The following is a 72,089-nucleotide window of genomic DNA, read 5'->3' on the forward strand; positions in this document are numbered from 1 at the left end:
TTTGGTTGTAACAAACCATTCATAAATTGCTTTGGCCAGCACAACTACTACAGAGGGCTGGAGTGCTTAGAATGTTTCTCTAAATGTACCAGGATATGAACATGGACATTGAAACATAAAATGTGTATATTATATTCAACCAAAAAATTAATCGCTGGCATTCAACTAAATTTAACTAAATTTAACTAAACGATCAAGGTGCTGGTAACCCCTCGCAATATGCACTTATCGCAAATATTTTACTAGTACTGGTGATACTGCACTTTCATAGAGTAAAGTAACTGTTTAGTGAATAAACATTTTTGGGATTTTTACCTCCTCAAAAGTTAATATGAGCCTTCATACAATAAGTTATTCAAATGAATAAGGAATGCCTTCCTCAATTATAACTGGTGCTAATGAGCTCTAACAACAGAATGTAATTTCAACAGCAATACAATTTCTTCAGTTGATACACCAAATATAAATTTAAATATCTCATATACATTATCCGTTAATGGTTCCGCAATTGTTGATTGGAAGAAAAAGTGGTGTATCTAAATTATTTGAATATGATTAACAAGTTGTGGTGATGCCGTGAGTTTCAGTAATATCTTACCATACAAAGGGGTTAAAATGGAAATTAACAAAAGAATAAATGGAAAAATTCAAAAAGAAAATTATAAAAAAAAAAAAAAATAGTAAGAAACTCAGGACCCAGTTTAGGGGCAGATGGAGCAAGTGATTGTAATATTATTGAATATCCATCCCACCCATAGACTCTTAAAATACCTAGTAATGTTTGTGTGCAATGAGTGATATATAACTCTGGGGAAAATGAAGGCCAACAATTACTAAAATAGAGAGAAGTTTTTATATAGTCGCTGCGATGGTGACAACTGTCACAATTATGCATTAATATTAGTGTAGATTCTCCCTTCAGGTGAGCTGTGTCAGGTATAATACAGCACAGGAAATAATAAAATAAAATTGTAGTAGTATAATGCCGATCCCCTCTAACCTGCTGCCCTAGGCTAGGTCTTGTTGGCCTAGTGGAATATACCTACCTAATTAGAGTCATTCCATCAACAAAAAAAGGTGCTAAGTGTGTCTATTGATTTATAACACACAAAAACAGAACAAAGCATGCACGTATGATTTGCATTAAGTTAAGCTAGCAATCACGTTTCATGTTTAGGTTTTTTGTAACGAGCAACTTGATGGAAAGAGAAGGGTGGCTTCAACAATTATACCAAAGCAGCCAGTTGAGGTAAGAATAGCTCATTGAACAGAAGGAATCAAGTGTGCAAAGGAGAAGAAGATCAATTTTTAAACATTTTATATATATATATATATATATATATATATATATTTGTGTACGGGATTATGGAAGGGGCGCACATTAAAGTGTGTGCAGTTTTTAATATATAAGAGTCGGTTGAGGTGTGCCGAAACCGACGCGAGGTTAGGCCTGCAAAAAGAGGGCCCACCCAGATATAATGATATATAAAGAGGGTGTGGTGGGAGGGAATTTCCGAAATCGTCGAAGACAGGTGAGTAAGGGGTTTGCTGGGTTTAAATAGCCATAAAATCCCTCCCACAACTTCAGGCATACGCCTTCTATTTGTGTACGGGATTATGGAAGGGGCGCACATTAAAGTGTGTGCAGTTTTTAATATATAAGAGTCGGTTGAGGTGTGCCGAAACCGACGCGAGGTTAGGCCTGCAAAAAGAGGGCCAAAAAGTATGTAACATTTATTAAACATAACAACATCATTTAGACATATTATAGAAAGTGAGCCTGGTTTCTTCTCTGGACTTGGAATGTACCGGTTGTATGCCGAGGACTTCCAGCGTCCCATCCTCTCTACAAGATGAGTTGGAACTTGACAACTTGAGGCTGCTGTGGCGGCCCTAATACGGAATGAATGTCCCGAGAAGGAATCTGGATTGAGGCCAAGACTAATAAACAAGGAGCGAATGTATAGCATGAACTGGTTGAGAGATGTGGCAAAAATTGTACAAGCAACCATTATAATCGGAACGCACTTATTATCTTGAACCACATACAATACTTACACATATCGTAAGCCGTAGAGTACGTTTGCTTAATATTAGTAGACAAATCTTACCTGCGTAGACTCTAACTCCAGGCATGATCGATACCTTTTCTGACCTGCAGAGGAATCCTGGACTGCGTGTTCTTTTATCTTAACCGTTACGTTTAAGCAAGGTCCGACTTGACTTCAGAAGTGGCTTAGGCGGAGGATACTGCAGGGGACTTGAGACGACAGGGTTAGTGTTTATTAACGATAACACGCTACCAGGAGCTAGTTCTTATAGCATGCTGTGAGGCGGAAGGAAACGTAATATGTTTAAATTATGCAAAACTCAGATGCCCATTGAATCTCTCGTGTAGTAGAGCTGCTAGCTAACGGGTACCAATAGGTGAAGATAAGGACTATCCCGTAAGAGTTGAGGCCGTGCCATTAGCCCTGTGTTTGAGAGAGGCCCTACCTATGATTTGAGCCATGTGGCCTTGTACTAACTACGCGCAGCAGGGTGTTAACCTCTTGTGGACAAGCGTTAACCTGACCGTACATGTGTGATTACCTGCATTGAACCACAGCGAAAAAGGACTGAAACAGGCCCCTGATGAAACTAACTGTTGTGATGTGAACTGAAGAATAGAATGCAAAGCCGTGACTCACCGTAGGGAAATGTTTGCACAAGAGAGTAACCTGAAAAAAGGAGCTTTGATTGTAGTTTAAATTCGAAGACGATATGTCTTTGTATAGCAAGTACCCTATAGCAGTTACTCGGTAGGCTTGAGACCGTAAAGGTTTATAGGATGCTTAAGGTGTTACAACTTAAAACGAAACATCTAGCATGACCGAAAGTAACACCTGATGGACTTCTTAAACCTAAATAAAGTGAAACGTGAACAACGTCAAATGCGTGATGAATGAATTGAATGCGCATGGAGGACCCTGTGAATGTCAAGCATGCAGACAAGTCCCTAATTAGTAGATTAAGGATTTGAATGGTATTTGTTTGGTCGAAATGGAGGCAGAGTGATGCCTCGATGTTTAATATGAAACAAGTGGGAATTCTGTTTACCTGGTCTAATTAGATTGCTAATGCCTATCCTGCATTGCTTGTATAAGTGACGTTGACGTGATAATTAAGTGATAGTATGAGTCGACAAATGGTAATTTAGAACTCAACGTACTAAATGGCCCCAATAGGTTGCGAAGTAATAAATAGTATATCTGTAATACATGAGTCTGGAAGCAGTCACTGTATGTACGTCAGCGTCTGGAGGACCTGACGATGGTCCAATACAAGGCCAAACCTGTACAACGTGTAACGTGAAAGGCAACGTGAGACCCAACATACGTATTTAACTGAATATATGTAAGAAATGCCTGAAACAAGTTGTTGGAGGAACCGCTGGTCTTGGATTCTACGAGCTTGGCCTGGGCACGTAGTGTATGTGGTATTTAAGGATCACCAGCGAGTGACAGGTTGGGGTAACATATGTATTGGTATCCTTGTACCGCTATAAGCAAGTATCTAGCAGACCCTTAGCCCGTAAGAGATAACGTATTGAAAGCACCGGATTAGCCTAGTGAGATAGTTCTGACATACTGTTTGTATTACTGAAAGAGTATGTAACTCACAACCGAAACGAAAGCGCGAAATAAAGCGCTAGGATACCTGATTTGGTTTACAGGATCCAAAACACAGTGATTATGCGAGATGGGTCTGTAGTGTGCCGTCCCCCCCAACTTACTAGGAGTGCGAGCGTGAGTGTGTGCGAGTGTGTGCTGGCTGACTAGCTAGTGCCGCAAAGCGGCGAAACGATTACTCTAGGTTGGTGACAGGTGAGGCCCTGCTATTTGCCAAGCGGCTTGAGAGGCTCTATCTATGCGTTGGCGCGAGGGGGTAGCGTGGCCACTGAACGTTGTGGCGGGGTGTCGGCCTCTCGGTGAAAGTTAAACATAAGATAGAATGGGAGTGACAGATGAGGCCCTCTCTATGCCACAATGCGAGGCGACTAGCTATGATTTGGCCCGAGGGGCGTAGTACCTCCAAGCATGAGGATGGGTGTTGGCCTCGCGGGACCACTAACCTAAGGCGAAGAAGCCAGGGGGAATAACAACTAGTGGACACCTAGGAACCTGACAGCCAGCCGTTGCTAACTAAGAGGGAAGGTTAGTTAGTGAGAGAGGACGTACTATGGAACGAAACGTGGGTGGTAACGAGTTAGGATCGTACAGCCTGACCGAAACTGGAGTGCCCTGTGAGCGTGTCAGAGTCCAGACGGTCGGGACGTTTAAACTAGAATGCGTGTATTAATGTATGTAAGGCCCTCGGGGCTTGTGGTGCCATATCGTGGCCTTTTGTGTAATGTAATACGAGTTAATTTACCTATATATTTTTTTTTTTTTTTTATGCGGATCTCGTTCATGGTACTGTTAAAAAAGCGTACTTGCCTTTGCTGAGGCTTGTACACCAGAACTGCCGTATCAACTTAAATGCACTTGTCTAGTAACATATGTGCACGCCTGCGCAGGTGTACAAGGCAAAGTAATCAGGCAATGATAGGACTGAATGCAACGCTGAATATGTTAGGATCATTAAATAGGTAAGTAAAGTAATGCGCGGCATAATTGTCAAGTATGCATAGCTGTGTTTCTACAAGCGCGTGCCGATGAATGTAAGACGTGCATAACAGTCAGAGCATCTGCGTTTATACTGAGGATGATTTCCTATCTAAAATGTATATATACTCATGAAACAAAAGGACATCAAACAATATAACCACAAATAAAACTCTGCCAATTAGAAGAGCGCTGTATAACTGCTTAAGTTAAATGTATGTATTGACTTATCCTGCTGTTGGATAATTAAATGCTTAATAGTCTGGATTGGGGGGGGGGGGGACGAAAGCTTAAAAGAAAGGGGATTTTACTAACCAGAATGAAAGCGTGAACACTGCGTAATGTACTTGACGAATTTCCTCTGCCATCATGAAAGAGGAAAAAGGGGGAGGAGAAAAAAAAAATTGTAAAGTACATCAACGGAAAATAGGTTGTCGTTTGCAGTTGTAGCAGCTAGAAGACACTGTTACAGTGGACCCCCAAAACGTGTTTGACGTGTTGTACGTTGTGATGGATGAACGGTTATTTCCCAGTAACGTACTAAAGTAATTTGAAAATAAATGCCAAAACCTGAAGCAAAACGGATTACAGATCTATATGGGATGAGGAAAGGGCTGAGGGTGGGGGACATTTTAGCCATCAATCGTTTGTACCAGAGAATCATAGGTCACATAATTCTTTGCATGGGATGTATCGAAAACAGAGAGAGAGAGAGAGAGAGAGAGAGAGAGAGAGAGAGAGAGAGAGAGAGAGAGAGAGAGAGAGAGAGACATTGAAGCAAATGAGCTACTGAATGATTTCTTAAATTAAGGAAACAATCTTCCTAATTCCTACACAAATACCCCTAGCAGCAATTAACCGCAGGAGTGAAGTTAGAGCAGCAGCACACGCTCGGACATTCCCGCTAACTGCTGCAGGATTAGAATAAATGGGTCGCATATGAAGTCGAGTTAGGGGCCCAGACTAGGCAGCCCTCATACACAGGCTCCCCTGGGAGCCCAGTGATTTACACTTCGTCCACCGCTTCACTGGGATACAGACTACTGACTCAATATGCATTCAGAGCAGCCTCTGGATCCGTTACTAGTAACTGTTACAAATGCAGCCAATACACTGGGGTCATATCACCGGCCAGCTTACGTGATACAGACACAGACTTTAACATACATAGCTCGCTAGGCTATATGCAGTATACGGCCCGGAATGAATTAACATGCAGCACAGAGTAGAAGGGGCTCACAAACCGCTCTTCAGGGAATATAAATTTATTCTCTACGTAAGAAAACGTTAACTCGCAGAGTTTATCCCGGAAACAGTTTGTGGCCGAGTTTGTGAGAACTGATGAAAATGAATTATTTTATAGGTGTAACTTGATTGTACTTGTGAACTCCGAATTGTGTTTGCCGAATGTATTAAGCTAATTAACCGAACAGAGTGCGAGAGGTATTTCCCCTTTTTATGACATATGAACCATACCGTCGAATGATATATGCAGAAAACGAATACTTATAGCGAAGGTTATTGAATGTACTTACAGTTTGGACGAAAACTGTCGGATGGCTACCGTTCGAGTGAAAATACTCACGAAAACTGGCGGGCTGTGTACAAGCGTCGCGGCAGACTGACGTCAGAGGTCTGCGAAGCGGAAATGAAGGCGGGAATTTCCGAAATCGTCGAAGACAGGTGAGTAAGGGGTTTGCTGGGTTTAAATAGCCATAAAATCCCTCCCACAACTTCAGGCATACGCCTTCTATATATATATATATATATGACCTAACATAATCCAACATGAACACAGATATTTGAATTTGTAACTTGCAAGCAATTGTAGAGTTTGATAGTTTGTCTGTTGTGTGGGGATACATTAGTCACTATGTGCTGTATTTAGATTCATGAGTAATTCCAATGTCATGATTTAGGTTTCCCTCCATGGTATTTTGTATTTTGTAATTTTTTACACAGAAAATGTAACTTGTAGGCAATTTTTCATTGGTTTCTTGTGATCATGTTATCAGACAGACAGGCAGACGGACAGGTCAACAGGCAATGTATTGTTTGGCTCCATAGAGAAGATGTATTTTTTCTGAATATGAGCCTTTTAGACGTACTTGGATTGTAGCCTAACATGTACTGAACTGCACTGAAGCTGCCTGACAAGACTTTATGTTGCACTTCGTTGCAGTTTGCAGGCTGTCTAAGCACAAGGGAACAGGTTCTCCTTTAGCCAGAAAAACATACATGCTGTAAAAATACAGATGTTGATACATGTTGCAAGTACTTCATTTAAAAGTCCTGTGATATCAATTCAGTCTATTTTTGTACAAGAAATACAAACCAACCTTTGATACGTGAGGGTTCCCTATAAGTCTATTTCACCTAGAAGCAGGCTAACACGTTGAGGTTTTCAGCTAATAAACAGTATTGGATGTCTGACAATGACATCTTTACAACTCCATTTCGAATCGTGTCTTGACAACACACCATCACCACACACCTTTCACACAATCAATGTCAAAACCTGACACAATGCTGAGATGTTGCAGGAACATGATACTGAACAGCTCCCCAAAGATTCATTGATTCTTATGGAAAACAATTGATTTTCTAACACACATAGAAAGTACAATTTTCTTCATTAGAAACTCATCATGTAAGTATACATTTGAAGATATCTCTATTTAAATATATTAGGTATTTATTAAATGTTTAATCTCCTCAAAAGATAACGTAACTAGGGTGATACAAGTCATACACCGCTCAAAAAAATAAAGGGAACACTTAAACAACACAATGTAACTCCAAGTCAATCTGTCCACTTAGGAAGCAACACTGAGTGACAATCAATTTCACATGCTGTTGTGCAAATGGGATAGACAACAGGTGGAAATTATAGGCAATTAGCAAGGCACGCCCAATAAAGGAGTGGTTCTGCAGGTGGTGACCACAGACCACTTCTCAGCTCCTATGCTTCCTGGCTGATGTTTTGGTCACTTTTGAATGCTGGCAGTGCTTTCACTCTAGTGGTAGCATGAGACGGAGTCTACAACCCACACAAGTGGCTCAGGTAGTGCAGCTCATCCAGGATGGCACATCAATGCGAGTTGTGGCAAGAAGGTTTGCTGTGTCTGTCAGCGTAGTGTGCAGAGCATGTAGGCGCTACCAGGAGACAGGCCAGTACATCAGGAGAAGTGGAGGAGGCCGTAGGAGGGCAACAACCCAGCAGCAGGGCCGCTTCACAGCTTCCAACATAAAAATAACACAATCAGGGATTTCACATCATTGTCCATCCCAATCTCATACAGTTTCCAAAGCAAATATAGTGTAGTATTTAAAAATGAATGCTCATGCATTGTTATATACGAGGCACACATTTCATTAGTTGTGTGATGATTTTTGATGTGGTCTAGTTGATCTTCAAGCAGACAAGAAGTATTCACAATTGTATAACCTCTGGTAATCACTTATATGCAAAAGCATTCAGTTAACAAAGAGTTACAAATAACACATACAGATAATATATCACTAAGAGTATATTATCAGAGACTCCAGTCTATCAATTTTCTCACATTGTAATCCCTGTTTTTGATCTGAAGTAAGACAAAGCTAAATATCACAAGATATATGAATTCTCATTATTATTCTAAATTATTATAGAGGTGTTTCATATTATTATTATTTTTTAAATGAGATATTGCTAATTAGTCAAACACTAACGTCAGTTGCTTGACTTTTATCTTGCATAGAGAAAAAAATATCACTTATACATATAACTATTTAATGACATATTTTAGCAACAGCCAGTGGACATTTTGCAGAGATATTATAAGCACATGTTAGCAAAGGTATCAGAAAAGAACGAAGTGTTGTTTTGTCTCCTCAAGTCAATTAAATTGACCATTCATCTTTACTCAGCATTAAAGTTATATAAGGCAAAGTAAGCTCTAAACTAACAATGCAATGCACATAATCACAGCCAAGGTTCCAGGTGAGTAACACTAAACAAATTTAATAAACAGAACTATTACATCATCTTTTGTGTGGGCAGGTTTAGCTTTATATCTGCAATGGAAATAGATCCTTTGTGATATGCTGTGTGTGAATTAATAAGCGGAAGGCTCACTAAAAGCACCTTAAAGGGGAACTGACATTTCTCTGGAATTTACATTATTGGCTAAAGCATTGGAAATCACCAATAACTCTTGTTAACATTTTCTTTTAAATTTATAAACCAGGTCAAACTTTGCAAACTGAGGAGGACACTCAGATTGAAACATTGTTGACAGAAAATTAAGAAGAGGCAGCGTGTTGCACGGCAACATTTTGTGGATATATGCATTTAATTTTACAACATGACAGGAGGCTTCGTATTTTGCATATTCTCTCTTTACTAGCTCCATACAGCAGCAAAGAAACAAATAGAAAAAAAAAACTAATCACAAGAGAGCAGGATGTACATAAGGCATAGTGACCTCATCACTTCCTCTTTCTTTACTGCTCCATCAAGCATACAGGACAGAGTATTACTCTTCTCCATTAATTTGTATTTCTATTGCCTTTTTGGGACTGTTTTGGGCTTGTATTTTAATAGTTTTTGCTATTTGTTTTGCTGTGCTCTATGCTATGGGCATCTGGGGGTCTTTCTTTATTATTTTTATATTTACGTTATTCTAGGTGCTTGGCCCTCTCCCCTCCTTATTTCTCTTCTCTAAGGGTCTCAAGAAGCGTTTGGGCCTTGCTGGCACTATGCTACTGGGGGAAGACATACTGGGATTTTCAACACTTCCTGCTTGGCAGAATATTTCCATCGACAGTGAGCCATTCTGGAGAACTGGTTTAGGTTCTACATCAGGGCTGTGACTAGCACTTAAGGGGGAAATCCCTACTATATGTGCGCTGCACTGGAATGCCTAATGCAGGCATGCTGTTGCAGCCTCAGCTAACTGCTGGACAGGATTTCAACACTGCCTGCCTCAAGGCATATCTCCCTTACCAGTAAATTAATTGTGAGAGGACTGATGGATGCTCTCTATCAGGGCTGTTGCCAGCACTTAAGGGTTCATACCCTGTACTCCTAGGATGAGGCCCTGTGCTGCTGAGTGGAAGCATGCTGTTGCAACCTCTATTTACTGAGTGAACGCCAGTTTATGTTATTTGGCCACTGTTCAGAGTACAACCCTGCAGGGGTTTCTGTGAACATTACCTACTACTATGGTAGGCTGATCTGTTTGCCCTGCATACTGAGACTGCCTACTGGTTTGTGCCTTCTACAGGGGCATCCCTATTTCTCTCTTGGGGATCCCCAAGTAACTAAGATGGTGGTCAATGTCGGTGTAACCTACACATCCTTCACCCAGGTTTGAGAGACTAGTCCCCTCTTAATCGCCTGGCTACTTTATGCACCTGTGGCTTTGTAGCCTCCTACATTCATATCCTACTATTCTCATTGATCTGAAGGAAACCTGCATCTTCTATTTCAGGAGGGTTGGCTGACCATGGTGGTCGGGACTCTTGCTGGGCTTCTTGGCAAATCGACGGACTATCGCAGGCTGCTAGGGACCTCTTAGGAGTCTCTTGGGCGCCAGGGACATGACGATGCTACCTCTCCATCTGGGCCTGATCACGGCCTGATTGATGTTTCGAACTGTACCTTGATCCATTATGTGGTGGTTTGGACGGCTCTATGGCTAGTGTCCCGGTTTGGGGACTCCCGATGGACAAGGATCATAAAACGTATGTACCAGTTACCCAGGGACATCCACCTGCGGCTGATGGGACGTGGAGGTCGTTCTCCATTTTTTCTACAGGACTGGGGCATCTTCTGATGGACTTTGATGCTTGTTCTGGTGGCTTTTCGTCAGGTACCAGATGTTCGGGCATTCGATCGGGAGGTTTCTCCCGTACACCTGAAGTGCTAGGTATCCCGTGACACTTTTGGATTCTTCATTCATTTTCTATTCCTTTCTCGGTGCTAAAAATGCAAAATACAAAGCCCCCTGTCATGTAGTAAAATTGAAGATTATGCTAGTTGATGTGTAATAATAATCTTAATTTTATTAATGACAGGAGGTGAATATTTTCCATCCTGCTTCGCTAATCTACCCTTTCTGTTAGTTTTCTTTGTATGTTTCATGGGTCTAAGATAGGTTTGTGCTTACATTGATGATTGTATTTCCATTACTCTGGAATTCTCATTGGAGTTTTACACAATAGTTATTCAGTTATTAGATTGTAATTACAATATTCTTTGGGATGATTTATACGGTACGTTACTTGTGTTTACATGTTCATGACTATGTGTCTAAACCTGTACTTATTGGCCCCCAGCAGCACCCCATTTAAGCAAGTTCAGGTGAGTGCAGCCAACCCCTTGTTTTCTCCTATGTGTCTAAACCTATCACACATTCTCTATTTAGTATGATTCGTCTCTGAAGACATTTGGTTGTTCGTGTGAAATTCTCTGGAATTTTGATCCTTCAGATTTAATTTGTCCCTGAACACATTTTTTTGTTTGTTTCAGGACCTGTTCTGTCTTGTTCAGATGTATGACCTTGGCGTCTGGTATCCATTACTCTTTTTACAATTCTTGTTTAGTTTTTCTTGGTTTTTCTGTTTTTTTATTCTGTGTCTGGTTTTCTTTATGCTGGGTTTTCTGGGTTCATTCCTTTATTCCATCCCTGGAATTCCCAGTCTCCTGGATTCCTTTATATGTTTGTTTTATGTTGCTACATTCCTTTTCCATTAATCCTGTTGTTTCAGTTGATTCCTGCAGGCAGTGGTTTCATGTCCTCTGCCCCTTTCTTTGCAGGTAAGTACTGTGTGTGTTTTATTGTTATTTATTTAGTCATGCATATTTAGGCCGTTAGGACCCACTGTAATTGGAGTATTTTGATGCAGTGGGGGGCTGCATACATTTTGGCCATTTATGTATCTCTAAATCTCCAATGTTTTACATATATAGTACTTAGTTATGTCTCCTCTTGTTTTGCCTTATATCTCTTGTCTTCTTTTATTTTGTATTCCCAGTCCATGTACAGTCCTGTCCTGCCCATGTTCTGTTTAGGTTTCCCTTATGTATTTTGTACATGTTCTGGGTTCTGCTTACTATCCATCTCCGGTTCTGGGGTCTTCTAGTTTTGTCTTGTTTTCTTGTTTGGTGCCTATTCTAGTCTTACCTTGTTTCTAGTACTGGATATATATCAGCAATTAATCTGCTCTCGCTTCTGCTAAGCTGCATCAGGGTCTTGGTAAGTGGACGCACAAATGCTGGTGCTCAACACCAGGAGGCGTGTGGTTACCCTGCACCAGGCCCTACTTATCCACTTCCACGCTGAGACTCCTCTCAACTACATCAGGCACATATGGATCCAGGTCGTCGGACTGCCACCCTGACAGTTTGTGTAGAATTCACGGGGAAATGTGCTCCTTCGGATGTTGGACTTAAGAGTTATTGTTATTGCTTGTTATATGTTTACTTCTGCTTGATGTCGCTTTCTGAAAGAGGAAGTGATGAGGTCACTATGCCTTATGTACATCCTACTCTCTTGTGATTGGTTCTTTTTTCTATGTGTTTCTTTGCTGCTGTGTGGAGCTAGTAAAGAGAGATTATGCAAAATACTCGCCTCCTGTCATTAATAAAATTAAGATTATTAGTACACTAAAGCTAGCATAATCTTCAATTTTTTTTCACAGCTTACAAATACATATTTGTTAATTGTAGGGACAAGTAAGAATAATGGTCAAAATCCTGGCAAGTTCTTTTAAAGGAACACTCTAGTGTTAGGAATACAAATATGTAATGCCCTAGTGATATAATTGGGTTAAATAACTCTTTATTCACTTACCTGATTCTAGCGCCAAGGTCCCTCGTCTCTGGGTTGCGGTCCACCTCCTCCTATGTCATCCGATGGATTGGCATAATCCGCATGTGCGGTATTCCCGATAGGAAAGCATTGCCTCAATGCTTTCCAGTTTCTATGATGCTGGAGATCCTCGTGCAGAGCGTGAGGACATCAAATGTCATATCATGGAAGTAAATTCTGTGACACTTTAGAAACTGCCCCTATTTGCTTTCTGTATTGAGCCCCCTGAGGCAGTCTTAGTTCTCCAATGTAAACATTGTAGTTTCTCTAAAACTGCAATGTTTTACATTGCAGTTCTAAGGGGGACTGTGCATCCAGATTACATCAATGAGATTAAGTAGTCTGAGTGGCTAGAGCATCCCTTTAACAACTTGTGATCCCTCTTCACTGTGCCGTAGTACAGGGCCAGATTAACATAGGGGCTGATTGAGCTGCAGCTCCATGCCTATGTCTAAGTAATAGGCCCATTGATTTAACTTATTGTGAAAACTTATTGACTCGAGTATAAGACTAGGGTGGGAAATGCAGCAGCTGCTGGTAAATTTCTAAATAAAATTAGATCCTTAAAAAATTATATTAATTGAATATTTATTTACAGTGTGTGTATATAATGAATGCAGTGTGTGTATGAGAATGCAGTGTGTGTGTATGAGAATGCAGTGTGTGTGTATGAGAATGCAGTGTGTGTGTATGAGAATGCAGTGTGTATGAGTGCAGTGTGTATATGAATGCAGTGTGTATATGAATGCAGTGTGTGTATATGAATGCAGTGTGTGTGTATGAGAATGCTGTGTGTATGAGTGCAGTGTGTGTGTATGAGAATGCTGTGTATGAGTGCAGTGTGTGTATGAGTGCAGTGTGTGTATGAGTGTAGTGTGTGTATGAGTGCAGTGTGTGTATGAGTGCAGTGTGTGTATGAGTGCAGTGTGTGTATGAGTGCAGTGTGTGTATGAGTGCAGTGTGTGTGTATGAATGCTGTGTGTATGAGTGCAGTGTGTGTGTATGAGAATGCTGTGTGTATGAGTGCAGTGTGTGTGTATGAATGCAGTGTGTGTGTATGAATGCAGTGTGTGTGTGTATGAGTGCAGTGTGTGTGTATGAGTGCAGTGTGTGTGTGTGTATGAGTGCAGTGTGTGTGTATGAATGCAGTGTGTGTATGTGTGTGTGTAATGCAGAGTGTGATGCAGAGCCTTGGTGGGGGGTGGGCATTTTTATTTTTTATTATTTTAATATTTTTTTTGTTTCATTAAATTTTTTTATTATTATTATTTTTTTATTTTATTATAATTTTTTATTTAATTATTATTTTTATTTTTTTATTTTTATTTTTTTTATTATTATTGCTATATATAAATTTTTTCGTCCCCCCTCCCTGCTTGCTAGCTGGCCAGGGAGGGGGGCTCTCCTTCCCTGGTGGTCCAGTGGATGGGCACTGTGTAGGAGGGGGCTGCATAATACAGACTGGGGCTGCAGAGATGTTACTTACCTTTCCTGCAGCTCCTGTCAGCTCTCTCCTCCTCCGCCGGTCCGTTCAGCACCTCGGTCAGCTCCCAGTGTAAATCTCGCGAGAGCCGCGGCTCTCGCGAGATTTACACTGTGAGCTGACAGAAGAGCTGAACGGACCGGCGGAGGAGGAGAGAGCTGACAGGAGCTGCAGGAAAGGTAAGTAACATCTCTGCAGCCCCAGTCTGTATTATGGCAATGCAAATTGCCATAATACAGACTATTGACTCGAGTATAAGCCGAATTGGGGTTTTTCAGCACAAAAAATGTGCTGAAAAACTCGGCTTATACTCGAGTATATACGGTATATATGTGTAACGGACCGTTTTGCACACAAGAGGTTAAAAACTGTTTAGGTGATATTTCCCTTTAAGATGCACAGGCAGCTACTGCAATCACCAATCTCCCAAACTGCAAACACACGAATTCTCCAACTCCGGAACTGGAACCATACAAATCCTCCAACTCACGAACAGGAAACATGCATGAATGCTGTTAAACAGCCGAACAGGAAAAAAACATACGAACAGTTTACACTCCTGGCAGTCGCACTGTAACAGCATACAATCCAATTCCCCCCAAGAACGAGACGACACTTCGTTTGAGGATCAAGCAGAACAGATTTACTGGGGCTACCTGCCCGGCTTTTATGCAGGTCTCCCACCTAGTGGACACTCACCTAGGGGAGCAGATGGGAAACTGGGATACACAGGGTAAAAGGACCAATCACAAGCTTACACATTTAAACAGATCCCACAATGCATTGCAATCCCTCCTCTCTGTGAAGTAATCCAATTATCTCCAAGGACAGAGGCAAAACTCCATTAGCCACATGTTAGTAAAAAGACTTAAAATTACACAGTGTTACAATTACTACATAAAACATATACATTCAACATATCCCCAGATAGCTTAGATCTGAGCGCACATTATTACCGAATGGCGCTCAGATCACATACATACAGTTCAATCGCCATGGAGCCTTTCCCATAGTTTTTCGGTATACGAATGGGCTCCATGGCTTAGCTATCTGGGGTAACACTGCTCACATAGGGAAAATAAAAGGTTTTTAATGCAAGGATATAGTCCAGCGGCAAGAGGTGGGCAACCAGGCTCCTCCAGTGGCCAGTGGCGAGGTTGGTTCCGCCACAATATATATATATATTTTTTTATCTAATTTTGTTTAACTCCTCTTCACATGCTCTAGCTTAAGTATGGAAACTTAAGAGAGATGTAGGGAACAAAACTGGTGTGGACTGGCTGACAATTAAATTAGTTAAGGTAAAGCTGACTTTGTGCACTATGCAAATGCTCTTGCTGCTTCAGTCTCTCTAACGTTGTTGCATGTTCTCTTTCTTCTACACTTACTACATACATTTTCTCTATCCCAGACTGTATAAGATGAGCTTCTGTCTGCTAGTAGGAAGGTTAGGAGAAGAGTGGACAAGCAAGTTCCCTCCCTATTCATCCCCTTATGGCTTGTCCCACAATTGCAAAAAATGTGTCCCCTAAGATCCCAATTCCTTAGCTCGGGTTATGTTCTCTTTGAATTCACTTTGAATTCCCACTTTAATGAAAGAGAAATAACACCTCCAATTGCATAATTATATGTAATTATACAGCACAGTATAGGGGTAGTACTGTGAATACAGGCTTAATATGCCACTGCTTGAGGTTAATACAGCAGGTGTGGCATTTAAAAATAAAAGGTTTTCATAATATTCTGAGTTTATTTGAAAATTTGTTGCCAAAATGTGATTTATAGAACATGTTAGGGCTTAGGGCTAGACATATGGTAGAGACAATATATGTGTACAGGCCCATAAAATGTACCTTTTAGCTAATTTGCAATGCCCCTGTTCATGAGCAATGTGTGCACAAAGCAGTGACAATGAAACTCATTGGATCATAACCTAAGTTGCTAATGAGTGTTCTTTCAACATGAAACATTTCAAAATAAAGATATTTTGCCATCAATCTTTGCAATAGTTTGTAGTATTATTCTATTTCTGTATTTTTCATACAGGTATGGAACTATTGATTGGTTTTTCACACAGAACACTTGCCCTTGCATGTATTTCCAATCTTTTTTTTAGCTATGTAGGTTTCTATAAAATTGTACAATGCAATGGGAAATATTTGGAACATTCATATACTGTATGGGGTAGTGTAGCAGCCCACCATTTGAATTTACACAATTAAAAAATATATTTATGAAATGCAGATCTATAGGAATACTCTTAAAGGACCACTCTAGGCACCCAGACGACTTCAGCTTAATGAAGTGGTCTGGGTGCCAGGTACCTCTAGGATTAACCCTTTTTTTTATAAACATAGCAGTTTCAGAGAAACTGCTATGTTTATAATGAGGGTTAATCCAGCCTCCAAATCCTCTAGTGGCTGTCTCATTGACAGCCGCTAGAGGCGCTTGCGTGCTTCTCACTGTGAATATCACAGTGAGAGCACGCAAGCGTCCATAGGAAAGCATTGTAAATGCTTTCCTATGCGACCGGCTGAATGCGAGCGCGGCTCCTGCCGTGCATGCGCATTCAGCCGATGACGTCGCGATCAAGATGGAGAGGAGGAGGAAAGCTCCCCGCCCGGCGCTGGAAAAAGAGGTAAGTTTAACCCCTTCCTCTCTCCAGAGCCCGGCGGGAGGGGGTCCCTGAGGGTGGGGGCACCCTCAGGGTACTCTAGTGCCAGGAAAACGAGTATGTTTTCCTGGCACTAGAGTGGTCCTTTAAAGTACTATATTACCACATTTCTGGTAATATTTTCAGCTTGTTCAATAAATACACTAAAAAGCCCCCAATTAGCTTGACTTCCAGTTCATCTATTTTGATCTAACATTTTAAATTCCCTTTGAATTTTCAACAATTTTTACTTTAGCAAATATTCCTGTTTATCTCCTGCATTTTTACCCATACATGACTGTACTGTAGCTGTGCACAGGGGTCATTTGACTTTTTCTAAATAGTACTTACAGTATAGACAATTTCATGGACCATAAGACATTCATTATAATGCATTTCAAGCACTATATTGGACTTCTGGGAAGCATGGTTTACCTTTTGTGCTTGTCAAACATAATATTTCACGCAGTACAGTGGCCAAGAACAGAATACACTGACTAGAATTGTTTTGCAATTTGGCATTACGCCATTTTTTAAGTGACTTTTTTAATTTTGTATTCCAGAAGATACTATCAAAGTTCATCTTAACATCATTTACAAAAATATGTGTTGTTTTTTTCTGTTCTACGATGTAGCTTTGTATTATTATCTTACAAAAAAAGTAATTGTCTGACTGTTTTGTAGCAATATCGCCAAGTACATAACTCCACAAGTTGAAAAATCTAAGTACGAGATCTCATGACACTTAATGACACAATCTATTATATTTAATGAGACAAAATGCTGACATTTCTGTGCGGGTAGAAATCAATGTTTGATGTCATCTCTTATGTTATCTGTTATATGGATCTCACTTATTCTGCACCCTTGAGCATGAATAAGAAAAAAAAGAATGATACTTAAAGAAAATAAACAGCATTCAAAACGACACAAAAAATAGGTGGATAGGTATTTTGTAAAAATAAAAGTGTATAAATAATACTACAAACAACAATTACTATTATGTCAGGGGCTTACTCACTAAAAGGATAGTGAACTTAACATAGGCATATTTTATTTTGGGATAAAATATTCATTAACACACAACCCATTTAGATAATTTATTTTTAAATGTATGAAAAAGTCATTACTGACACGGGGCTCATTTCTGTTGATATTACAGCAAAAATGTTCTGATAGGTTTCAATGGTTCACCACTACATTTAAAGGACTACTCCACACCCAGCTGAACTGCTTTATGACTGAGGGTTATTCTATTTCAATTCCATCTTATAATAGCACTGACTGAATGTTTGTGTTGGGGGAAAAAAAGAGGTGGTCTTGCAAAGACGCAAAAATAAAGAATGAGAACTCTGTGAACGGTCAAAAGCTTAGAGTAAACTCAATAGCTTGCCCTTCGGTACGTCCCCGCACAGGTCTCAAAATAGTATTTGCTCACTTGTGCCATTACAGAGAGAACATATCTGAAGCATATCAGACTGGTCCCACTCGTATGGGCAGTCCAGAACCGAAATGCCAGCAAGTTCCCTCTGCACGAGAGATACAGCAACCCCAGACAATCGTTTCGGACTTGCAAAGACTGCAGTTCTTGTGATTTGCCAAGCTCTTTTAAGATGTACCCCCAACATGTATAACTAAATGCATGCATGTTTTTATTGTTGACATACCTACTATATAGATCATTTTATTTATTTATTACTTTTTATGTGGAGTGTTCCTTTAATATCTGCACATAATTCATGGCCACCTGGTACTGACCATCATTTAGCATTAACCATTTTGCAAACTGGATGTGTATCAATAAAAAGTTTATGCTTTGCAATTAATTAACGTAGCAACTCCAACAGGAAGTTATAAAATATGTGCACTTCATGTACATATGTGCACTTTATCTGCAATTACCTGAACAAGTTGTCCTTAGTAGTTCTATACACCTGGCCTGCCAAATTCACAGGTATTTATTTCAAACTACAAATGCCATGGTTGCAGATAAGATTTATTGTTTAAATCTATTTAAATATAAAATACATTAAATTTTTCACTATCGCATATGATAAGCATATATATAGAATATATTAAGTATTTTCAGTAGTTAATTTTTCTTTTTTGTCTTAAAGGGACACTATAGTCACCTGAACAACTTTAGCTTAATGAAACAGTTTTGGTGTATAGAACATGCCCCTGCAGCCTCACTGCTCAATCCTCTGCCATTTAGGAGTTAAATCCCTTTGTTTATGAACCCTAGTCACACCTCCCTGCATGTGACTTGCACAGCCTTCCATAAACATTTCCTGTAAAGAGAGCCCTATTTAAAGTTCAATTTAGAGATTGAGATACAATTATGTAAGGTAAATTACATCTGTTTGAAAGTGAAACCAGTTTTTTTTTTCATGCAGGCTCTGTCAATCATAGCCAGGGGAGGTGTGGCTAGGGCTGAATAAACAGAAACAAAGTGATTTAACTCCTAAATGACAGTGAATTGAGCGGTGACATTGCAGGGGAATGATCTATACACTAAAACTGCTTTATTTAGCTAAAGTAATTTAGGTGACTATAGTGTTCCTAACAGCAAGATCAGTCATGTGTAATCTCATTATTCTTAAAATTAAATTTAAAACTTTCAGTAAGAATAAACTAACACGTTCAGCAAAGTAAGCAAGTCTTTTCAAATGTATTACTCTAACATATCACATGCAAATATATTTATATTTCTTTGCCTATTCTCTGTAGAATGTTAGGTGTTGATGGTCCTACAAATCTTATGGGTATTATTAAAGGATCAAAACAAACTCGTTTTCCTGACACTATGCAACCTTCAGGTCCCTCCCAGCCTCAGGGCCCCCCTCCCTTGGCACTGAAAGGGTTAAGACCCCTTCAGTTACTTACTTTAATCCAGCGCCGGGCTCCCTCTGTTCTGTTGACCTCTCCTCCCACTCCGACGTCGGCTCCCGAGTGGAGCGGAATGCGCATGCGCGACAAGAGCCGTGCGCGCTATCAAACAGTCCATAGGAAAGCATTTCTCAATGCTTTCCTATGAATGTTCAGCACGCTGAATGCAATTTTTGCATCCAGCGTCTCAGAAGCGCCTCTAGCGGCTGTCAGGAAGACAGCCACTAGAGGCTGGATTAACCCTGCAATGTAAACATAGCAGTTTCTCTGAAACTGCTATGTTTACATCTGAATGGTTAAAACCTGGGGGACTTGGCACCCAGACCACTTCATTGAGCTGAAGTGGTCTGGGTGACTCTAGTAGTGATAAGAGGTAGCTTGGGATGGAGGGCACCAGTTGTGTAACCTCAGGAGGATGCATTGCATCACAAGGACTATATGTCCTTCAAAAATCAGAAGTTATACCCTTGGTTATTCTTATTCATTTAGAGGGGCTATAGTTTAAAGAATTTCTGATCTTCATATTCCTTTGAACTCCATTTACCTTTCCTAATGTAAGGCATGCAATGTAATATGTTTAGCACGCATCAACCATCATCCACATTTCTAATAGTATTCACAGAACATTCAAAAAAATACCACAGTATGGAAGTGAGCTATCTGCATAATTGAAAAATAGTGAAAATGAGCCTCTTATTTGTAAAGAGAACACATTCTGGTATTTAGAAAAAGGGGGGTAAACCCTAAACTGTGAACATCAAAGTAAAAAAAAAAAAAAAAAAATCTACCAGAAATGGTGTGCTCTAAATGTGAGTGGGTAAGATAAAACTTAACTTTTAATCATAAAAATATGAGAGAGTAACAAAAATGAATAAAAACAACCACATGGAAAGTACAGTCCTCTATAAAAGGGAAAATCTTGGTTTAACACCAGGAATATATCGCTAGGATTCTGGAAGTAAACTAAGTATGCAAACGAACATAAATGTAATACTGTTCTGGTTGTTAAATTCCATGGCTTCAAAGGTATAGAGGAAAAGGGGGGAAATGCCACAGAGGTATATCTCCTAATGCTGAGTCTAATGTGCCTTCGAGGGCACCGCTTACAAAAAATTCTACTCTATGATACCGCCACCCACTGTAGCCCCTATAGTCTAAGATACAAGCGGAAACCAAATTGATACAAAGTAGCAGGCGGACTGCACGATCATGTGGAACAAGGAAGCTGCTGCTCGTAGTGTCGGCTGTCTATTATAAGATCAGCAGAGAATGCTAACACCAAAAGTATGACGAGTGAGCGTCCTGAGCCCCTGACATGCGCGTTTAGCCAGAGTGGCTCATCAGAGGGGAAACTGACACAGGTAAGTGTCGGTATTTGAAACTTTAAAGTTGTCGGTGATTGGTTAAAAATTTGTGTGTTAGCCAACGGTGGGGGGAGAGGCGTGTCGTGCCGTTGTAACATTAACCTCTACATCTACACCTGTGCATGTAAATGAATCGATAGCTGTTCATAAATATTCATTTCTAATTTTAACTGTAGGAACACTTAAGAAATAGAAAAACAACAACAAAGAAGATAAAATAAAATAGAATGAAATAAATGCTTACACTATTAGTATTTGTTGGATTTGAATCATAAAGGATATGTATGGATTTAGAGTGATGGCTAATGATATAGTTGATTAAAGCCATATTTTATAACAGTTTTAGGAAGAGAAAGAGTATCAAGGCTAATCTCATTTAATAGTTCCCTCAAAAAGAAAAAAAGCATAAGCCCTGTAACCCAATCTTCCTCTGGCGATGTCACTGCAGAGGGAGAGAGGTAATGGGGGACAGGCTGAAAGCAGGGCTTGGGTGGTATGAAGGTGGGTACTTGCTGCCATAGGTTGTCTGCCGCCAGCACAAATGCATGCTGGCAACAGATACCAAATATGCACACAATAAACACTAGCCAGTCCACAACTCTCATTCCATGCTACTAATGGAGTAACAAAGTATGAATGGGCTTTAATGCCGGTGAGGTAGCTCAGTTAGTAAATTCCCTTAATACAAAGCCTGTTCAAAAATGCAAGGTCACAGGTTCAAATCCTGGTCAACTCAGCCCTTCATCCTTCTGAGGTCAATACAATGAGTACGATCAATTGGGTAATAATAACATATATTACTATTCAGCTGCCGATTTGGTTATTCTGAGAGTGTGCACTGAAAAGCACTTTGAGTCTTTGAGTATATAAATACTAGTTATTATTTAACTCTGTATGTGCAGAGTTTCACTGGACATACTGCTCGCATCACTGAACTAGCCATGATGCTTGGAGTAACCCTGTAATTTCAAAAAGGTAGACGATCACAAAATTTAGCCAAATTAAATGGCTCACTACAAAACTAGAATTAGGCATGATGTTTAATGAAAACATTTTGAGTTTGTAAAGATTAGCAGCACTGATACGGGGTTAAGAGACACACAGGTGAAGAAGCATTTTGGTGGGCAGCAAAATGTGTATTCGCCTGTGCAGCCAAAAATCCTTGCACTGGACCTGCTTCCAAGGTTGATGAAATGAGTACCATTGAGATGGATAGCAATAACATTTACACAACCTTCTTGAAATCTAATGAATTTTACATGCATCTTTCATGGTTAAAATATTGTAATACAGCTATAACTATACATATCTCATACAGATGTACGTTATTATTTATGCATTCTTCATTGAGAAACAATACAAGGAGCATCTTGGTGCGCACTGATAAAGTTGCAAAGGTCTCCTAGAATTTGAGATTTTTTATCAAAGTATTAAATAATCATAATATACAACTAAAATAAATATATCTTTTGTTGTAGAAAACGTTGACTCTTCTTCATGATGGCTTTGCCAGAATCCCAAGTGTCGTTTACAAAGTGATTGGACCCATTAATATATAGACTAGAATTCTAATTACGCCTGGCTAAGTTGGAAGCATCCCTTTGTTTAGCAGATGCCAAGGCTCTGCTCTGACCTAACACTGAGCTTTTCAAGTAATCTGCCAACAGCCCATGTCAAATTGTCGCGGGTAATTTGGAGTATGAAATGTGTTAAATTATTCAAAGGGCTGAATAAGCAGAAGCAGCCAGCACGATGGGAGAGATATGCATACCTCCCGATGCAGGAATGACATTTAATATATCATATTAGCAGTATTGTTAGTACAAACAAACTCAAACTCAGCAGCCTTGTCATGTTTAAGCTATGGATAAGGTGGAAATCACTAACATGTATTTTCAAACCTCAGAAATATTTAAAGGTACGGTAAACACTAGAGGCACGAACGATAGAAGTTGTCTCATGCAATAAGAAAAGATCAATGTTTTGTCACAGTAAACACAACACAAAATTACCAAATATGATATGTTTCAGGCTCGAAAAGATACTTCAGTTGATTGTTATTAATTGCTAGTTCCAAATTTCTGCTTCCCTTGTCTGCAATATGATAAATATCGCAATAAACAAATGCACAATGAATTGTCTTTTTTTTTCTTTGTTTTTAAATCAATATTCAGATGTAGAGACTAAAGAGCAAATCAATCTATGGTTATATTTGTGTGTATATATTTATTTTTATATTGCTTTTGTTTTTTTCACAGATTGCAAAAGAAATAAAAAAAAATAAAAAAGGTAGCATTTTACTGTTACAATCCAACTATTTTTTACATACATCCTGCAAGAATATTTAAAGCTTATTTTACGAATATTAGATTAATAGGTTTTAATATCTGTAATGTAACAAAATGATATTGTGCCTTTCATATTCGTATACATTTAAATTGTCAAAAATGTTGATGCATCTTATAGTAATGTAGCAATGTTGCATATATAAGAACCTGTCATAATTGTACTGCTTTAAACAGAAGAACAGTGACATAATGACATTTATAAGTGGGCAGATTAAGTAACTGTGAGGTCAATGGTGTAGTTATGGTGTTGTTACTTTTAAGGAGCGGTTGGGGGTGTAGCAATGTGGGGAAATACAATTCAAGGGATTTAGGGTTAAGATGTGTTTAGAATTGGAGAAGATTTAGGATTAGAGAGTACATAACTGTAATCTGGTATTATCATCTATAATGATAATTTTCTGAATCACTATTGGATGGCAGAGGTTGCACTTGGACCGTATCTCTTGACCTCTTTCCCCATAAAGGTAAGTAATCAGAAGAAGATGGAATAATTGTTAATCAATTAAAGGCAAGGCAATGTCTTATTTAGTAACTTTACAAAAATAGTGAAAACCCACAGGAATAATAAGTCTATTCTGCCAGTGTGTTCATAGTTTTCTGACATTGCACATTTGCATAGCAAGATTCTCTCTGCAATAACACAGCTTTTGTACAATATCACAGCTGCATCTGCTGTTAATTGCAAGTAGACTCTATGGAAAAATTATACTTTCATAATACTTAGAGAGAGAGGGAGATCATCAAACCTTTTTCATGCCAATAAATTCTGAGAACATTTGGTGATTTAACAACAGAGTAAGATACTTTTTCTTTGGGCTATTCAGAAATTGCACCCTATAAATATTCTTGACAGGTACAGTAGATGGTTATTTAGTTGATAAAACAGAAATGTTATGCCTAAAAGAAGAATGCATGCAATGTAAAGGCAGAATTATTTTGTTTTATCATTATTGTAGTGTACATGTTTCTTTCGTCTACAGAATTCCAGTGCTCTTGTGCACAGCTATGCCACAGTTTAATGTAGGGCTTAAGAAATAAGAAAGACGACTTTCTCATAGATGAAAAAATAAGTATGCATGGAATAAAGAATGTGTTCCAAGATAAGAAATGTAATAGGCTTATAGTTATCGTGATCCAGGCTGCTTTGGCGCAAAGGAGATACGAACTGCAAGAGCGAGGTATGTCTATAATATTCACTTATTGTGCACAAGATGATTCAGTAGCTCACCAAATAATTGTGGGTATATGGTACGCATACAAGTTGTAACAATACATAAAACAACAGTTCAAAGCCCTGTTAGACAACTGTAATGCTCAGAACAAAGCAGGCTGAATGGGATTTGAGTTTATTCAATATTGATAACCTAGAACCTCATAACCAGGAGTGATTCATCCGGAATTGATAGATCCAGTATATCTATATGTCTATACTGAAACTAGTTTTGCCTGAAACAAATGTATTAATTCCATGTAGTCATTGTGTTGGCCATAGCTCATTATTTGTGACACACCATGTGTAATTTTGGATCTTGTATTCTATGATTAGTTTGTTGCTTGTTATATAGTACTGGGTGAAAAAAAGTAAAATGCCAAGTAGATGGGATAAATGACTGTTCTTGGATTCAGACCAAGTCACATATTGCTTGTTACATGGTCCTGGGTGGAAATAAAGTAAAATACAATGTACCTGGGATAAATGACTGTTCTTGGATTGACACTGTAATGGTATTTATTAATTAATGACTTTACATCATAAAGAAAGCATATTTAGTGTAATGCTTTGGAGGCACCACTAGGGGCAGTGTGTAGGAAGACATGTGCTTCTGGCAGTGACATCACAGGCCAGCCTATTTAGGAATACACTGAATAAAAACCAGATGTAGGAGAAACTCTGTCTCTTTGCCTGTACCTGACTGAACCTAAGATGTAGTACCAGCTCTGACTTAACCCCAGCCAAAGGGCTGGGGCCTTGTAAGTAATATGAATCCACTGTAACATATAGCAACTGTAATAGCCTTTTGTATAATATTTAGCAACCTTTTGTAAGTAATATGTTGTAGTTTTGTATTGTATAATTATTGTGGTAAATTGACATTCTGCTAGCATCTGTTTATTTATTATAGTTAAATTAAATATACATTTAATATTACAACGTTTTGTGTATTTTCTATCCACATATTCGACCATAATACCATGAACTATAAAAATATTAATGTTGTTCCGTATTGCTTAATTATTCATATTTAAGTCACGACCACAACAGACACCAAGAGCTTCAGAGTCGCACAGTTATGCCTTCATTCATCAACACTATCAGGTTTATTCACTAAAGTGATAATTCAAAGTGAATTTCAAATTACAAATCAACGTAGCTGCAATGAAAGGCTAGCTGAATAGCTGATTTAGTGAATTTTTCTACCCTACTTTGGTCTCAAATTTGAAATTTTGAATTAACACTTTAGAAAAGAACCCTGTATGCTTCACTTTTTATATAGTTGACATTGAGCTGGGTATTCACCCCGCAAATCAAATAATCGCAAACATTTTTTTCTCCAACATTTTATTGGAAATTTAGCAGGATACCAACAACAGTTTGGGTGTCTGAGTTACATATTGTGGCAAATACAGCCACTATATATTGTCCTGTATGTATAACCACTGTTAATGTATGTGTATACCCCTTTAAAAGAACCAAGTGGAGGATTGCTTGCCAGCCTCTTGCCATGTGATTATGGTCCCTGGGAGATTGGGCCCTTTAAAAACAGTATTCGTGTGGTCTGGGTGCCATTCACCTAATAATGTGCACCCAGACCTGAGCTATCTGGGGATATGTAACATGTCTGTGTTTGGTGTAATAAAAGTAACTTTATATATTTTAAAACATAATCCTGTATTTAGGTCCCCACATGTGTAATGGAGTTTTGACTTTGACCTGGGAGATAATTGGATTACTTCTCCAATTATCTCCAGGACAGAAGGGAGGAAACCAGGATGCATTGTGGGGATGTTTTTACTTTTACTGTGTGACCAGATTAAAATACTGCCAGCCAGGGGGAACAAAAGATACTTTTACTAACTTTTGAACCCCTGGTCTGATTCATGCCATTTTTTTTAATATGTTGTTCCCCTGAATGGATTGATTGTGGATATGTATTTTTATGTGAATGTGATGTATGGTTTTAAAGTTACAGAGTATGTGTGGAAACTGTATTTTTACTGTATGTAGTAATTATGTTAATTGCTTATCTGAGGGGGTGTGTGGGTTGTACTATTACTTGATTGGTTGTTTTATGCATCCCCCTGGGTGTGTCGTGTATGTGCACAACTGTAATAAAAAGCAGGCTGGGTGTTCCAGACCTGAGTTTCTGCTTGACCCTCAAACCGATGTGTCGTCTCGTTTTTGGGGGAATTGGATTGTATGCTGACTGCCAGGAGTGTAAGCGGATTATATGCTTTTCCTGTTCAGCTATTCCAGGGTTCGTGTGTTTCCAGTTCGGGAGTTGGAAGATTTGTACAGTTTGCAGTGCGGGAGATTGGTGCTTGCATTAGCTGCTGGTCTATGGAAAAGGGGATTATCGCCTAAACTGGGTTTTATCCTCTTGTAAGTGAAACGGTCCGTTACACATATCCATGTATACATACCCCAGATGACTCATTCTCTTTGAACATTAAAGCTTCATGCACTGTATGAATGTGGTTTCTCATGGGTTAGACGCTTATGAAGAAAGTGTTATTAACAAACAAACAAACAATTAACAACAGTGTGGGGGGCGGAGCCTGACTGCCAAGCAGAGCAGTCGCACACTACACGAGCTCCTGCTACAACTCGACGATAAAGCAATAAAAAGAATAAATACAGGGCTCAGCTACCGATGTATGGAGGCACTGGCATCCAGGGGACTCCGGGCAAGCGACTTCAAACGCACTACAAGCACCGCTACCGAAAATAACCCGAGAGCCCTGCTGCGGCCTACTGGCACCTGGGCGGGGGAGAGGCGGCCGACCTCCCGACGCTCCGGCTCGACCGGTGAACCCGCAGCACTCTGACCCCCCCCCCCCGGACCGGTGGGGGATATCCCGGTCCACTCAAGGCAGAGGGATGAGCACCCCAGGAACACCGGAGTGTGAGGGCACCGCCCGACAGGGAACCCACGGCGCGACCAAGATGGCCGCCACGTGGAACACCAAGCCCGGCGAACAGAACACTCCCTGGGAAGATCTATTTGAGGCCAGGTTTAATGCCATCTGCCATAACTTCTGGCTCCGCATTGCCCAACGAGCAGCAGCTACAACCTGCCTGAACACTGGGTGGAAGCCTCCCCCTAAGAAGCGCCCCCGCGAACATCACACACGGAGTAGGAGACGACATGAGACCGGGCCGCACCAAGGCACCGCACGTGGAGCTGCCACTGCTGTCCGCCCTCGGGGCCTACCTGGGAGGATGGCCAACCGGAGACTATCTCCAAAGCACCAACCACAACGCCCGAAGCCCGACCGCCGCCAGCAGCAGAACATCCGGGCAGAACATCCGGGCTTCCAGAGGCACCCGAAAAAGGGGAGACACGGCCCCAAGATGCAACCGAGTCTGTGGAACGATGGTGCAGGCCTATCCAGCGCCAGGGGATCGGAGAGAAGCTTTTCCACAGAGGTACTATAACGCACGCAGGGGGTGGCCCACACCGCGAGGTTCCTACGCACTACGAAGCACCAAGCCTACGGAGGGCCGCATAGCCGACCAGCAGGGGACCTGGCACACGACGCATCCGAACCGCGTACCACTAGAGGGCACCGACATACTCCCATCCACAGGTGTTGGTTGAAAGGGACACTGACACTAGCTCACCAAGCCCCCGTGGCTCCAGTGGTGAACAGCCGTTGCAGCAGAGCCGTCTGGCGGGACGAGACAAATACAGACTTAAGCGTAAATTAACCTATTTCTTCAATGCTCCAGCAAGTTGATTATGTCACTGTTTATATGTTATTAGTCTGCCGTTGCCATATCTGACTTAAAGTTATAATGCAGCCTGTTTCTTTGCATGATAGACACGCATAGGCAAACTTATTTGATACCTACATAAAGAAACCTAGCAAACTGACCAGCACAACCAGGCAATGTATGTCCTACTATACCATCTGCCTTTCACTAGATGTGCTCAGTGGCTTTTCATGATACTTGCCTCTAATCTTATATCTAAAACGCACTTCTAATCGCAACACCGAGCCTTAAACGTAATCCTCACACATGTTAACCTACAGGCTCACAGCGCTGTACACAGCCTGCCTTTTCAATCCCTACTGCCTTGCCTTACACAGCTATTTGGATAAAGCGACTTACTTCAACATACAATACAGCGACCACACATGGGAAAAACGTAACATTACTGTATTCACTCTATCTACCTACTCTAGTATGTTATGTTCCGCAAACAATGTTTACTAGCATGTTCTTTTCATAATAATGAAATCTCTCTGAATCATATACTGACTAGCTACTTAGCTGATCTAGCAATGTTAAGCAACAGTTACCTTTAGTGTTACTTTAATTTTTATTTCATTAATCAAGCTTGTATCAATCTGTTTACATGACGTGTTAAAAAAAACAAAAATATGGCAGTCTTTCTTAGAGAGGTCTTGTTCACCATCTTGTTATCATATACTCGTGTTACCCCACAATGCCTCCTCTTTCTCTTCTGTACCCCATGACGCATATGCCATAATAAAAGAAAGATTTACAAAAAAAATTAACAACAGTGTGCCAATTAGAAAGAGACAACTAAATGATGTTCAGTTCTGTTCTAGAGGTGTAGTACTGGTATGTTCCTACCAAAACCCACACTCAATTGCTCCATCCCTCTTGAACCTCAAATCAAACTGGGGGTCACCCCTGGAGGGTTCTTAAGGAGAACCAGCTGGTGCATTGAAATGTTTATTAAATGAGGGTTCTACTTTCGGTGTCTAAGATATGTAGGACTCCCAGTTCTGAAAAAAAATCTTGAAAATCGTTGATTCCTTGAATTGAGAAGTATCTCTCCACTATATTCTTGACACATGCAACATGTTATCCTGGCATAGTGCCAGGGTTGGCTTGTCAACTGAAATCCACGCAATCTCAACCATTTTAACATTCTGATTAAAATAACTGGTAATAGGCATAGTTATTATTATTATTATGTCAGCCTATTTATCAAGTGCCAATACATTCCACAGCACTGTCCATGGGTACAATTGGTACAAGTAAAATTACAAAGGTACAATACATCTAAGAGACAATACAACATTTGACAAACAAATACAGAAGTTAACTTACAATCTTGTCTAATGTTTTTTGTTTTTCCATTCCTCCGAGATACTATCCTTAATTACTGTATCTAGCAATTGAATGTCTCTCTGGAAGCCAGCAAAAAATGATTCTACCTTATTTTATTTGTCCTAGCCAATGTGCTATTTCCTGTCTTTACCAGTAGACGATGATTCATTTATTTTATCTTATTTTTTAATCATTTGTTATTTATATTTATTTCACAATTCTTTGAAGATAAGTGGAGCAAATAAGAGAATGTATATAAAAAGAGAAAGTTTTTAAATACATTTTTTTTTAACTGAAAATCTAATCTCTTAAAATATGTGCCAGACAGTGTCTGAAAGGCAGTCACCTACATAAATTCTTCCTTGCTGAAAACTGAAATAGATATGCGTGAACAACTTGTGCAACAGACATACCTTTGCGTAAAGTAATAAATTAATTCATATCACTTTACTGAAGAAATGTACTCTGGTATTCTGTCTGTTCTCACTGCTATTTAATGTGAATAAGTCATTTGTATCGAAATATTGTAATAGGAACGAATATGGAAGGTTATAGCATAAACATATTTCACAGAAAGGGAGTGCTTTCTTTTTTTTTTCTACTAGATTTCAATAGAAATTGACACTTTTATAAATTAACTTTGTTACAACCCACTTGCTGTCAATCTGACAGGCAGTCCTGTAACTTCCTGATTTTTTAGCTCACTGGAGTTAAACTCATGAGGCATCTTAACCACTTAAGGACACATGACGAAACTATTCCATCACGATTCCCTTTTATTCCAGAAGTAGTGTCCTTAAGGGGTTAATGAAAGGCATATAGGGTAAATCTACTAAACAGTGTTTTATAATTTTTTTGTATTTGTGTAATTGAGTGCCCCTTTAAGCAGATGCACATATCTGAAATCAGCAACCTACACTAACAATCTGTGCAGTTACAGGGCAATTTATTTAAGCGTCGATGCTCATGGGCGCCCTTTGAGCTGAGAACAGAGGATAGAGGGAGGGGATAAGGACTAAAAAAAGAAAAAAGTAAATTTCAATAATTGCAGGAAGGGTTTGAGTGAAAGAGGGTGGGACGGGAGAGCTAAACTTCTTAAAAGTCACGTGTGCCCATCAAAAAAAAGATAATATCTTTCTGTATGTGCAGCATTACAAACATTCTAAAAGGAGAAGTGGTCATCATGGTTGATGGTAACATATACAATAGGATGAACACCAACTGCTCTACTTCCTACAGCAAAATAATCTTTATTGCTTCTGAAATAAAATGTATACAATAATAACAAATAAAAAATACATCAAAAAGTGAATAGGCTCAGACAAAAAAAAGCAACAAACAATACACAAACTCTACAAGAGCTGAACGTGTGTCAATAAACCACCCAACGTTACGGCACAAAACAGTGCCTTTTCTCAAGGAACAGCAGTGTAACCCTTTACTTCCCTTCATTTCAGTGTTTTGTGAATTAACCACATAATGCACATGCAAAACATGCTCAATTTACTTTCAATTTAAGATTCAGAAACATTGTCTTATTTATGTATATTTTGGAACAACATACCTTGAAGCAAACATAGATAGCATTAGCATTCATTTATCAAAACACATCTAACAAAACATACATAAAAATGATAATCTACATAGTTTACATGACTGGGGACAGATCAATAGTATTTGATTTGAGACAATTGTGTAAAAATAAAGCAACCATGCATTATTTACCGTTATTTTTTTTCTTGTTTTCTTTTGTTTTGCACAAATTTAGTATTTCTATAAATCACCTTTTTTAGCCTCCCCTCCCCCATTTTTCTTTGCACTTCTGTTTCCAACAGTACAACATGGAGAATGAAAGAGCAATTACTTAAACAATTCACAGACAGCATACTATATCTGCGGATCACATGTGTTGATGAGTTTGACTTTAATATGTGCAGCCAGCCCTGATGCCCTGACTTTGGGCATATGTCATGTCCTTTTACCATCAATGGTTACTGGCCTGATTCGTCTAAGCATTAAAAAGCTTGCTCTAACATTGTAGCTACCTTGTAGCACTTAAGCCATAATAAGTGCAGCTATTGTTCTTCCATTTGTTGATAACAGCTAAACCGTTGGTGATTTGCCATTGCAATTTATAGAATTTGGGCTGAATGTACTATTGTATATAGTGATCAGTCTAAAATAAAAATACTTAATATATATTTGTATATATATATATATATATATATATATATATATATATAGATTGTTTATTTTCCCCCACATATATTATGTTTGAAATATGTCACCTAACATACTAAGAAATGCACATTATTATTTTCATTATTTTTTTTTTTATTTTAGACTGATCATTATATACAATAATACATTCAGCCCAAATTCCATAAATTGCAATGGCAAATCACCAACGGTTTAGCTGTTATCAACAAATGGAAGAACAATAGCTGAACGTATTATGGCTTATGAGCTACAAGGTAGCTACAATGTTCGATAATTTTTATATATATATAAATATTATATAATATATTGTGTGGGTGTAAATATGGACAGACGCTAGGCAGATGTGTTGGTGGATGGGTGACTCATTTTGCACATCTTATTTAAGTTAGATTTTATTAACAACTGTAGAAAGTCATTTGACTATATTATTCTTTATATTCAACATTTATTGGAACTTCTGGCATTTTCTGTCTACAAGAAACACTACCTCCCCATGCATTCTCTTTGTTCATCCTATTATATAATTCAAAGAATGTATTTACCATACAGTATGTTCGCTAAGCTCTGATCAAGTCAATTGATTTTGCCTTCTAATTGGACAAGTGTCTTTTGTGCAAGCCTGATCCTTAGAAGTCATTGTCCATGTAATACGAAGCATGGGAAATCAAACAAAAGGACAAAGCACTTAGGTATAGACATGTCATTATAATTTCTGATTCTGGTGGTTTCTCCTGTAATTGCTCCCCCTAAACTCAGCCACAGGTACAGCATACCAGGAAAAGGTTACAATAAATCAGTGAAAGCTCTTTTCGAGTATATTTTGACGATTGCACTGTTTAGTAATTGATTTATTATATATAGCTCTCTGTGGATACATTATTTTTTTTAAACTTCTGATTGAACCTGGTCAGAAAATAAACTTTTCTGAGCTTCTAATGTGTAATTGCAGAGGGTGAGATAAAAGATACCACTAATAAGTTGAACTTTACTCTTCACTGGTGACTTTCTAGTGACTCTAAATTAGGTCATAGAGACGGTTCTGAAGAGTCATAGGTAGTATGCTTGTGCATGGGAAAAATGAGTTTCAGCCAAACAACTTACTCTGAAAACAAATAACAAATGTATAGGATGGCCGAATGTTGTCCCGAAGGTAGCTTAGCTCACCTGAATTTCATTAAAAAAATATTTTGGTAAAATTAATCAGATGAAGCAAGATGGTGCAAAATGGCCAATCAGAATACTGTAAAATATAAATATTATGTATGTATTTGGCAGTGCATAGGCGCAATTTCGTGCCATTTGATTCCCAGATCAGGTGAGATGAAAAAGTAACCAATAGAGTAAAATAAATTATTCTGGAGCAAAGTTCTAAATGTTCATCAATCATTAAATAATTTCACTTTTTTATCACTTTTAGAATGACCTCCAGGCTTGTTGTGTAGGCTTTAGGTACAACTTCTTCATGTGTTAAGTTTTAGCATGTGTGTATTTTATCTGGAGTAATTTAAGGAACCACCTAGAAAATAAGCAAAATTCTAAATTATGAATAGACGTAAAGCAGTTGAGTGAAATCCCAATAAAAAAAACTTTATCTGTGACTGAAAGTACAATACTCATTGATCAAATCTATAACTATATACCACCACATTATCCTTCTGATTTATTCGATTTATGTTACTTCATACTTTTAACATTCTGCATGGTTCTCATTCTACATCAGCATATGTTCAAATGAATAGAGTACAACAAGAAAAGGCATGACAAAGCAGGAAGTATAGAATAAGACCTTTCAAACAATGCCTGTATTACATAGTAGATTGAGAGTTTTTTTATTCATGTATGCATAATAATTATGTCCGATAAATATGATATATATATATATATATATATATAGAGAGAGAGAGAGAGAGAGAGAGAGAGAGAGAGGCTGCAAGCACTCCCATTAAAGTGTTACTTTTAAGAAAACATTCTTTATGTCTTTAGAGTAACCCTTCCTTTACTGGTCACCCCCCAAAAAAAGAAATGTAAAAAAAATTCCATAGTTAGCTAAACGATACTTCCATACCAGCTCTGAGTCAACGTTCTCCCTACAGTCCTATCCTCCTCCCCTGATGTCACTCCCCACATTAGGCATAAAAGGCACTTCCCTACAGGTGCCTGTCCAGTAGGGGACACCAGTTTTCAGCACTTATAATGTGCCTTTTTTAGCTTAATTATGCTGGAATATACATGTTTGAGTTTATTTGGAGCGCTCACTCACACATACGTTTGATTTATCTCAATAACTAGAACCGCTCGTTTTTGTAAGGTGAAGCAGCACATTCATTGTTTATAAGAATTGATTATTGATTATTGATTTTATATTCATTTTGCTACCTTTTAGTTACCTTTTTGTTTACTTTTTAAAGAAGGTAATATGATTACTGAGTTTTGGGTTAGAGTTGGGTAATATTTAGTATAGGTGTACATGGGGTGTTAAGCTTTTAGGAAGAGTTAAATATAGGATTGAGGTAAAGGTTTTTTTCTGGTTTAGGTCTTGAGTGCTTACATTTGGGGCCAAGGAACATGTTTTGGGAGTAGTTAAATATAGGGCTAGGGAAAAGAGGTGTTTAGGACATGAGGATGTCTCAGTGGTGTATTTTGGTTTGGTGCTGCCCTAGGCATGACTAAACCTGGGCAACCCCCTAATCTAATTTTTCCCCACCCCTACCGGTCAAGGCCACACCTCTTCCTTATTAAGAACACACCCCTTCCTCTTTAGACTCCACCCCTTTAAAGCGATACTATAGTGCCAGGAAAGTTTTCCTGGCACTATAGTTCCCTATAGTGCCCCTCTCCCTCTTGCTCTCCCCCCTTACTCAGCACTGAAGGTTAAAACTCCTGCAGTCATTTACCTGAATCCAGTGCCGATGTCCCTCAGCGCTGGGCCAGGCTCCTACTCTGCGCTTGCATTACGCTTCCCCATAGTATAGTGTACGCTGGATGTCCTCATACACAGAGTGAGGACGTCCAGCATCAGTTAGGCGACTTTTGGTCCCTAACCAACCGGAAGGAGTTAACCCCTCAAGGTAATTATTGCAGTTTCTGAGAAACTGCAATAATTAAACTTGCAGGGCTAAAGGGGAGTGGGACACTGCACCCAGACCACTTCAATGAGCTGAAGTGGTCTGGGTGTCTATAGTGTCTGTTTAAGCACACACTTGCCTTTTTTAGTGTTGGGTAGCAGGGGGCGTCTTAGAATGTTGTGCCTACAGACACCTGACATGTAAATCAAACCCTGGATGTCAGGGAGTATGGGCTGAGGCGAGGACATGGGAAGTATCTGTCAGTCTATTCAGATGCCAAATACGCACAGAATTGACATTAGTCAGCCTCAGAAGTTTTCTGGGTTCACTAATAACACCCCGGTTAGAGGTGAATTGTGTGTAGTGGATGCAGTGTTTGTAGTGAAATCACTACAGGCTGTGTTCCGTGAGGTTGAACTGTTTTTCTAGAATTATATTTTATAGGTTTATTCCTTCCTCCCTGCCTTTTACCTGTGGCCAGGGAGGGGGACACTGTATTCCCTGGTGGTCCTTTGGTACTTTGTAGGCTCCCTCTCTCGCAAGTCCCAGCAACACTTTGAGAACCTTGGGGGACTCTCTGTCGGCGTCCCCCAAGGTTCTGTCCTTGGTCGCCTACTGTTCTCTCTACACTGCCTCCCTTGGTAAACTCATCAGCTCGTTTGGCTTCCATTATCATTTCTATGCTGATGACACGCAAATCTACCTGTCGTCTCCTGATCTCTCTCCGCCCATCTTGACTCGTGTCTCTGACTGCCTCTCTTCGATTTCCAAATGGATGGCTGCTCACTTCCTTAAACTCAACCTGTCCAAAAAAGAACTTCTGATCTTTCCTCCCTCAAGTGTTACTACTCCCGTGTCTGTCTCACTCCAAGTCAACAGCGCTACCCTCACCTCTACCTCGAAGGCTCGCTGCCTGGGTGTTCTTTTTGACTTCAACCTCTCCTTCACCCCTCATGTCCAATCAATTGCCAAATACTGTCGCTTCTATCTCAAAAACATAGGGCGCATCTGCCCCTATTTAACCCCGGATGCGGCTAAGGTGCTTGTCCATGCTCTTGTTCTCTCTTGCCTGGACTACTGCAATACTCTTCTCAGTGGTCTTACGTGTTCCCATATTGCACCATTGCAATATATAATGAATGCGGCGGCAAGGCTAATTTTCCTGTCCGCTCGCACCTCCCACGCCTCCATGCTCTGTCAGTCCCTGCATTGGCTCCCAGTTAGATATAGGGCTCAATTTAAAATTCTGGTGCTTGCTATGTAATGCTGCTCCAACCTACCTATCCTCCCTAATACACAAGTATGTCCCGTTAAGGCCCCTATGCTCTGCCAAAGACCTATGTCTATCCTCTGTCCGTACTCCCACCTCTAACGCTCGCCTCCAAGATTTTTCCAAGGCTGCACCTCTTCTGTGGAACTCCCTTCCCTCCTTCGTAAGAATTTCACCCACTCTCCACTCATTCAAAAAATCATTGAAAGCTCACTTCTTAAAGAAAGCATATCAATTAAACTGTTAGCAGGTTTTCATCCCCCACCCTCCATGACTCCTCTCCTGAAACTGTCAAAAATTACCTATTAAGCCCTCAGCAAATACTTTTCGAACATTTTACTTTGTACCCCTACTTTTACCCTTTGTGTCCCTATACCCCCACTCCCTCTAGAATGTAAGCTCATTGAGCAGGGCCATCCACTTCTCTGTTCCTGTATGTCGTGTTTTCTGGTTACAATTAAATGTATGTTAGTCCACCCATAGTACAGCGCTACGGAATCTGATGGTGCTATATAAATAATAAATAATAATAATAATAATAACCAGGACACATGAGAGAGGGAGAGGACCTGCTGAAGGTGGAAGTTGGAGTCTCCTTGGCACTTACAATGGCCGTGGATATTTATCAGTGCTTTTTAAAGCATTGATACATGCTGATGACCTGAATGGTACAAAGCACAGGAGTAAAAGTTCCAATGTCCAAGCGTTGGCAACTTTAAGTAAAGGCTTTTCAGATGTGTAATGACTATTGGCAGTTTGATGCTCACTTTTGTAAAGCTTTGGCTTGCTTCTTAATCACCCCTCTTCATTAGCTAACCTGCAATTTTCTGTCAAGGAGCAGTGAAAGAAGAACCAGTACTGTCTGTGGAACGCACATGCATAACAAAGGTGTACATTTGGTGAAATGTCACTGCTGCACTCTGGGCAGGGCCATCTTAAAAGCACTATAGGCCCCCAGGCAAAACAGTGTACTGGGGCCCTGCCTACACACCACTCAAAGAAATAAAAATGTAAAATATTGATAATATTAAGCTTATATTTATTGGTACCTCCAACAAATGCAATACATACAAGCAGGCTGCTGAATACATTCACAGTCTGCTGAATTCACACAGACTGCTGAATTCATACACAGACTGCTAGATACACACAGACAGACTGCAGTGAGGGGTGCAGTATGTGTAGGGGTGCAGTGTGTGAGGGTTGTGTAGGGTATTTTGTGTGTGAGGGGTGAGATGCAAGCAAATTTGTATACATTTTAATAAAAGAAAAACTAAATGTCCCCCTACCCTTCTGATCTTTTGCCAGGGAGGAGAGACATTGCACTGCTTGGTGGTCCAGTGGTGGCAGGTGAACTTTAGCCTGCAGTTCCTCTGGCTGCACGCTGACTTTACTCCTTATCGCATGGTCAGTGCTGTGTTGGAGCATTTGCTTTGGTATGCATGGTAACGCTCCGTACTGTCAACTCACAAGAGGAACACTCGGCCTTTTGGGTCCTCCTCCCCTTCCTCTACTGCAGCGAAGTGGCAGGAGGACCACCAGCCTGAGAAGGCAGATAGCAAGGCTGGTGCTGCAATGGCCAGCAGGCCAATGGCCAGCAGGTGAGATGAAAAGATCTCCCCTGTCGGCCTCGGACCATGGCCAATGCATTGGGGTCTCTATGCTCCTGGGGCCCTGGGCAACTGCCCATGTGTAAAGATGGCTCTGACTCTGGCAATCATATGTATAGGTATATCCAATGGTTGTGCATTGAAGAATAGAAACCAAGGTAAGGTAAAGATCTTATTCCAGACACTTTCATTAAAAATATGTTAGAAGTTGCTATTTTTGCTATCTCTCTGTAAGCCAGTGTGATATTGGTTAGATATCATACTCTTTGCCTCTGAACTGTTAATTATACACAGTGAGATTCTCTTTCACCTCCAAACTACACACTATTCTCAACCATTTTACAGTAAACCTCAGTGAGCTATTATTTTCCATCGCACACTTGCAGAATGATATAATGATGAATACTTTTTCTCTTTCTGCATATTTTCTTGATTCTAACATATGGCAACATATCATGGTTTTACTAGTCTAATTGACAAAAAGGTTACTAATAAAAGGCTGATACACGTATACCTGGTATGAATAGCAACGACAAAAGAAATGAAGGTTGTGTGCTGCATTTGTAGCTGCGTGTAACATTTCTTCACAGTCACACTATATTTGTCAAGGTGACCCCAAGTCACCTAAAGGCTGTTCAAGATTCTGACTCCTTGCTCACTGTGGCTGGATGGTATTTGTGATATTACTGACTCAAACACGTGTTTTCTGTAACTCTTGTGCACGAAGATTTGCCTAGAATTATGGTTCTGGATCTTGGATGTGCTGGGTCCATATTATTTTTCCCATTGGCATAGGTCCCTCTGCAATGATATAGGTCAGCTAAAACTTATTAGAAAGCTCATTCAGGTCTTGCTTTTGACATTTAAATCACTTTTGGCTGAAGATTTGTCAGAAATTGCAATTGCAATTCTATAAACTCTACCTTTAGTCTTCCTGTAGCCAAGTCTTATTTCATGACACTTTTCTTTGGCCTGTTGTAGCAGGAATTGCAAAAATAACCTAGGACTATCCTGGGATGTTTAGAGGTGAAATGTTAGACATAACTAAAAAAAAACTAACAAATTCTTAAACAGACAAAATTTATACCAGATTGTAAATTGTATGTAGTTTTGCATGCTGTTATTTGGAGACCAAATGCTAGAATCCAGCTTTGCGTTTGCGGGTGGTCAGATGCAAATCTATTCAGATTGCTGACATCTAGCCACTATTAACATGAACTTTTCAGCCAATCAGGGTGCAGCACAGACAGTCAACAGTTAAAAAAATAAATGAATGCCTGTTTAAGGGTTAACAATAAATCACTACCCACCTGCTCCGTTATTAACTCTTAACCTACTGCTTATGGTATGTGAGATTGAAAAGTACTATATCTTGGAGTTTCTCGTAGTTAGAAGGGGGCTTGGAATACCCTACATGGCTATATTTCATTAATTGCTTTTTATTACAATCTTTCTGTAATTTGTTTGTAACACTTAAAAAAGTTAACTTATTTTGAACATGTGACTCCTACTAAAACAGATCAGAATAAATTGCTGATTTTATACCAGACACTGGACTGTTTCAAATCAATAACTATTTCAATTGCAAATCTATTGAAATCCGCTAATCCAGACTGTATTCAGACTTTAGTGGTTAGTCAATGTTCCATTTATCTTGTTTTTTTTTTTTTTGCTCTACTTATAGCAGAAAAAAATAAATGAGCTTTACTGGCCAAAAAAGCAACTAAATAAATATTTGTGGAAATCCAGCTTGCAATAACATATAAGTGTTGTCATTTGTTAATACTGTGTACCAAAGAAGTAATAATGATGGTAATTACACATACTTGTGGCCCGGTCACATTTCATTTGAATTTCCCTTTAACTCCTGAACAATGATCCACTAAAAACAAAGCTACATGTGAGTTATTAACCAGATGCTCAAATAAATCCATAGTGAAATGCAACAGGGCTATAATTCCCATTTTGTATTGTACTAAAAGGATCAGGTGTTTGCCCATAAGATTAGCACTCAGAGCTACTGGTATTTTGTGTTTCTGGAATATGCCCTCACACTGTCTGTGTCTGCTTAAATAAGCATTACGGTCATTGTTTCCTGCAGCCAAATGAGACAGCTCACTATATGAGAACATTGGAGAATAGCTAAGCCTTTTCCCCTTTGAATGAATGAATTAAGTTTTGAATTTGACTATAAAATCCAAGGTTAAAGGAAGTCCTTTGTCCTGCAGTTCAAGAGGGTCACAAAACCTATAATCAATTATTCACGGTTATGTATATATATATTTTTTTAAATATTTAAGGCACTCATTTAAAAAAAAAAAAATAAATAAAAAAAAAAAAAATATATATATATATATAAAGGATAGTTAATACAATGTTATAGCAAAAAAATGTGTTAGAAAACCCCTTTCACCTGAAGTACGGATAGTTAATACAATGTTAAACAAAAGTCTGCCCACCAGTCAAGCCATAAATCTTGCTTTCCCCAAATAAATCACAAATCTGCAGTGATGTTACTACCGCAAAGGATTCTGGGTGGGCATATGCAAATTATTTTAACAAAGAATCCAATTTTTGCCTCATTCCATTTTAAACATGGATTCCTTTGAGTCTCTGTTTGCTGTATACTGAGGTAAAAATTCTCTGTTAAACTAATTTGCATATGCCCAACCAGAATCCTTTGCGGTAGTAACATCACTGCAGATTTGTGATTTCTGTGGGAAAAGCAAGACTTATGCCTTGACTGGTGTGCAGACTTTTGTTTAACATTGTATTAATGTATTAATTCAGGTGGAAGGGGTTTTCAATCACATTTTTTTGCTATATAGATATATATATATATATATTGCAATCCCTGGTTAACTTGGACAGCCCAGATGTTTGTGGAGCATATTTCCCATGATACTAACCCATTCTAAAGACTATAGAGCTTTAGTCTGATTACACATGGTAAGTAATGTAGTTCACAAACATGAGTGCCAAAGATTTCTCTACAGGAGATGCTTATGGTGCTCGCAAGTACTAGGAAGCAGCGATTGACGGAGGTACTCGGGGTGCCAGGTGGTCCGTCACACTGTCTAACTCAAATTCTTATATATTACTTAAACAGGGCCTACTACCTCTACATAGGTTCAGGGAGTCAAAACATCTGTTTTCTCATATCCATAGCCCCCAATTTTTGTCAGAATTAGCTATCACTGAACTAAAATCTTGTAGGTTTATATTCTAAAATAGGAACTGTTGGGAATTCAAAATACATTCAAAGTGGGTTTCAAATATAAAACAAAAATACTGTAGCTGAATTTAAAAAAAAATCTTAGCTAGGGGATTTTGGCCAATTCACTTTGACTCAGAATCAGTACTGAACTGTGAGAAGCTGGCCAACAGTTAGTACAGAGACTGATCCCAGCAGCGCTCCGTTGAACGCCAGGGATGGGTTTACATTACAACTCACTTTAAACGTAAGAAAAGGGAGACTGGAAGGACCTGACTGTGAAAATTATTAAATAAAATTATGTTTCTGTATAGATGTCAGTGTGTATCTATGAATGTGTGTGTGTATGTGAGTGTGTGTGTGTGTGTGTGTGTATGCGTTTGTGTGTGTACAATGTCTGTGTATATATGCCCATGTATGTAAATTAATGCATGTGTGTACATGAATGTAAGTATGCATAAATATGAATGTCTATGTATATACATGTGTATATGAGTGTAATTTCCATAACAAAAGGGTGTTGGGGTTGGTGCAAACGGTGACAATGTTTTTTACTGTTGATGTAACTTAGGTACATCTATGGTTGACCCTACATAATTTCCGCTTTTGGCTTTCTTACCCACTTACTATTTAAATAATTTAACACTAGTGTGTATATTTCTGTATATTGACAACAATCCATTTGCAGACTTAAAATGACACCAAATATTTTAGTACTGGGCTGGACTCCAACACAGGTCATGAGAAAATGCGGGTATGTAACTAAAAACAACAACTAATGGTGAATCACACATAATCCTTTATTATACAAAACTTAATAAAAACAAATAACTGTCCCATCTTAGTCAGCACATATGAAAGACATGTCTATTGAAGTAACCCTTGACATTTTGGCTCACTGTCCTCTTTGACACATGTTTCCTCAAGCCAGACGTGTACTCAATCTGACCTAAACGTCCCTTTCCTTTATTAGGCTTCTTTATTTTATTTTGCTGGGAATGGAGTCTGCTTTGATGAGCTGCAGTTCCTGCGTTTTGTTGAATGGAGCATACACCTGTTTCTGGTTATTGTTCTCACGATGATGCACCTGTTACTATCATATAAGCTAAGTTTGTCCAGATAACATGAACCTCTGGCATCCAGCCATATGCACATAGATGCACTAACATGTCACCACCCATAGACACCCTTAACCATGGGATTAAAAACAATTGTGAGACCTAACTTCCTCTGTTGAAAGTTTTTAATATCCATTATCCCACATTTCAATACAAACATTAGTCCAGTAAGAGTTTAACTGGTCAAGTAAATCTACCTAACAGATATCTGCATAGATATCGATACATTTCTTTTTGTCCATTGTAGTGTTTTAACATTTAGCAAATTAATATCATTAATAATGAATATCAATATTCATATTATTGTATTTCATATGCCTGTGCGCGGTAATTACTGTGTAACACAGGAATATGTAATGGAGTTTTTGTTAATCTTAATCCTCCAATCTAGATGAAAGCTCTGTCAATGCTTGAATATCCACCTCTACGCTTGTATAAGTGGACCTGACATTTAAACATCACAAATAATAAAATCAAACAAAGAATACAATTCCAGAGGTAGTGTTGCATTCAGGGAACTCAATAGAGTCTGCTACCATGCCTGGAGCACCATGGAAGGGACCTGCAGTCCTTTAGAAGTATTCAAAATCGAATTCCAAAGGATTCAGAGAGTAGTTCTAGAACCGGGCTGGCTTTTTTTTTTAGAGCTTATAAATGGTTTGCACCTTGTGGTGAACAAAGTATTTATGTATTTCCCCTGGTGAAATCTTCTCTTTATTGTAGACTTGGATGAAGATATGTCTACCTCCTGGAGAATGTTCTTCACTTGGCTGGATGTTGTGAAAAGGTTTTCCTTTAGCATGGAAAGGATCATATGACCATGCACCACTGTTGTTTTCCGTGGATGTCCAGGCCTTTTATGTTGCAGAGGTCACCAGTGCATTCTTTTTTTCTCAGATTGTACCAAACTGTTGATTTGGCCACTCTTATTGTTCCTGCTATCTCTCTGATGGATTAAATTTTTTTTTAAACTTGGCAGTCTAAGCCTGTTTTACTTGCATTGAGAAATCCTTTGACTGCATGTTGTGGGTTCACAGCAACAGCTTCCAAATATGAATGCTACACCTGGATTCAACTTGAGACCTTTTAACGGCTTAATTGATGAATAAATAATGAAGTAATAGCCCACACTTGTCTATGAAACAGCTTTTGAATCAATTGTCCAAGTACATTTGATCCCTTGAAAAGAGGGGCTACATAATAAAGAGCTGCAATTCCTAACTACTTCCTCCAATTTAGATGTGAATACCCTTGAATTAAAGCTGAGAGACTGAACTTTAAGCCCATATTCATTATTTAACTTGACTTGAATTTATTTTGGTAAACAACGCAACTAACAAAACTTGTGTCTCTGTCCAAATATTTCCAGACCTAACTGTATACATATATTCAGTTAAAAAGCTAAATGTATATTAATTAAAAAATAAATCTTCAGTCTGACATCGGCTACAGTAGATACAATTATTCCAAACCATGGTATTGCAGACACTGATAGCTTCATTTAAATTCCTGAATGAAACATGAAATATCTTTACTGAGAAATGGATGTACTTGTCAGCGGGGGAGTAGTTGTGATACTGTTACTAGTTGAGATTTCACAAATGAAGGCATTATACAAGTAGCTTCTCTATTATAGAAAACTATGGTTGTTAGATAATGCAAATCCTCTCCAGAGACTTAATTCAGTTTTTATATAGAAAAATGATGCCTGTTAGATAATACTAATTCTCTTCAGAGACTTTTCTAAGCAAGTGCATTGTACACAATAAGGTCACATTCTCTTTTATGCTTTACCATACAAAGTTCAAAACACACCCATTCAAACTAACTTTAGCCACCACCACGTTTTTAAAAATACTTGACAAAGGTTTAACATAATAGGAATTAGTTACATTATGTGATCAAATATTGCATGTCTACCACAATGCCAATGTCATCTTTTATGATATGTTTGTGTGTGAGAGTTGATGTGTCACTGTGTCTGTGTCTGTCTGTGTGTATGTGTAAAATATATGAATAAATCCTGATGAAAGTTTGTTATATCAAACTGAAACTTAGATTTTTACATTTTTTGAGCGATAAAAGCCACATTTTATGCTTTTGCTGACAAGCACCGGGTAAGTAATTCTGAATATATGGAGTGTTATGTAAGGGTACTTAAAATCAGGTTTTTGTTATCTAATAGCCACTACGAGAAGAGTTTACAGTTTATTTCTTTAGTCCTTCATTTTTTTGTTTGCACGAATTACTGGGTATGTACTGAGTGAGATTTTAATTTAACACTGTTCAAGACTAAAACACTGCAATAAAGTTTATGTAATTTTTTTGCAATTTCTAGGTGTTCCACTTTTTTTGAGTTTCACTAAAATGTACTGTTTGTACGTATTGTGGCATTGGGGTTAACCCTTTTAAGTCTGGTCTTGCCTTGATCATTTGTAGGTCCAAGTGGGGGTTGAAAAATGTCTTTACTAACTATACCAGTTTGCATTGCATTTGCCAAAATAAAATAAATGTTTTCTGTCTAAAATCAGGTATCTGTACTATTCAAGGCAGTGCATGCTTTTATTAAACTGCTATGAAACGCTGTGCACAGGGAGTTGAACTCCTTGTTTTTCTGGAGGTGTAGCTCTACCTCTAGCTTTATCATCCAGATGTCATCAGCCAGCTAGGAACTAGCTACTAGGCTAAGGTTGATCTTGTGCAACTATCATTGCACAGAATGTCAGTCATTGACTGAGAGCGGTCAAATGACACTCTCAAATAATAAATTGTGATGCAGGCTGCTCTTTGCTTCTGCAGTGCTACAGAAGTCAAAAGCATATCACCAGACCACCAGAGAGGGATATAGGTAAAGGGTGTTTCATGGTTAAATAAATAGCTTCATTACACGGTAACCTGGCCAGGGTATTTCTTGCATCATATAATCCCTACAATGATCTGTAGTGGTTATGATGCTTAGAGTAACCTTTTACTCATAGCCTAGAAGGCACGTAGCATAGTTAGTAATTGTAATATAGTTAGTATTTGAAGGAAACAAACATCTAGCCAACATTTACTTAGTACTCTTCACTTAAAACTGTTCGTGTTTGATGTGCATCATATTCACCATGCTCTGCAGAATCTGTGGGTTCCTATTCTTTTAAAGCAGTAAAATCAAAAATTAATGCCAAAGTCTTATTCAGTCCATTGCTTAAAAATAAATGCTTCTAAAAAAAAGTAAAATGTTTGTTGTCATTTGAACCTCATGCTGTTCAGTCCAAGATGGATGCCTTTGCACTCCAATTCCATACCCAGGTAGAATTACATAATGTAATATACACTGCTCAAAAATATAAAGGGAACACAAAAATAACACATCCTAGATCTGAATGAATTAAATATTCTTCTGAAATACTTTGTTCTTTACATAGTTGAATGTGCTGACAACAAAATCACACAAAAATTAAAAAAAGTAAATCAAATTTTTCAACCTATGGAGGTCTGGATTTGGAGTCACACTCAAAATTAAAGTGGAAAAACATACTATAGGCTGATCCAACTTTGATGTAATGTCCTACTGAGGTTCAGTAGTGTGTGTTGCCTCCACGTGCCTGTATGACCTCCCTACAACGCCTGTGCATGCTCCTGATGAGGTGGTGGATGGTCTCCTGAGGGATCTCGTCCCAGACCTGGACTAAAGCATCTGCCAACTCCTGGACAGTCTGTGGTGCAACGTGACGTTGATGGATGGAGCGAGACATGATGTCCCAGATGTGCTCAATTGGATTCAGTTCTGGGGAACGGGCGGGCCAGTCCATAGCATCAATGCCTTCGTCTTGCAGGAACTGCTGACATACTCCAGCCACATGAGGTCTAGCATTGTCTTGCATTAGGAGGAACCCAGGGCCAACCGCACCAACATATGGTCTCACAAGGGGTCTGAGGATCTCATCTTGGTACCTAATGGCAGTCAGACTACCTCTGGCGAGCACATGGAGGGCTGTGCAGCCCCCCAAAGAAATGCCACCCCACACCATTACTGACCCACTGCCAAACCGGTCATGCTGGAGGATGTTGCAGGCAGCAGAACGTTCTCCACGGCGTCCCCAGACTCTGTCACGTCTGTCACATGTGCTCAGTGTGAACCTGCTTTCAAATTTGCCAATCTTGGTGTTCTCTGGCAAATGCCAAATGTCCTGCACGGTGTTGGGCTGTAAGCACAACCCCACCTGTGGACATCGGGCCCTCATACCACCCTCATGGAGTCTGTTTCTGACCGTTTGAGCAGACACATACACATTTGTGGCCTGCTGGAGGTCATTTTGCAGGGCTCTGGCAGTGCTCCTCCTGTTCCTCCTTGCACAAAGGCGGAGGTAGCGGTCCTGCTGCTGGGTTGTTGCCCTCCTACGGCCTCCTCCACGTCTCCTGATGTACTGGCCTGTCTCCTGGTAGCGCCTCCATGCTCTGGACACTACGCTGACAGACACAGCAAACCTTCTTGCCACAGCTCGCATTGATGCGCCATCCTGGATGAGCTGCACTACCTGAGCCACTTGTGTGGGTTGTAGACTCCGTCTCATGCTACCAATAGAGTGAAAGCACCACCAGCATTCAAAAGTGACCAAAACATCAGCCAGGAAGCATAGGAACTGAGAAGTGGTCTGTGGTCACCACCTGCAGAACCACTCCTTTATTGGGGTGTCTTGCTAATTGCCTATAATTTCCACCTGTTGTCTATCCCATTTGCACAAAAGCATGTGCAATTGATTGTCACTCAGTGTTGCTTCCTAAGTGGACAGTTTGATTTCACAGAAGTGTGATTGACTTGGAGTTACATTGTGTTGTTTAAGTGTTCCCTTTATTTTTTTGAGCAGTGTATTTTAGACTTGGAGATTCATTTCCTTTCAAAATACAATTTGTCTGAATTTGGGCCGATCCGGTTATCAGGGCCGGCGCTACCTGTAAGGTGGACTAGGCAGCCGCCTAGGGCGCTCCTTGGGAAGGGGCGCCGCCAGGAGCGCCGGCCCCCCTAATGCTGCAGCCGCCCGAGCGCTCTGCAGAGAGCCTCAGGGGGCTACAGCTTTGCCCGGGCTGGTGCGTCCATGAGGGCGCACCGCCCGGGCGCAGCATGAGGAGAGGGGCTGACCGGAGGGAAGCGCTCAGCGCTCCCTCCTGTCACTCCCTCACTGTAGCATGGCCGATCCCTGTATGGTCCGCCGGTAAAGGGAGCATCTGTCTCCTGTACCCGGCCGGACTAACAGGAAGTGCACACTGAGTGTTCACTTCCTTTTAGTCCGGCCGGGTACAGGAAACAAAAGCTCCCTGTACCCGCGGACCATACAGAGCTCGGCCACGCTACAACACAGGTAGGGGAGGGAGGGGGAAGAAAGAAACAGGGAGGGAGGGAGGGGGAAGAAAGAAACAGGGAGGGAGGGAGGGGAAGAAATTAACAGGGAGGGAGGGGGAAGAAAGAAACAGGGAGGGTGGGAGGGAGGGGGAAGAAAGAAACAGGGAGGGAGGGAGGGGGAAGAAAGAAACAGGGAGGGTGGGAGGGAGGGGGAAGAAAGAAACAGGGAGGGAGGGAGGGAGGGAGGGGAAGAAAGAAACAGGGAGGGAGGGAGGGGGAATAAATAAACAGGGAGGGAGGGAGGGGGAAGAAAGAAACAGGGAGGGAGGGAGGGAGGGGGAAGAAAGAAACAGGGAGGGAGGGAGGGAGGGGGAAGAAAGAAACAGGGAGGGAGGGAGGGGGAATAAATAAACAGGGAGGGAGGGAGGGGGAAAGAAATAAACAGGGAGGGAGGGAGGGGGAAAGAAACTAACAGGGATGTGGGGGGGAAGAAACTAACAGGTAGGTGGGGGGAAAGAAACTAACAGGGAGAGGGGGAAGAAACTAACAGGGAGAGGGGGAAGAAACTAACAGGAAGGGGGGAAGAAACTAACAGGAAGGGGGGAAAATAAACTAACAGGGGGAGAAACTAACAGGGAGGTGGGGGGAAGAAACTAACTGGGGGGGAAACTAACAGGGAGAGGGGGAAGACATTGACAGGGAGGGGAATTGACGGGGAGAGAGAAATTGACAGGGAGGGGGGAGTGACAGGGAAGGGAGGGAGGGGGAATGAGAGTAACAAGGGAGGGGGGAGAAGAGAGTGACAAGGGAGGGGGGAGAGATTGCCATCCATCACACACACACACACAATCACACACAATGCACCCCTTACACACAAAGACAATGAACCCCTTGCACACAGAAAAACACACAATGCATTACACACAATGCATTACACACACACGCAATGCAACCCTTACACACAATGCATCCTTTACACACACAGAAACACACAATGCATTCCTTACACACACTCAATGCACACCTTACACACACTCAAAGCACCCCTTACAGACTCACACACTTCATCCCTTACATACACAGAAACACACCTTGCAGCCCTTACACATACAAACACAGATTCACACAATGCATTCCTTACACACATATCAGGACATCCCCTACACATTCCACCCCCTGTGAACAAACTCATTGGTGGAACATGAAGGTGTACCCTGGGACCCAGACCTTGAGCTGTGTAAACGGCCCCAAAAAAATGGAGCTGCTTCCCGTTCTCCCAGAACATTGATTTTTGTGACCACAGTTACAAACAGCCTCCAGAGATCCTGTTCTACACCAGACCAGTGGAGCCAGACTGCAGCTAGAGCCCATCATCATCCTCATCTGGTTGTAAGTAGGCAATCTAGTATATTATTTGTGGCACTAATCTCTAATTTACCTCACATTAAAGAAACACTATAGTCCCCAGAACCACTGCAGCTTAATGTAGTGGTTCTGGTGTCTATAGCCTGTCCCTGCAGGTCTTTTAATGTAAACACGGCGGCACTGCAGCAATAGCGTTAGTTAACATGGCAGGTCATATGGTTGGGGCACTGTGAAGTCACGGGGGGGGGGGGGGGCGGCAAACTTTACTTTTGCCTAGGGCGGCAAAAATCCTTGCACTGGCCCTGCCGGTGACCATCCAAAATTCTATGCCAGAATCGACTTGCACAATACAAGAGCATCTTCATTTTGATTTGTGTTTTGGTGCTCTTCCTCGCACCAGAAAAAAAGTAGGATGAAATGGAGAAGAGACCAATTTGTTTTTTGTGGTAGCAAATTAGCAGCTTACTTTGCTCTGATGGACAAGAGGTCTGCCCAATCATGTGGGCTGTATATCCTGTACAATAAAGAGCTGGATACTGTGTGTTATACCCTTGCTGTACCTGTGTGAGAATGGGAGGTAGCCTAAGTAATTAATTCTAGTGTGAGGCTAGATTAAAGATACTACTGTAGCTACCTTAATAGCGATATATCTACTATCTGTTAGTGGCACTTAAGCACTTAAACAACTTTGAGTGACAGAAAGGATATTAACTGTGTCATTGATGCTAGTGTGAGACTAGGTTACCAATGTACAGATTTTAAATGTTTTGGTTTTTTTTTTTAAAGTGGCACTAGTACAGACTGTGTGTGAAAGATAGCCTGCTAACTCACCCTAATGCGAGACTAGTGGATACTGTTAGTGCTCTGTCTGCTTCTATTTAGCATTAACTTGGAATCTCTCATGTGCCGTTTGACAATTTTTTTGCTTCTTGAAGGGATACTGGAGATCCCTTAAGCACTTCTGAAGCTTGCTGAAATGTGTAATGTATCCTCTTTTTTCAAAAAAGTTTTGAAATCCTTGTAAAAATACATACATAGAATTATGAACTATCAATAAACAAGTTCTAGGAATATATAAAATGTCCCTGCTGCTGCTGAAATTGAGTTCATTGTTGCAATTCCTTCAGTTTGGTACAAAGTTTAGATAGGTTCACTGTACCTGTGACTACTACAAAGTACAACAATGATAATACAAGGAATAGTCAAATAAATTGCCTCCACCTATAACAAATAACCTTGCTCAGTCCTGGGAACATTGGCAGTATTTTATTTTGTATTTGTGTTCTGTCCTCATTGCAAACTCAACAGAGAGGCTGCAAAGGTTTAAAGGTCAAATCAAGTGTTTTGATTACTTAGTTGCATTTTATATATTTCTCAAACGATAAAATACATATTTTTCACTTACTAGCTCTAAATGCAAAAGCAACAGACAGGAAGTTGTGACAAAGAAGGCACTCGATCAGGGGTAGACAACCTTTTAGCAGCACTGTGCTGAAATAAGATTGTGATGTCCCATAGCGTGCAAGTTCTATTTTTTTTTAATTGAGGTGTGTAAGTTGCCGTATTCTGCTTGTGTTATTTATAGTGCACTTGCTTTGCATCATTGTATTTTGCGTATATGAACTATTATATTGTATATAGAGATGTCGCGAACATAACATTTTCCGTTCGCGAATGGCGAACGCTAATTTCCGCAAATGTTCGCGAATGAGCAAACCGGGCGAACCGCCATAGACTTCAATAGGCAGGCGAATAAAACCCACAGGGACTCTTTCTGGCCACAAAAGTGATGGAAAAGTTGTTTCAAGGGGACTAACACCTGGACTGTGGCATGCCGGAGGGGGACCCATGCCAAAACTCCCATAGAAAATTACATAGTTGATGCAGAGTCTGGTTTTAATCCACAAAGGGCATAAATCACCTAACATTCCTAAATTGTTTGGAATAACGTGCTTTAAAACATCAGGTATGATGTTGTATCGATCAGGTAGTGTAAGGGTTACGCCTGCTTCACAGTGACAGACCAAACTCCTCGTTTAACGCACCGCAAACAACCGCAAACAGTCCATTTGCACATCCGCAAACTCACCATTTGCACAAGGTTGGATACCAAAGTAGCCATGTCCTGTTCCTTGTCCTCACTGATGTCATTGAAGGTCTCTTCCTCCACCTAGCCATGTACAACACCAAGGGTCCCCGAAAGGTGACAACAAGCCCCCTGGGACGCCTGCTGTGTTTGGTCTTCCACCTCCTCAAAGCCACCTTCCTCCTCTGACTCCTCTTCTTCAGACTCCTCTCTCTGCGTTGCCTCTCTCTGCGTTATTATAAGGTGTGTTAAGTAGTACTATTCCTGTCAGTTTAATCCCTGTTACGTCCCCTATCAAGGGACGTGTATATGGCATCAATTTTAGGAACCGGGAGATGGAAAAAGATGCTTGGTTGGTCCTCCTACTTCAAATTTGGGGCACTGCGCGTGTAATCTAATGTGCCACCAGATAAGAGTGGTGTGTTAAGTAGTACTATTCTTATCAGTTTAATCCCTGTTACGTCCCCCTCATCAGGCCTTTTTTAGTCGAATGTATTGCCCACTGTCAGTCCCTTCGGGATCCATCCCTCATTCATCTTAATAAAAATAAATCTCGACTTTTTTGACCTTGGCGACTTCTCTTCTCAGTGACAATACCTCCTGCTGCACTGAAGGTTCTTTCTGACAGGACACTTGAAGCGGGGCAGGCCAGAAGTTCTATTTCAAATTGGGATAGCTCAGGCCACAGGTCAAGTCTGCACACCCAGTAGTTAAGGGGTTCATCGCTCCTCAGAGTGTCAATATCTGCAGTTAAGGCGAGGTAGTCTGCTACCTGTCGGTCGAGTCGTTCTCTGAGGGTGGACCCCGAAGGGCTGTGGCGATGCGTAGGACTTAAAAAGCTCTGCATGTCCTCCATCAACAACACATCTGTAAAGCGTCCTGTCCTTGCCGGAGTGTTCGTGGGAGGAGGAGGATTACTTTCACCTCTTCCCTGTTAGATTCCCATTGTGCTGTGACATCACCCTTATACGCTGTGTAAAGCATACTTTTTAATTTATTTTGGAACTGCTGTATCCTTTCAAACTTGCGGTAATTCGGTAACATTTCAGGCACTTTCTGCTTATACCGGGGGTCTAGTAGCGTGGACACCCAGTACAGGTGGTTCTCCTTCAGCCTTTTTATACGAGGGTCCCTCAACAGGCACGGCAGCATGAAAGACCCCATTTGCACAAGGTTGGATGCCGAGCTACTCATGTGCCGTTCCTGACAACGAGCACCCTGGGATGCCTGTTGTGGTTGGTCTTCCTCCTCCTCCTCAAAGCCACATTACTCCTCTGACTCCTCTTCCTCACAATCCTCTTCCAGCGTTGCCGCAGGTCCAGCAAGCAATGCTGATAAGGCTGTTTCGTGTGGTGATGGTGACCACAACTCTTCCTCTTCCTCTTCACGCTCATCTACGGCCTGATCCAGCACTCTTCGCAGGGCACGCTCCAGGAAGAAAACAAATGGTATGATGTCGCTGATGGCGCCTTCGGTGCGACTGACAAGGTTTGTCACCTCTTCAAAAGGATGCATGAGCCTACAGGCATTGCGCATGAGCGTCCAGTAACGTGGCAAAAAAAATCCCAGCTCCGCAGAGGCTGTCCTAGCACCCCGGTCATACAAATAGTCGTTAACGGCTTTTTCTTGTTGGAGCAGGCGTTCGAACATTAGGAGTGTTGAATTCCAACGTGTCGGGCTGTCGCAAATCAAGCGCCTCACTGGCATGTTGTTTCGCCGCTGGATATCTGAAAAGTGCGCCATGGCCGTGTAGGGATGCCTGAAATGGCCATACACCTTCCTGGCCTGCTTCAGGACGTCATGTAAGCCTGGGTACTTACGCACAAAGCATTGTACAATCAGATTACACACATGTGCCATGCACGGCACATGTGTCAACTTGCCCAAATTCAATGCCGCCAACAAATTTCTTCCGTTGTCACAAACCACTTTGCCAATCTCCAGTTTGTGTGGAGTCAGCCACTGATCCACCTGTGCGTTCAGCGCGGACAGGAGTGCTGGTCCGGTGTGACTCTCTGCTTTCAGGCAAGTCAACCCCAAGACAGCGAGAACACTGCCATATCCGGGATGTGGAATAGTACCTGGAGAGCTGGGGGGGTGCCGTTGATGTGGAGCAAGATGCAGCAGCAGAAGAGGACTCAGCCGAGGAGGTTATGGAAGAGGATAGAGTAGGAGGAGTAGAGGAGGTGGCAGCAGGCCTGCCTGCAAGTCGTGGCGGTGTCACCAACTCCTCTGCAGAGCCACGCATTCCATGCTTGGCAGCCATCAGCAGGTTTACCCAATGCGCAGTGTAGGTGATATACATGCCCTGACCATGCTTTGCAGACCAGGTATCAGTGGTCAGATGGACCCTTGCCCCAACACTGTGTGCCAGACATGCCATTACTTCCTTTTGCACAATCGAGTACAGGTTTGGGATTGCCTTTTGTGCAAAGAAATTTCGTCCGGGTACCTTCCACTGCGGTGTCCCAATAGCTAAAAATTTTTGGAACGCCTCAGACTCCACCAGCTTGTATGGTAAAAGCTGGCGGGCTAAGAGTTCAGACAAGCCAGCTGTCAGATGCCGGGCAAGGGGGTGACTTTGTGACATTGGCTTCTTACGCTCAAACATGTCCTTGACAGACACCTGACTGTGGGCAGATGAGCAGGAACTGCTCAAGGCGAGAGACGGAGTGGCGGATGGTTGAGAGGGGGCAAGGAGGACAGCAGTGGTTGACGTGGCTGAAGATGCTGAACCAGGAGGAGGATGGCGGCTTTGAGTTTGTGTGCTACTTGTACTCATGTGTTGATCCCATAGGTGTTTGTGGTGTGCGATCATGTGCCTTCGCAAAGCAGTTGTACCTAGGTGGGTGTTGGACTTCCCACAACTCAGTTTCTTTTGGCACAGGTTGCAAATGGCATCACTGTTGTCAGAGGCAGACACACCAAAAAAATGCCACACTGCTGAGCTCTGCAATGACGGCATTCTGGTGGTGGCAACAGCATGCGTTGATTGGCGTGCTGTCTGGCTGACCCCGGGTGCCGATGCATGCTGTCTGACTGTGCCACTAGCTCCTTGCGACGACCTCCCCCTGCTTCCAACTCGTCTCCTCCTCCTCTCTGTCCCCCCATCTTTCCCCCTGTTCTTCTTCTCTTCTAGCGGGCACCCACGTGACATCCACGGACGCATCGTCATCATCAACCGCTTCACTTGTATCTGATAACTCAGCAAAGGAAGCAGCAGCGGGTACAACATCATCATCATCACACCGTAAGTCCATGTGTGTAATGCTGCCTGACTGAGACATATCCCTGTTATCTATATCCTCTGGCAATAATGGTTGTGCATCACTCATTTCTTCCAACTGATGTGTAAATAACTCCTCTGACAGATCAAGTGAAGCGGCTGTGGTGCTAGTGTTGGTGGTGGCGGCAGGCGGGCGAGTGGTAACTTGAAAGGTGCCCGAAGCTAAGCTGGAGGAGGATGGTGCGTCAAGGTTCCGAGCGGAAGCTGTTGAAGATTGGGTGTCCTGTGTTAGCCAGTCAACTATGTCCTCAGAACTTTTTGAGTTTAGGGTACGTGGCCTCTGAACACTGGGCATTATTCTAGGGCCAAAGGGAATCACAGCACCACGACCACGACGGCCCCTGCGGGGTGGCCTGCCTCTGCCTGACATTTTTTTTTTCGATTAGTGGTACTATGCGTGCAAGCTACTGTGACAACAGATTTGAGTAGCACTGTGCACTGGCAGAAGTTGGCAGAGTAGACGCTGTAGGCCTGACACACACGCTTGCAGACAACTAACTGCTATTTAATCTATTACAGTCAAAATTGTACATTTTTTTAAAATGTACACTAATGTTACACCAGATATGAGTTGCACTGGTGTGACACTGTGCCCACACTGTGTTTTGTTTTTTTTTAAATGCAAGCTATTGTGACACCAGATATGAGTGGTGGCACTGGGCAAGTGGGCACAGTATATGCTGTGAGCCTGACACACACGCTGGCAGGCAGGCAACTGCAATTAGATTACACAGGGAAAAAAAAGGGCTTTTTGGGGTACTGTCCTTACAGCAGAGATCAGATGAGTCCTTCAGGACTGTAGTGGACACTGAATACACTAGCCTAGCTATCGATTTCCCTATTAAATCAGCAGCAGCTACACTGTCCCTCCTCTCAATAAGAATGCAGCTTCCGGGGGGCGGGGCCTAGCTGTCATGGAGGAAAGACTCCCTCAATATCTCACTTTAAGCAGCTATCAACAAGCGAATTTCACCCCAGAAGCAATGTTGCTCCTACCTGACCGACCCGACCCAACATGCTTAATAACGGTCAGCAACTCGACAGAGTCTTACTTACCTCCGCGTGGCAAGTGTGGCCTGGTGCTCACTGGGCGGGAGAGGCGGCCGATCTCCCGATCCTGGGATGCCCAGGAGCAGCTACTTCCCGGCAAGAGCTCCGTTACCCTCCCCTCAGACCGGTGGGGGTTATCCCGGTCCACCCCTGAGAGGCTGTCTGGAGCTAATGGACGCACAGAGCACAGCCGCCCAGGCTGACATACTCATCTGCGACTCTCCCAATATGGCGGCAGCCACATGTCCTCCTGGTACCAGCAAAGCATGGCAGGATATTGAGTCTAAGCTGGACAGACTCTGTAATCAATTTTGGAAGCAAATAACAAGCAGGAAGCTCCAACAAGCTCCACCACAGCCCCACCAAGCTCCACCACAGCTAAGCAAAGCAGTCCCCATTAAAATTCCACCAACACAAAAGGCGTCGAAGACGGGACCGGAGGCACAAACAGAAATGCAGAGCCTGCCCCACGTCAAGCACTCGCATCCACCTTAAGCCACCACAATCCCGCACCGGACGTGAAGCACCACCGGGACAGATCCGACCACCCGACAAAACAAGCTTCCACCACCTCAAGCCGCGAACCCGGCACTCAGCCAGAGACTTGCCTTTGTTGTTCCAGTCATCAGGGACTCCCAGGGTCTGCACCTGGTGCCTAGAAGGGATCGGATGAGCACAAGCAGTAAACAGCAGCCTGCCAAGCATGTCCCACTATAGCCGATCCTCCACACCATGCCTTTGATCACATGAACTGCTCTCTGCACATTAACTAATTGTAAAGTAGCAAGCGTTTAAACATGTCATTAATTCACCTCCTAAAGAGTTTATTGTCGTAGTTCCTTACATGCCTTTACCTTAACCATTCATGTATTATGTTATTCACTAGTCTCATCTCATGGGGCGACTCACACTTGATTTATAACTAGTGGTGGAGCTGCTGATATAAATACACAGTTGATAATGTGCAAGCTACACCCTAAACCTGACAGCCCTCTTTCACAACAATGTACTGCTATATACTCATACCCTCAGTGCAACAAGCCATGATATACGCACGTTCAGCCTAGCATGCTCAAATATAACACACTTCTGTCTAAAAAAAAAAAAAAAAAAGAATGCATTTTCCGAATGAATCTTAAATGGATGCTGTCCAGGAGGTGGGAGGATCTGGGAGGGAGGGTATGCTGCTGATTGGCTGGAATGTGTCTGCTGACTGTGAGGTACAGGGTCAAAGTTTACTCAATGATGATGAATAGGGGGCGGACCGAACATCGCATATGTTCGCCATCTGTGGCGAACGCGAACAAGCTATGTTCGCCAGGAACTATTCGCCAGCGAACTATTCGGGACATCTCTAATTGTATATGTTCATGACTAGTTTGTGATATTGTGTACCTATGAATATGGGCTGTGTAGAAGGGCTGCTTGTAGAATTGTGTGTGGATGCATATGCCACATTGAGGTATTGCATGTGAGAGGCTGCATGTATGGTTGTGTGCATGTAGGTGGATTGTGTGTATGTTTGTGTGTAGGCTGTTCTTATTATTTGTATGAGGGAAGGGTTATTCTGCATTTCTGTGTATATCTAGCAGTGTGGATGGCTTCCCTGGGTTCTAGTTTTCACCAGGCTGGCCAGGTACAGCTCAAGGACAGGAGCTGCGGGCTCCAGTGTGGATTCCCATTCACAAGTGCTGCAATGCCTACATGAGAATTGTCCTTCGCCACCTTTTAGTATATCTGAAGTTTCACTTGGACTCCTAATAGGCCAGAACCTGTTTGACTCTAGCAACCTTGAGTGCCGTGCATGGCACATGTGGCATAGGTTGCCTATTCTTGCACTAGATACTCCTGTACTACATAGTGCAGTTTGTTTCTAAAACTATTTTGTCCGTGTTCTATTTTATCTTAGCTAATATAATGCTTCTCAGGGCACAGCATATGCTCTAGCATCTTCCGTATAAACGTATGTTTCTCTATGCTATAAGTGGCAAAAGACTGATGCCCAACTGTTGGAAAACTACGACTACCTTGATGCTTTCCTAGTCATTAGGAAGGCAGAGCTTTATGTAATTTGTAATACTATAACAGCATTAGGCTCTTTAGCACCTGTGCTCTATAAAATATAAATGTTTGAGAGCTTTGTCATTAAGAAACATTGGGGATTATATTCTGTTTTGTAATACTCTATCAAGATTCTATTATATTTTCATAACAAACAATGAATAAAATAAAACTTTCAAGGGTTTGGGGTCCACGCAATCATTAAGTGGGTTGCTATCATAGGCGTGCGCACGGGGTGTGCCGGGTGTGCCTGGGCACACCCTAATCCCCGCGGCACGCGCTATGTATTGAGACCGGCAGGGGAGATCTCAGGATCTCCCCTGCCGGCTCATGCAGAGCCGGCGCTCGGATAGCGCCGGCTCTGCTCTCAGCCTCCCCTCCCCGGCTCACATGCAGGGAGGGAGGCAGGAGAGGACCGGCGGAGCTGGTTCCTCTTGCGAGATCTGAGCGTTGCCGCGGCAACGCTCAGATCTCGCGTGAGTGAACTCTAGCCCTGCGGGGCTAGAGTTCACTCTCCACTGGACCACCAGGGATGGATGGCAGCCGCAGGATCCCCCCTCCCAGGCATAAGGTAAGAAGGGAGGGGGGATAACTGATCTGCCCCCACCTCCACTGGACCACCAGGGAAAGCAGCAAGGAAAGATCCCCCCTCCCTACATAAAGTAAGAAGGGAGGGGGGATATTAAGTAATGTACCCCCACCTCCACCCCCACAATCACCCACACACACACATATACACAGCACCAACACACATACAGCACACACACACATACACAGCACCCATAGACATACACAGCACCCACAGACATACACAGCACCCACAGACATACACAGCACACACACACATACACAGCACCCATAGACATACACAGCACCCATAGACATACACAGCACCCATAGACATACACAGCACCCACAGACATACACAGCACCCACAGACATACACAGCACCCACAGACATACACAGCACCCATAGACATACACAGCACCCACAGACATACACACCATACACACACATACACAGCACACACACACACACATACACAGCACCCATAGACATACACAGCACCCACAGACATACACAGCACCCACAGACATACACAGCACCCACAGACATACACAGCACACACACACATACACAGCACCCATAGACATACACAGCACCCATAGACATACACAGCACCCACAGACATACACAGCACCCACAGACATACACAGCACCCACAGACATACACAGCACCCATAGACATACACAGCACCCACAGACATACACAGCACCCACAGACATACACAGCACTCACAGACATACACAGCACCCACACACATACACAGCACTCACACACATACACAGCACCCACACACATACAGCACCCACACACATACACAGCACCTATACAAATACACTGCACCAAAACACATACACAGCACCCACACACATACACAGCACCAACACACACAGCAGCCTCACAAACACAAAGCACTCTCACACTCATTACACAAACAGCACCCTCACAAACACAAACAGGACCCTAACAAACACACACACAGCACACTACCAGTACCCTCACACACAAACAGCACCCTCACATACAGTACATTTACAGCACCCTCACAAGTGCACACACACACACAAACAGCACCCTGACACACAGTACATTCACAGCACCCTCACAAGCACGCACACACAAACACCCTCACCCACATAGTACACTACCAGCACCCTCACACAGCACACACACAGCTTTGTGTGTGTGTGTGTATATATACATACATACATACATACATACATACATACATACATACATACATATATATATATATATATATATATACATGCCGCGTGTGCTTGTGCTTTAGGGTGCACACCCTAATGCAATGGGCTGCGCACGCCTATGGTTGCTATGTGCATAAACTAATGGACATATGCATGAACCTAGAATCTAAAGGTTGGCTAACTGTATAAAATAAGGAGTCAGATAAAAATACAAGCAAACAGAGGTCACACATAGGGAGCCAAGTAAAGGGTTTTTACTTTCACATAACTTTACAAACACAACTGATAAATGTTGGAATCTGGTGACTTAAGCATAGTTTTGGCCACTTTTGTTTTGTATTCCTTTTTTTATTATGTTCAAAAACTATATATAAACAGTGCTTGCAATAAATAGTAGCCCTGTTTCAGAAGACTTTTGTTGACCAGCTCATTGGTCTTCCATGATTTGTATCATATCTTCACAAGACGCAAGAGTTGCAAGGTAGTTACTCTAACTCATCAACAGTCTTCTGCATTGCTGAATCACAACTTTCATGAGTTAGAGCCACCAACTGACTGGAGTATATGAGAATTTTGTCCTTAAGAACCATTTGGGATTTTATTCCGTTTTGTAATATTCTATCAAAAGTCTAATATATTTCCATTCCAGCTGAATGAAAATATGACCTTTACGATTTTAGGGTCCAGACTTTTAACAAGTGCAATGATACGTGCATAAACTAATGTTGAACCTGGAATCTGAAGGTCTAAATGTTGGGAAATGGTGTAGAATAAGAAGTCAAATAAAAATACAAACCAAAAGAGCTCGAACAAAGGGAGTTGTAAAGTCGTCTACATCCAATTGGTCAACAGGCATCTGCATTGCTGAATCACAACCTTCGTGAATCAAAGCCACCTTCTGACTGGGTTATATGGTAAATACAATTCAGCATCTGAAGAACTACACATACACAACCATTGGTCTGTCTCCTGCTTGGATGGTATAGCTTGAAACAGTACTCAAAAAGTAATAAGAAAACCTATTTCAGAGATGGAGACAAACAGATATATTGGGAAGATACAGAAATACAGTCAAAAGAAAGTTCCCTGACAGAAGAAGCACAAAATATTCAGAAAGACAGCATAAAATGTGTTATGTGAAATTTCACAAGAAAACCACAATATTTCCATTATGTTATGTTGACAGTGGATTTGCAAGGAATTGACATAGATAAAAAATCAATTTTGGGACATTTTCAAAACTTGAAAATATATACAGTGCCAAATCCCAAATAAAATTATAGCTATGCATTTAAATTTATATTCAAATAATATGTTTAATGGTTTGTTTCTGCATAAAACGGTATTATTTTTCAGAACCTTAAATATTAACAATTTTACCCAAAATGAACAGTCATACAGGCTCATCCCATAACTGCAGTCACCTCCATTCACTCTGCATATTATTATACGAGTCAAATACTGCTGCTTTAAATCCCAAGCATGTCCTTCTCAGTTAATACACCATCTTCTTATCTTTATTGCTAAGTATAATAGAAGTGGCAAAAGTAAAGTATTATGATACAGCCCCATGAGAAATAATAAACTTTATTCTTTTTATTTTATTTTAAGCATTGCCCAATGAATTTCCCCAAGATATTAAGTTCCAGAATTTAGAATTCCTTTTATTGTAATTTATATGTGCAAGAGCTGCTTTCTATAATAGCTACCTATGGGAACTGGAGGTATACATTAAAAATTAAAGGACTGAATGTACGATCGGTTCTCATTTCCAGCTTTATGGACAGAAAAATGTTTAATGACAGGTGTTCCTGGCAAAGCTTTGGCCTCTGAGACACATATCTCTTTTATTTTATTTTTTAATTAACTTTTTATTTTCAATATTTTAGCTGCTTTTCTGCTGATATGTATTTTTAAATGATGTTGGGACCTGTTTTTAAGAGTAGAAATCAGTGTACTTTTCCTTCCCTCGAGGGTATGTGTAAGCTTTGGAAGAAACATACAAATGGCTTGTCATTGTAAAAGTGTAAATTCACAATGATACAGAGAGCATCGACTTAGACTTAAAGAATGAATATATTCTGCCAAGTGTTAAGTTTCAAAACTTAAACAAGGAAAAGCTATAATAAACATAAATACATAATAATAATTTCTAGCATTAATTTACAAATTTAAATCCAATTATTCTGATGATTAGAGAAGAAGCTTATGTCTTTATCAAATACACATTGTAGTCTATTTTTTGAAGCTGTTAATCAGGCTATAATTAAGTCCCAGTTAGATCAGGTTAAGGTTATAGGGACTTAGTATGGAAATTATAAACATTGAGCATTGGTAGGTTTCCGTATTATCAAATGCCAGATTAATGTGGCACTCTAGCCACCATAACCAGTACAGTAGTGTTTCTGACTCCAGCATGTCTCTGATGCCATTTCCCTGGTTCTATTTCAAACCATTTCCCAGCCTTCCCCTCTTAAAGTTATAATTCTACATTAGCAGTATGAATATTCTCCAAATTTGGACAGAGTTCAATGGCTGTGCAGTTCAGCTGATCATTTTATTAGCCACTTCCACTGTTAGGAACCATTTAATTCTGCAAATAGACACTTTACTTCTAGAAAGACCTGTGTTTGTCTTAAGTAGAAACCATTAATACCTTAAAGAATTGGAATAAGGAATAGGTTGCTCTCCAAGAAACAATAAGGAATTATCCCATACCTCTGAGCCAGGGTGCAACCAAACCGGGACCCAGCAGGTCCCAATCACAGTATGCATAAAGTACAAAAAGGTTTAGGCACTCCAAGGTTCAGAAATGGAAATTTATTGAAGACCTATACAGTCTTTGTCAAGCCTAAGGAATAGGTTACTGTCATGCCTACTAAACATTATTTATTTTTTTGTTGTAAAAATATTGTTTATAAGTTTAATGTGCATAGTAAATATATAAAATCATTACACTGATTAAAGTGTAAGGTTAATTTGGTTGACCCTGCTAGAAGAATGTGCCATTTATCATTTCACAGGAAAAGGTTTAAATTTAGGTTCCTTCCTCTTGCTTTCGTGATTTGGGGTTTTGTGTACCCCACCAGATTTGTATTGGTTGTCTTGTCACCAACACGATGGATGTTGTCACTGGGGAAGTGAGTAGTCTATCTGAAAACACATATTAATCCTAGGCACCTGCACTCCTTCAAGACATATTGCTTAAATGTTTAATATATTTATGTAAAGTCCTTTATCCTGTGTACTAATGTTAAGCGAGTTAGAGATGTAGCAGAGGTCAAACGTTGTCAGTCTATTTTGAGGCTGGACCACATGCTGTGAGATTCTACCTGGTTTTAGGTATATTTGCCCTGTTCTCTAAAATAAAGTGTGTATCTGTGTTCCCACCAATTTGGTCTCATCCTTGTCTATGAGATGCAGGGTTGTAGGGAACTTAAGTAACATCCAGCAGGAACCACTATAATTACATGAGCTTTTTTACTTTGGCAACCAGCATCCTTGGTTTTGTAAAGACTAGCCACCAGTGGAGGCTTGTCCATAGGGGCACATTCGTCAGAGCTCCACCAATTTTTATGTGGTCAAAAAAATGATTTGCAGTACTTTAGGAACACTAAGATTCTTTTTCTAGAGGGGAGGGTGGTACGCCCAAAAAATAGGAAAAGATTAGTGTCTCTTTAATTCTGTAATAGGTTTCAGTTCTACAAAGACCCTCCCACTCTCACTCGTAGCTCTTCTGAGAAGATTACTTGAGAGCATATAGGCATGTAAAAAAAAAATGGGGCAGGTTTGAAATATGCCCTGTTTCAGCAGGTTTTGCACATGCCTGGTCTCCATTAAAGAGGAATTTCCAGAATTTTCATTGAGTTGCCATTCAGGGAGCAGAGCCTGCAGCCCAGGAGGGGTAGCAGGCTATTGGCCTCTGTATTTAGGATCCATCATTGACTGATAGCACCAAGGGGTGGGGTTACAGTAGTATCTCTGTAGTCTACTAAGCTCTGTGTATTTTATATGTATATTTGTGTTTCGCCCAGTTTGTTTTATTGTATGAGTATCTGTGTACTGTATATGGAGGAGTAACATTCTTGGGAAGTACTCTGGCACCCCACCATATTAAAAGTTCACCAACCACCACTGCTAGCCTAGTGATGCTGCTATGGACAATTTCTATAGTCTCAGTCAACTCATGTAGTGACCACTAAGAGCAACTATCGAGAGCCCTTGTATGCCAGTCCAGCGTATGATGAAAGAAAAAAAAAACATACCTTAATATCCATTAAATAGTACTGCCTTTTGTCCTCCAGGAGGTATAACCACCTAGCAAAGCTAGTGGGTATGCTGCAGCCTCCCGGAGTCAAATGCCAGAACTGAAAAAAAAAAATTGTGCTGTGCGCCTGCACAGCAACAGTGTTTCAGCTAATCAGGTAATCAGGAGAGCCATGCTGAGCATGGAAATGCTGATTACCTCAGATTTTTAAAATGGCATAATTGATGGAGGACTCCATATCTGTGTCTGCCACAGATTTAGTGGATGCCTGTCTTAGCGACAGCCCTATCAATGTTAGAAAGCTCCAGAAGAGACCTTTCCTTGCCAGGAATCTATCCTCTTCATCTTCTGAGGAGGATATGGTCCCAGTTTTACGTAAAAAGAATAAAGAGAGGCGGCTGGTCTCTTCTGCCAGTTCCTCATCTGAGGAAAAATGTTCTGCTCCTCCTTCCCCTCATACTCGTTTGAGCAAACTAAAAATTAAAGGGACAGGATCCTAAAAGCGGAATAGTGTGTTTCCCTTGTTTGAGCACCAGAAACACTTTCCAGAGAAAAAGGACAAATCTCATTGGAGGTTAGATAGTCCTTCCTCTTCTATAGCGTTTGCTCATTCTTCCTCCCAAAGCTGTTCCAGTTCTAGACACGGCTCTCCAGAAATAGACTGGGAATCTGAGGAAGTGGTAGGTTGAGCAGCTTACATTAAGCGAGGGAAACTTAGCAACGTTTAGATGGCTAGAGTGAGTCTCCTAGAAAAGACTCTCCCATCAAAATTATTTCAATCGGATGGGCTATGGAGCACGATTCTGAGGTTAGAGATTTTGCCACACTAACCTTTAGATCCCCCTTGGTTAAGGAGGATGGCCTTCTTCTCAGGAACCCCATTAGTATCCCGGACATCCAGGCTTTAATGGCTCATGAGGTAGATCCTTCTCTGTTATCTATCACAGGGAGCATTGCATCTACAGATCCCACAGACCAGACTTTTTGTAATATGCAGGTTAAAATTGCTGATGCTGTGGGCCCACTATTACTGATGCTGGATAAAGCAGAAAAAGAAGGTAATGCTCAGAAATCTTCTGCCTCATCTCTGCTGGTGTCTAAGATGGCTTTATTGAAAGCATCTAGCAGGGCAGTGCTAATTATTGGCCAATCCTTTAATTACATCTCAAACATTCGCAGAACACTCTGGCTCCATGCAGCAGGAATGTCTGACAGGAGTTCCCAATTTTGGAGGACTCTTACCTTTTTGGTCCCTCGTTCATTCAGGAGGTTAAAGGCTGTTATAAGGCAAGGAGATCCTTTTCAGAGATCACAAAGTCCTTTCCTGGCTACAAGAAGCCCTTTCGGACAGAGGGTCACCTCTATTAGGCTGCAGGAGCATCCCGAGAAGCATCTCACCAGGCCCAGTACCGCCACTACAGTGAAAAACACAAGCTCCCAGGCGTTGGCAGAGGAACTCCTTCCAGAGGTGGTCCAGCTTCCAAGAGAAAACCCATGCATTCAAGTAAGTGTGATTCCTCACATGCCACTAAATTGGAAGGATTTTTCTTCAGACAAATGGCTTGTAAAGGTTTTTCAAATGGGTTTACAACTCCCCCTTTTAAGGTTCCTAGTTTAGAGGTTTGAACCCGGCAGAGAGGTAAACCCAGTGCTAGATGCCTCCCTTTCCCTAGCTTTAAGTCAAGGGAAGATAGAGTTGGCAGACATGTATATTACAGGATGGGTCAGTCCGTTTTTCCCAATCCCAAAATCAGACGGTTTTAAATGTGAGGTCTTTAACGCTTTTATCAAAAGAAAAAGGTTCAGGATGGATGGTTTATCAGATCTTTCAGGCTTAGTACAGAAAAAAAAATTCTGCGTAAAGTTGGACCTAAAAGATGCCTTCCATTCAGTCCCTATAGCCAAGAAACACAAGCGTTTCCTCAGGTTTCGGTGGAAAGGAAAGGTGTGGCAGTGGACTGTTATGGTGTTTGGCCTATCCAATGCACCATACACATTCTCCAGAATAATGAAATCAGTGATAGCCCATGTCAGACTAAAAGGTTACATGTGTTTGTACTATCTAGACGACCCTGCTCATGCATGCACCCAGGTGGGGAAGTCTTTGCTTCTCAGAGTGATGATCTTGCTTCCCTTTTACAAGACCTAGGATTTGTAGTGAATTTTCAGAAATCAGTACTAATTCCCACTCAAAGCATTCTCTTTCTGGGTTTTGTACTGAACACCAGGACTATGTCACTATGAATCCCTCAAGACAAGTGGGACAAATTATTGGTACATCTGACCTCATCTCTCAGGCACCAGAGTTGGTCCTTAAGAGATCTGGCAAAGATTATCGGGAAATCAATAGCTTAAACACCAGCCTAAGGTGATTACCCTATACTTTGCAGAAGAAGTCAGCTGTTTTTAGGGAATCGATTAAGACAGGGTCCGCAAGAAGGTCATAGAAGAGTTAAAGTCTATTCTGGGACCAAGAGAGACTCCTTCATATAAACATCTTGGAGTTAAGAGCAATAAAATCAGCTCTCTCCAGGGCCTACTTCCTCTAAACCAGTTACCGATATCGGTAAAAGTCCAATCGGACAACAGGACAGTAGTGGCTTATATAAACAGAGGGGGCACAAGATCAAGGAGTCTTTGTTTGGAGGCTCTAGTACTTTGTGACATGGCAAGGGTGCATAATTTATTATTGCACTATGGAATATTGTCCTTTAATGTGATTTGTGTAGTGCATTAAGGATGTGGCCTGGCAGAGATGGTATTGTTAATGTAAAAAGGGGTTAATTTGATGGTATGGAGGTCAAAGGAGGTTAGATCTTTTAAAGCTGGGACCGCCCCACCGAAGTCAGATGACAGAAGGGGTGGTTTGAATGACATAGGGATGTGAAAAGGATTTTACCATATGGATTATGAATTAATCAAGGCTCTGCAAGGTGTGAGGTTCTATACTTGGAAAACATCTGAATGTCTCTTCATCCATTTGGCATGTACCTTGTAATTGAAGAGGCAATCTCTTTTGATATCCATTATCATATCCAAAGAGAAAATTCATATTTACCCCACAGAATAATAATTAAGCCTATTTTTTGTTATATTTGGAATGTGACAAGTGCCATCTTCTAAACAAGCCCAAACATGACTGTGGCGAAACCAACCTCGCCACTGGGCCCTGGAGAAGCCTGTTTGCCCGCCTCCTACCTGCTGACTATGGCCCCTGGGTTATTTGGGGCATATTGTATTTTATTGTGCGACTGCTGGCCCTTTAAGCACAGTCAATGGTATTTTATTGTACTGCTGCTGGCCCTTTAAGAACTGTCTGGGGACATATTGAGACTTTGGGTAACAATACCCTTTAAGACTATGGCCCCTGAAAACGTATGGACTTTTATTCAGTGATTATGGCCCTGTGTGAGCGGTGATACCCCAGATAGCTATACCATGGAGCCTATTCATATAATGAAAGACAATGGGAAAGACTTTAGCTCCATGGCAATTGAACTGTGTGAATAGGATCTGCGCGCTATTCGGTAGTTTTGTGCGCTCAGATCCCAGCTATCTGGGGATATGTGAAATGTCTGTGTGTGATGTGTAAAATGTGACTTTCTGTATTTTATGTCTTTCTGTAACCATGTGGTTAATGGAGTCTGCTTCTAGCCTGGATAATTGGATTACTTTCCTCTTTGTCTCCAGGATAGAGGCCTAGGTAAAATCTGTCTAAAACGGTTTGCCATGCGGCTAGTAAGGGACAAAAGATACTTTTAGTAACTTTTGAACCCCTGGTCGGATTCATGCCATTTTTTAATATGTTGTTCCCCTGAATGGATTGATTGTGGATATGTATTTTTATGTGAATGTGATGTATGGTTTTGAAGGTACAGATATTGTGTAAAAGTTATGTTTTAAACTGTATAATAAGTGGATTATCTCTCAGGGGAGGGGATGTGTGGGTTGTACCATATCTCGGATTGGTTATTTTATGCCTCCCCCTGGGTGTGGCCTGTATGTGTGAGATGGAAATAAAAGCCAGGCTGGATGAGCCAGTCCAGAGTTCCTGTTTTACCCTCAAAGTGAAGTGTCGTCTCATTATTGGGGGAAGGATTTATTGCATGCTGTTCCAGTTGACTGCTAGGAGTGTAAGCCTATTCGTATGGTTCCTATTCAACGGTCTACAGCATTCCTATGCTTGTGAAGATTCATATGCTGCATCGGTTCGGTGATTGTGGTGTCTGCCAGAGTGCTTGGAGTCCTCAGGAAACGCTAGGAGCATCCTTTAACGGAGGTACCCAGTCGGGATGCCAGGCGATCCGTTACAATGAGTGGCCTGACTTGACCACAGGGGAAGGATTTGTGATGTCCATCCTATTGGATCGTGGGTGGGGCATGCAACATGTCTATGGAATGGGAAAATAATAACAAATTCGTAGATGCAATTATTATTTCTGTGGCAGGTACATAAGAGAAGAGCCAAATGGTAACTTATTATTTCTATAGGTATGCCTTAATTCCACCCCTGGGCACCCACATGGTATATATCCAATGATTTAGAGGGGTGTTGGTGTACTTGATTGGGGCCAAGATCTAATTTTGAGTGAGTCACCATCATCCTTCCTTGCCAGAGACCCCCTGGAACTGCTGTTATTTTATCCTTTTAGTTTTTATCTGTTGTTGGTGTAAATAATTTGTTTATCATATATTTTTGGATGCACTGTGACTATTCTTTGCTCATAATAAACATTTATTTATTAAGTTCTGCCTTTGTCTGGTTAAGAATCACGTTACCTGAAGAGCCTAATTAGTATTTTGCAATTACATAGATATTGTGCTAAGTAAGAGTTAGTGTTTTTTTTTTTATTATTATTATTAATGTACCTGGGGGACCAAGGCACCCCATTTATAAATTGTTTTGGTGGTGTCAGCATTAAAATAGTAACAGTTATATTATTATGTTTAAGTGTGGGTGGTGTTATGGGGGATTTTGTCATTATTTCCGGTCTAGTGCAGACAAATAGTTAACTTTAATCCTTTCACCACCACAACTATGACTTCCACACCCTTGAATTAGGGTGCGTTCGTGACACTTTGGTCTTGGGCTTTAGCAAAAAAGTTTGGGTTTACGCAGAATACGTTCCGGGAGAGGCAAACAAGCTCACAGATTCTCTCTCTCGCCAGAGTTTGTCTCTGGCAACAATTCAATTAAAGAATCGTTAAACAAAATTAAAGAAACCCTACCCCTACTCCTAACCCTAACCCAACCCTAACCCTACCTCTACCTCGACTACTGACCCTAACCATACCCTAACCCTACTCCTTACCCAACCATAACCCTATTCCTAGCCTAACCCTAACCTAACCTTAATCCTACCCTAACCTTAACCCTATCACTACTTCTACCCCAACCCCTATCCCTAACCCGACCCGAACCCCAATCCTACCCCTACCCGTTTTGCCACTTTTCAGAAGTCCGAAGCACTTCGGCACTTCCGAAATTCGTCAGTTCAGCAATTTGGCTCGGTTTGGCACTTCCGAAATTCGCCACTTCCGAAATTCGACACTTCAGAAATTCGGCAATTCAGTTCAGTTTGGCACTTCCGAAATTCAGCACTTCTTCACTTTGGAAATTCTGCAATTCGGCACTTCGGACATTCAGACATTCGGAAGCATCCAAATGTCCGAATATCGAAATTCGTCCGAATTTTCATTTGGAACAAACCGAATTGCACATGTCTACTCTATTACAATCGATAGAAAGCAATTTTGGTCAGAGACAAGTAGATCTGTTTGCATCCTAAATGTCTGCACAAACTCCCAGGTTTGTCTCCAGGATTTGGACAAGGAGAGCTGGCAAAATAAATGCACTGTCTTTCCAATGGACAGATGTTCCAGTCCCTTATGCCTTTCCCCTGCAGTCTTTATTGATAAAAGTGCTGGAAAAGATCCGCAGGGACAGGGTACAGAGTTTAGTTCTCGTTTACCCAGTATGGACCTCAAGACCCTGGTACTCCTTGATCAGTTAGTCAAGGGAACCAAGATCTCATTGGGCATGACTGTGGACTGCTTTCAGGGAACCAGCAATCTTTTGCTCAAGCTTCCACAGCTGATGTGGATCGCAGCCCTGGTAGGCTGTTAACACATCCTTTTTTATCGGATCCAGCCCTGGACATTATTAATTCATCTTTAAAAGACCACTATAGGCACCCAGACCACTTGAGCTTAATTAAATGGTCTGGGTGCCAGGTCCAGCTAGGTTTAACCCTTTTTTTTTTTATAAACATAGCAGTTTCAGAGAATCTGCTATGTTTATAATAGGGTTAATCCAGCCTCTAGTGGCTGTCTCATTGACAGCCGCTAGAGGGCTTCCGCGCTTCTCACTGTGATTTTCACAGTGAGAATGCGCCAGCGTCCATAGGAAAGCATTGAGAATGCTTTACTATGGACTGGCTGAATGCGCGCTCGCATGTGCATTCAGCCGGTGACGGAAGAAGAGGGAGGAGAGGAGAGCTCCCTGCCCGGCGCTGGAGAAAGAGGTAAGTTTAACCCCTTCTTCTCCACAGAGCCCGGCGGGAGGGGGTCCCTGAGGGTGGGGGCACCCTCAGGGCACTATAGTGCCAGGAAAACGAGTATGTTTTCCTGGCACTATAGTGGTCCTTTGAGACGCAGAACTAGGGTAAGATGTAGAAAGATGATTGAGGAATTCAAAGAATGGGAGGTTTCTTTTCTATCTTCTTCTCTGGGATCTGATACCATTCCATTGGCTTTAGAATTTCTTACCCTTAAGTTCCATTCTGGTTTAGCGGTCAGTACCATCAAGACCTATGGATCTGCTTTTAATTTCCTTATCCCTAACCTTACTCAGGATGCCCTGTATTTGAGATTACTAAAAGGGTTATCAGTCTGCCACCCATATACGCCATGTTACACATCTACTTTGGATGTAGACCTGATTACCTGATTGGCGGAAATGCCGTTGCTGTACAGGAGCACAGCGCAAGTGTTTTTTCAGCTCTGGCATTTGACTCTGGGAGGCTGCCGCATACCCACTAGCTTTGCTAGGTGGTTATGCTCATCCCTAAGACAAACAAAGTTTGCAGATCATAGATTTCTGCAAACTCTGATGTCCAACACATTGGGATAAGGTATATTTCTTTACCGCATGCATTTACATTAAAGGTAAATCTAACTAACTATCACACAAAATCAGATAAACTGTGTAGCTAAAGCTAATAACTGCTGGGTATACACAACACACTAAGTTATTAATTAATTAGCATGAAGGTGTAAATGTTTGTAAATATAAAGAAAATTACATTTTCTGGAGAAGTCAATCCTTCATAAATTGCAGTATTAACTCATTCTTAAAGTTCAAAACAAATAGTAAAAATATTCCCATAGTAAGAGAAAGAGAGAATAATAAAATCAACTGACATTTGTAAAATAGACTGCACTTACAAAGAATTACATATACAAACATCAATGGAAAAAAAATATGTGTTCAATATTGTGCCACATTGTTGGATTCATGATATAAATACAGACAGCATAGTGCATAAACAACTATTAAATAAAATTAAAATAATTGGATAAAAACACTCATAAGCTACTCTCCATACAGTTGGTAAATTTAATAAAGGATAATTGCTAAGGTCAACTTCCCTGAAGTCCTGAGAGTATACCAAGTAGCTCAGCCTCTAACGTGTTTGCTTTGCAATCAGCTAACTTCCTGTTTGCTGTTTCTGAACTCATTTTTGGCCCCATGAATTTCATCAAAGTAGGCTTAGCACCTAAGGAGGTCACATGTTGACAACAAAATCCAATATTTTGTTTCACTTCCTATTTCCTCTATATTGTTTGCACAAAATATTGTTATTTCTTTTTCTCTACAGCGACAATATTCACTGAGCAGCATAAGTATCCTGTCTTTTTATCATTGCACACCTAAAGAAGAACATTTTTATTTATTTATTTATTTTCCATGTTTCTTCAATAATTACTGCACCTTGAGTTATAGACTTAATTTAGTTTAAATTTACAAAGTGTAGTACAAGATCAAGAATAATAGTTTTACATGTTAGGTGCTTTATTTTTCATTCACAAGTAAATGTAAGCATGGTTAATGTTTTGCTTAACTGTTGTTACCTTTTTAAACTCCTAAAAAACATTATTAAAAAACAAAAAAATTAAATTGTCTATAAAATTATTGTAAATGCTAGATTTTAAGATCACAGACAAGGTTCTTAATCATACTGAGATTTCCAAGTCAAATTATTTTTCATACTGAGATTTCCAAGTCTGTTCTATCTATATCCCCTGAAGCGCAGCTGCAATATAATTATTTATAAAATACATGTTCGCTTATATAAGAATCACTTAAAAAAAAAAAAAAATGTTTTTTAATGCTCAACATTAATGCACGAACAAAAGAAGGACAATTTGTAGGCAGAATATGAACTCGGTCAGATACACTGGACTTGGTCTTCAACCTAAAAGCCACATGCTCCACCAGACTGAACCACTGAGTTCAGTTTCTTCTGGAAATTGTTGCCAGTCAATGTGGATATAAGAGTAAGTTGGCTTAATAGAAAACACGTGTTACACTTGTTCTAGATCACAGGTCACACGTAGATGGCTAAATCAGAAGTAGATGGTTGAACTGAACATAAAGGCTTTGTAAGAAAATAATTATTTTTTAGAGTCAGAGTCTCAGCTGTCAAAGGTATACTCATAAACACACAACTTGGAAGTTAAATGTAAATAGGAATCAATCAATAATGGACTGAAATCTAGAGCCGAGCAAAAGCATAAATATGAAGCTACAGAACGTCTGTGTTAAT

This window comes from Pelobates fuscus, chromosome 3 (assembly GCF_036172605.1).
Source record: "Pelobates fuscus isolate aPelFus1 chromosome 3, aPelFus1.pri, whole genome shotgun sequence".
NCBI classification, from domain to species: Eukaryota; Metazoa; Chordata; class Amphibia; order Anura; family Pelobatidae; genus Pelobates; species Pelobates fuscus.